Source organism: Lethenteron reissneri, chromosome 24 (assembly GCF_015708825.2).
Source record: "Lethenteron reissneri isolate LAM-NWPU_2019-01 chromosome 24, ASM1570882v1, whole genome shotgun sequence".
Taxonomy (NCBI): domain Eukaryota; kingdom Metazoa; phylum Chordata; class Hyperoartia; order Petromyzontiformes; family Petromyzontidae; genus Lethenteron; species Lethenteron reissneri.
In genome coordinates this window covers 16,239,129-16,310,772 of record NC_083802.1, presented here as the reverse complement: position 1 = coordinate 16,310,772, position 71,644 = coordinate 16,239,129, and the positions used below count along the sequence as shown (strand labels likewise).

Genomic DNA, 71,644 nt, shown 5'->3' with positions numbered 1-71,644 from the left:
CGCACAGACCCGCGTGGTGAAGTATGGCCAAAACAACCCCCACCAACGAGCCGTCGCGCGGAGCGGTAGAAGGTCCCTCGTCTCGCCGTGGATCGATAAAAGGCACCGTACGTGTGCACGTATCATAACCACCCCGACAGCCTTCATCCGCCATCTCACGGCAGTAACGTGTTGTCACAATTGGCCAATAGACCATTACCAATGTAGTCATATTAGAGAACAAAAAAGTTTTATTCCGAACCCCCACGAATATCAATATCAATACATATATATATATTTGGCTTGGGCAGTACGCGGCGCTCGATGGAACGGTGGCCGAAGGTCGCGGCGAGACTGGTGACGGATTGGCAGCCAAAGGAGGGAAATGCATCCCCCCCCCCCCACTCCCTCCCCGAGAGATGGGACGTCCGGCCGCTGGACAGGGATGGAATCAACTCGGGTGCCGCCGGATGGATTGTAACGCCGCGTGCGTGTGAGAGATCGGCGCTACTCGCTCACGTCGCTTGCCCCAACAGTCTGCTCAGGCTATATACGAAGGGATTGGGAGCTGCGTCTGTGTAGATCTATATATGTAGGCTGAGTGTATGGTATGTATGTGTATGCGGGGGAGAACCTTTGTCTTTTGTTTTCTTTTTAACCCGAGGGTAAAAGCAGAGTAGAGTGTCTAGACTGACAAAGACAAATATTCCCCGTATAGCCTGGGCTGACTGTTGGGGCAAGTGCTGTTAGCGAGCACCTATGAAGGCCGGCACGGCACACGAGCGGGTGGGGGTGGCCAACACCACGCCCGGCCGTCTTTGTCATCCGAGTGGCGATGTTTACACACCGCGCCAGGTACTCAGGTCTCGACTGACACACACACACACACGGACGCAGACAAACTGTATACGGCTCGCGACGCGCATTTATCTTTGGGGCATTCATTTTTTTGGCGTCGGTTGCAGCCGTTTACCGGCGACGTGTGAAATAAACCGCATCGATTACCTTCTCTCTCTATACATATACTATTACGCTATGTGTGTGTGTGTGGATAGTGCAAGACGAATACACATTGGGACCTTTTGTGCCAGTATCAAAGTGTGGATAAAAGTAAGAACGTGTGTTTGACCCGTCCTGGCAATAACACACGAGTTGTGTTAAGATGTTCTAACACCAAAAATAGAAACCTTTAGCAAGGAATCACGTTACTGCATTCATTAACCACAAGCAGTACTTGTGATGAACATGCAAACAGACATGGCCCTGATGATGTACGCATTGTGTATGAAACTGATTGGTCTACAACAGAGAAGGCCTTCTGTAGGGCCCAGTCTCACCACCAGTGTTAAGACCAGAGCACGCTCAGAAGGCGAACAGTTTCAAAGACAATGCCGTATATATTCTTGGTTCTTTCGGTAAAGTCACGTAGAAGGGAAACAATAAAATAATAAAAATAATAAACAATACAATTCTCACGACGTTTCGACTGCAACACAAGCAATCATCATCAGGTGTGAAATCCACAGCAAGAAATATTTTCCTGCTGTGGATTTCACAGAAAACGTTTACATTTTCAGCAACATTTTTTTAAAAATTCTTGCTGTGTTTTTCACACCTGATGATGATTGCTGTGTTGCGGTCGAAACGTCGTGAGAATTGTATTGTTTTATATTTTTATTATTTTATTGTTTCCCTTCTACGTGACTTTACCGAAAGAACCAAGAATATGAATCCCTGCAGTCACGAAAGCTTTAAATAAAAAAATTCCACATATATTGATTATCAGAGCATGTTTATTTGCACGGTCATCACAAGTACGTGTGGTCAATGCAGACTTCATCCCTTGCAAAAGGTTTACGTTTGGTGTTATCGCCAGAACGGGTCAAACCTCTTCTTTAATTTGTGTTCCCCCATACGCAAATTCACGTACAACGCAGCGTAGCGCAACGCGCGCACGTGCAGAGCACGTGGTGGGAGAAACACCTCCGGCCGGTCCGTCGAGGCGGCGATTCGCGAGCTACGCGAGTCGCCTGGGTCGCCTTCTGCCTCCCCCCCAGCGCTGACGTTCAACTCAACAGAGCGCGACGCAGATGACTCAAATCGCTCACACCGCACCTCGTCTCACGGACTGGAAGGCCGCGGGGTGCCCGGGATGGCGAGAGGGCACTTGCCAGGCTTGGCGCGACTCACTCCCGGCGGTCGAGTGCTGCCAGGTTCACACCCCCTGTCGCGCAGATACACACTTCTTATTTGTGCGTTTATTTATTTCCTCCCTCGAGCGAGTGAGCCGCATTCTCGACAGGCTCGGCGGGAGGGGCGGGGGTTATTGGCTGGGACCGAGACGACATTAGCGAGCAGAGGGGCTCCTCTATTTACGAACGAGTTAGGTTCCAAGAGGTATAGTAATAGGTTTTTACCTTTTCAACTGGTAGAAACACTGACACCTTTATACAAGGCATTATGTTTGCAATAACCACAACACGAGCAGTCAAAATGCAAACAAAAAGAAACAACTCTGATAATGATAATGATATGCACTGTCCTTGAAGTTGATTGGTCCACACCCGAGACAGCTTTTCTTAGAGCCTAGTCTCCATTGGTGTTGGACTAATAACGAATTGGGCACGTTCTGTTGACGTGACACCCCCCCCCCCCCCTTACTACTTGGCTGTGTCGGGAGATGGCGGCTTTACCGACACATTTATTTATATTTACGCGATCTAACCCCCCCCCCCCAAACAAAACACCTCTATTATGAATTCCAGAGGTCTGTTCGTAAGTAGAATGTTCGTAAGTAGAATGTTCGTAAGTAGAATGTTCGTAAGTAGAATGTTCGTAAGTAGAATGTTCGTAAGTAGAATGTTCGTAAGTCAGAGGAGTCCCCGTCCAGGCAGTTTCTCCCACAACGCGCTAGTTGCGTTCCTGAAGAACACCACGTTATGGATGAGAGACCAAAAATATAACAATAATAATAATCGGCGCTATAATTTAATAAGATATAATATAGGGGGGAGGGGGGGGTAAAGCACAGTCACGCAATCACACGTGATATTGCGTTATGCGGGCTGAACAGAGACTGAGAGGCTGCGTGGGTAGCGTCTAGAAGCATCTAGCAGCATCCCAATGCGATGATGCTACGCCGAGGCAGCGGCGACCACCGCTCTACCCCAACTCGCGCGCCACGTCGTTCCGTTCACTCGATCGCGTTATATCCAATTCGCAATCCGCGTTATAATAACAAAATGCGTTCACTAATACATTATGGCGTTCTATCCAATGTAAACACGGGGCGTTACAGGAGAACAGACAGTGCCGTATCTAACATCATCAGTAGCAGCAGCTATGATCTATCAACAACTGGATGAAGGCTTATCCCACCCCGCCCCGACAAAGGCCGTTGCCGTTTCTCGCGGTCGTGAATGGTTTGTGGCTCCTGGATGTAGTTGTGTGACCGGGTATCGGCAAACATTTTTTTTATGTCCGGGTCACTGACCTGGGTCCACGACCGGCTGAGATTAAGTCCTGGATGCAACGATTCGTCCAGCGCCTGCGCAAACGGACAATTCCATCGCTCCGTCTCCGCCGCGAGCATCCCTCCTATTTTTTGGGACGCGATCCACGAGTTTGGTTGTCGTATTAAGTCTCGACTACCGGCCGATTTAAATGTTGGTGGGATAGCCACGACGTTGGAAGGCGTGCGTCCAGCAGTGGATAGACCATGGCTGATGATGATGATGATCACGGTTGGAGACTGCACCTGTCGCAGCAGCCGACATGAAATTGACGTTTGTTCGGGTGGATGATGATGATAATGGTGGTGATGGCGGTGGTAGTAGTGGTGATGGTGGTGGCAGTAATGAAGCTTGGACGTGGTGATTATTGGTGATGTTGATTGTCGGAATCAGAAATCAGAATGTGTATTATTATTGGAGGAATCCGATTAGCTGTAAAGTTATTTTTTTACAGATGTCCAGTCGGTTTCACAGATACGGTGGTGGTGGTTGGTGGTGATAGAGTGACGGTCGTGGTGCTGGTGGTAATGTTGGTGGTGGTTATGGTGATAGTGGTAATTGTAATGGTTACGATGATGGATAAGATTATGATGATTATGAATTTCGTATTGGTAGTGATAACGGTGATGGTTGCGGTAATGACGAGTATAGTCGTGATGATGATGATGGTGATGATGATGACGATGATGGTGATGATGGTGATGACGGTGATGATGAAGCCTGGACCTACAATAATGAGGAGCTGGTATTTGTCACCACCACGAGCAACGCGGTTTAATGTCAGCCGCTTGAGTTCCATCCGTGCCAACTTCTCCAGCCACGCAATATGAGAAGTCCCGGCGACTTTGAGGTTTAGAGAAACCCAGACTGCAGAGGGGATTTAGCACACACACACAAAAAACCCTGCGAAGGAAATGAAAAATAGAAGAAAAAAAACATGAGAGAATTCGCGTGCCGCACACACATGCTTCTCAAAGGGCCAACTAAAGCAACACACACACACACGTGGAAAACTCATAGAAATACCAAACAGGTCCTAAACATTGGGGGGGGGGGTTAGGTAACACGATTGAGACCCCCTTTCCCCCACCACCCCCGTCCCTCGATCAGTGATTAGAAAGTCAGGGTCGCGAATCGATTCTTAAAAAAAAAGCTCAACGCATTCGTCGATAGAGCAATGCGCCCTTAGAGCGGCATTTGATAGGCGACGTTTCGGGGTAACGGCCCTTCATTGCGGGGACTCGTGTGGTGATATCCGCACCTCCGATTGCCACGGTGTGGTTACGTACGGCGCGAAAGAAGTTCAACATACACGCATGCAAATTATGAAGGGCCGCTGTGCGTGCGTAAGTAGAACTTCCTTCGCACCGTACGTAGCCAACCGTGCTAATCGGAGGTGCGCGGGAAGGACAACAAACTGTGGGTCTCTGTGTGAGTCTATGGGTCTCTGTGTGAGTCTATGGGTTTCTGTGTGAGTCTATGGGTCTCTGTGTGAGTCTGTGGGTCTCTATGTAAGTCTATGGGTCTCTGTGTGAGTCTATGGGTCTCTGTGTGAGTCTATGGGTCTCTGTGTGAGTCTATGGGTCTCTGTGTGAGTCTATGGGTCTCTGTGTAAGTCTATGGGTCTCTTGTGTGAGTCTGTCGGTCTCTGTGTGAGTCTATATGTCTCTGTGTGAGTCTATGGGTCTCTGTGTGAGTCTATGTGTCTCTGTGTGAGTTTATGGGTCTCTGTGTGAGTGTATGTGTCTCTGTGTGAGTCTATATGTCTCTGTGTGAGACTACGGGTCTCTGTGTGAGTCTATGGGTCTCTATGTGAGTCTATGGGTCTCTGTGTGAGTCTATGGGTCTCTGTGTGAGTGTATGTGTCTCTGTGTGAGTCTATATGTCTCTGTGTGAGTCTATGGGTCTCTGTGTGAGTCTGTGTGTCTCGGTGTGAGTCTATGGGTCTCTGTGTGAGTTTATGGGTCTCTGTGTGAGTCTATGGGTCTATGTGTGAGTGTATGTGTCTCTGTGTGAGTCTATGGGTCTCTCTGTGAGACTATGGGTCTCTGTGTGAGTCTATGGGTCTCTGTGTGAGTCTATGGGTCTCTGTGTGAGTCTATGGGTCTCTGTGTGAGTCTATGGGTCTCTGTGTGAGTCTATGGGTCTCTGTGTGAGTTTATGGGTCTCTGTGTGATTCTATGGGTCTCTGTGTGAGTGTATGGGTCTCTGTGTGAGTCTATGGGTCTCTGTATGAGTGTATGGGTCTCTGTGTGAGTCTATGGGTCTCTGTGTGAGTCTATGGGTCTCTGTGTGAGTCTATGGGTCTCTGTGAGTCTATGGGTCTCTGTGTGAGTGTATGTCTCTGTGTGAGTCTATGGGTCTCTGTGTGAGTCTATGGGTCTCTGTGTGAGTCTATGGGTCTCTGTGTGAGTGTATGGGTCTCTGTGTGAGTCTATGGGTCTCTGTATGGAGTGTATGGGTCTCTGTGTGAGTCTATGGGTCTCTGTGTGAGTCTATGGGTCTCTGTGTGAGTCTATGGGTCTCTGTGTGAGTGTATGTGTATCTGTGTGAGTCTATGGGTCTCTGTGTGAGACTATGGGTCTCTGTGTGAGTCTATGGGTCTCTGTGTGAGTCTATGGGTCTCTGTGTGAGTCTATGGGTCTCTGTGTGAGTCTATGGGTCTCTGTGTGAGTATGGGTCTCTGTGTGAGTCTATGGGTCTCTGTGTGAGTGTATGGGTCTCTGTGTGAGTCTATGGGTCTCTGTGTGAGTCTATGGGTCTCTGTGTGAGTCTATGGGTCTCTGTATGAGTGTAGGGTCTCTGTGTGAGTCTATGGGTCTCTGTGTGAGTCTATGGGTCTCTGTGTGAGTCTTTGGGTCTCTGTGGGTGTATGGGTCTCTGTGTGAGTCTATGGGTCTCTGTGTGAGTATGGGTCTCTGTGTGAGTCTGTGGGTCTCTATGTGAGTCTATGGGTCTCTGTGTGAGTCTATGGGTCTCTGTGAGTCTATGGGTCTCTGTGTGAGTCTATGGGTCTCTGTGTGAGTCTATGGGTCTCTGTGTAGTATGGGTCTCTGTGTGAGTCTGTCGGTCTCTGTGTGAGTCTATGTCTCTGTGTGAGTCATGGGTCTCTGTGTGAGTCTATGTGTCTCTGTGTGAGTTATGGGCTCTGTGTGAGTCTATGGGTCTCTGTGTGAGTCTATGTCTCTGTGGATAGGGTCTCTGTGTGAGTCTATGGGTCTCTGTGTGAGTCTATGGGTCTCTGTGTGAGTCTATGGGTCTCTGTGTGAGTCTATGTGTCTCTGTGTGAGTCTATGGTCTCTGTGTGAGTCTATGGGTCTCTGTGTGAGTCTGTGGTCTCGGTGTGAGTCTATGGGTCTCTGTGTGAGTCTATGGGTCTCTGTGTGAGTCTATGGGTCTCTGTGTGAGTCTATGGTCTCTGTGTGAGTCTATGGGTCTCTGTGTGAGTCTATGGGTCTCTGTGTGAGTCTATGGGTCTCTGTGTGAGTCTATGGGTCTCTGTGTGAGTCTATGGGTCTCTGTGTGAGTCTATGGGTCTCTGTGTGAGTCTATGGGTCTCTGTGTGAGTTATGGGTCTCTGTGTGAGTCTATGGGTCTCTGTGTGAGTATGGGTCTCTGTGTGAGTCTATGGGTCTCTGTGTGAGTCTATGGGTCTCTGTGTGAGTCTATGGGTCTCTGTGTGAGTCTATGGGTCTCTGTGTGAGTCTATGGGTCTCTGTGTGAGTCTATGGGTCTCTGTGTGAGTATATGGGTCTCTGTGTGAGTTATGTGTCTCTGTGTGAGTCTATGAGGTCTCTGTGTGAGTGCTACTGGTCTCTGTGTGAGTCTATGGGTCTCTGTGTGAGTGTATGTGTCTCTGTGTGAGTCTATGGGTCTCTGTGTGAGTCTATGGGTCTCTGTGTGAGTCTATGGGTCTCTTGTGGAGGTCTATGGGTCTCTGTGTGAGTCTATGGGTCTCGTGTGAGTGTATGGTCTCTGTGTGAGTCTATGGGTCTCTGTGTGAGTCTATGGGTCTCTGTGTGAGTTACTGTGTTCTGTGTGAGGTCTATGGGTCTCTGTGTGAGTCTATGGGTCTCTGTGTGAGTCTATGGGTCTCTGTGTGAGTCTATGGGTCTCTGTGTGAGTCTATGGGTCTCTGTGTGCGTCTATGGGTCTCTGTGTGAGTCTATGGGTCTCTGTGTGAGTCTATGGGTCTCTGTGTGATTCTATGGGTCTCTGTGTGAGTCTATGGGTCTCTGTGTGAGTCTATGGGTCTCTGTGTGAGTCTAGGTCTCTGTGTGAGTCTAGGGTCTCTGTGTGAGTCTTATGGGTCTCTGTGTGGTCTAGGGTCTCTGTGTGAGTTTATGGGTCTCTGTATGAGTCTTCTGGGTCTCTGTGTGAGTATATGGGTCTCTGTGTGAGTCTATGGGTTCTGTGTGAGTCTCTGGGTCTCTGTGTGAGTCTATGGGTCTCTGTGTGAGTGTATGTCTTCTGTGTGAGTCTTGGGTTCTCTGGGTGAGTCTATGGGTCTTGTGTGAGTCTATGGTCTCTGTGTGAGTGTATGGGTCTCTGTGTGAGTCTATGGGTCTCTTTATGAGTCTATGGGTCATCGGTGTGAGTCTATGGGTCTCTGTGTGAGTCTTATGGGTCTCTTGTGTGAGTCTATGGGTCTCTGTGTGAGTGTATTGTCTTCGTGTGAGTCTATGGGTCTCTTGTGTGAGACTATGGGTCTCTGTGTGAGTCTATGGGGTCTCTGGTGAGTCTATGGGTCCTCTGTGGTGCGTCGTCTGGGTCTCTGTGTGAGTGGTTTTTTCTATGGTCTCTGTGTGAGTCTAGGGTCTCTGTGTGAGTTATCGGGTCTCTGTGAGGTCTAATGGGTCTTCTGTATGATTGTTATGGGTCTGCTGTGTGAGTCTAATGGGTCTCTTGTATGAGTTGTATGGGTCTCTGTTGTGAGTCTATGGTCCTCTGTGTGAGTCTATGGGTCTCTGTGTGAGTGCTAAGGGGTCTCTGTGTGAGTCTATGTGTCTCTGTATGAGCTATGGGTCCTCTGTGTGAGTGTATGTCTCTGTGTGAGTCTATGGTCTCTGTATGAGTGCTATGGTCTCTGTATGAGTCTATGGGTCCTCTGTGTGAGTGTATGGGTCTCTGTGTGAGTCTCTGGGTCTCTGTATGAGTGTATGGTTTCCTTGTAGTGAGTCTATGGGTCTCTGTGTGAGTTATGGGTCTCTGTGTGAGTCTATGGGTCTCTGTGTGAGTCTATTGGTCTCTGTGAGGTGTATGGGTCTCTGTGTGAGTCTATGGGTCTCTGTGTGAGTGTATGTCTCTGTGTGAGTCTATGGGTCTCTGCTGTGAGTCTATGGGTCTCTGTGTGAGTCTATGGGTCTCTGTATGAGTGTATGGGTCTCTGTGTGAGTCTAGGGTCTCTGTGTGAGTGTATGGGTCTCTGTGTGAGTCTATGGGTCTCTGTGTGAGTCTATGGGTCTCTGTGTGAGTGTATGGGTCTCTGTGTGAGTCTATGGGTCTCTGTAGGTTGTGTCATGTGTGAGTCATGGGTCTCTGTGTGAGTCTATGGGTCTCTGTGTGAGTGTATGGGTCTCTGTGTGAGTGTATGGGTCTCTGTGTGAGTGTATGGGTCTCTGTGTGAGTTATGGGGTCTCTGTATGAGTTATGTCTCTGTATGAGTCTATGGGTCTCTGTGTGAGTGTATGGTCTCTGTGTGAGTCTGTGTCTCTGTGTGAGTCTATCTGTCTCTGTGTGAGTGTATGGGCTCTGTGTGAGGTCTATGGGTCTCTGTAGTGAGTGTATGTCTCTGTATGAGTCTATGGGTCTCTGTATGAGTCTATGGGTCTCTGTGTGAGTCTATGGGTCTCTGTGTGAGTGTATGGGTCTCTGTGTGAGTCTATGGGTCTCTGTGTGAGTGTATGTGTCTCTGTATGAGTCTATGGGTCTCTGTATGAGTCTATGGGTCTCTGTGTGAGTGTATGGGTCTCTGTGTGAGTGTATGGGTCTCTGTGTGAGTGTATGGGTCTCTGTGTGAGTGTATGGGTCTCTGTGTGAGTGTATGGGTCTCTGTGTGAGTGTATGGGTCTCTGTGTGAGTGTATGGGTCTCTGTGTGGGTTTATGGGTCTCTATGTGAGTCTATGGGTCTCTGTGTGAGTGTATGGGTCTCTGTGTGAGTGTATGGGTCTCTGTGTGAGTGTATGGGTCTCTGTGTGAGTCTATGGGTCTCTGTATGAGTGTATGTCTCTGTATGAGTCTATGGGTCTCTGTATGAGTCTATGGGTCTCTGTGTGAGTGTATGGGTCTCTGTGTGAGTGTATGGGTCTCTGTGTGAGTGTATGGGTCTCTGTGTGAGTGTATGGGTCTCTGTGTGAGTGTATGGGTCTCTGTGTGAGTGTATGGGTCTCTGTGTGAGTGTATGGGTCTCTATGTGAGTCTATGGGTCTCTGTGTGAGTGTATGGGTCTCTGTGTGAGTGTATGGGTCTCTGTGTGAGTGTATGGGTCTCTATGTGAGTCTATGGGTCTCTGTGTGAGTGTATGGGTCTCGTGTGAGTGATGGGTCTCTGTGTGAGTGTATGGGTCTCTGTGTGAGTGTATGGGTCTCTGTGTGAGTGTATGGGTCTCTGTGTGAGTGTATGGGTCTCTGTGTGAGTGCTATGGGTCTCTGTGTGAGTGTATGGGTCTCTGTGTGAGTGTATGGGTCTCTATGTGAGTCTATGGGTCTCTGTGTGAGTGTATGGGTCTCTATGTGAGTCTATGGGTCTCTGTGTGAGTGTATGGGTCTCTGTGTGAGTGTATGGGTCTCTGTGTGAGTGTATGGGTCTCTGTGTGAGTGTATGGGTCTCTGTGTGAGTGTATGGGTCTCTGTGTGAGTGTATGGGTCTCTATGTGAGTCTATGGGTCTCTGTGTGAGTGTATGGGTCTCTGTGTGAGTGTATGGGTCTCTATGTGAGTCTATGGGTCTCTGTATGAGTGTATGGGTCTCTGTGTGAGTGTATGGGTCTCTGTGTGAGTGTATGGGTCTCTATGTGAGTCTATGGGTCTCTGTGTGAGTGTGTGTATGTACGTTGAACTTCTTTCGCACGTAGCCAGCCGTGCTAATCGGACAAGAAACTAAACACACCAAAAAAAGCAAATCTAAAGAAACGAGTTCTCAGTCTTGTGCTATGAAGATGGGCCACTTACCGAAACGTCGTCCCGTATATATTTTCCACTTTAAGGCGGCAGTGGTATTCGACGGTCATGCTGAGGACTGTGTCGTCGTCTTCGTTGTTGTGCTAATTGTTGCGATCGCAAACAATGCCACCAAATAAGCGCCGCACGTATTCGAACGCACGGTTGGACAACGTACGGCGCGAAATAAGTTCAACACCCCCGCACGCACACGCGCACGCACGCACGCACGCGCTTTCTTTTCTTTCTCACAAATACCGGCGAGTTTAGCGACCCCTAGCGGCCACGGGAATGGCCGCAGCCGCTCGACGCGATACCGAGGAACCGTCACACGCACGCGCGTGTTGTCGATGTCACGTCCAGTTCTCGCGAACTTGCAAGAATACATGAGTAGGTTTTTTCACCCTTTGTGGCAATTAAACAGGTGTGTTAAGATCCATAATAGAGGGGTGCGTTTTTTTTGTGGCGTTAGATCGCGTAAATATATAAATGTGTCGTTAAACCCGCCACCACCGGACACAGCTATAACTAGTAAGGGTTGTCACGTGAACAGTACGTGGCCAATTCGTCACTAGTACAGCACACCGGTGTGTGTTGGAGAGCCAAGCGACAACATTTACCATCCGAGTACGACGTTTCGCCAGTCATTACAACTAGCTTCATCAGGCTGTGCTAGTGACGAATTGGCCGTACTTACTCTGGTGCTTATAAGGGTGGCCTAGAGTCAGGACACATGGGATTATTATAAAGTCAAGAAACATAGGGTAATTTTATTTAACACTGGCATTAAGACATTTAAATTGTTAATTATTTAAGGTAATATTTTATCTATAATCATTAAGGTAAAAAAAAGTATTCCTTTTCAGATGACATTTAAAAATGTAAAGAAAATGTACTCATAAGCCGAACGATTCAATTCGTTATGTGTTCTAAAGAAGGTAGCTGTAATATTTTTTAAAAAGTCCTAAATTCATTTAAAAATAATCATTCGTTGCACCATTCATTCATGTTGATGATAGTCAGTTTGAACGTGAAAATTTACCAAATATCCCGATGTGATTTGATGAAATAAATATAACCCTGTGTCTTGACTTTTGGGTCACCCTGTCTCTATCTTTTACTTAATTAATATTTCCGTTTCGCAAAAACCCAACATTCTTTGGGAGTGTTTTTGCAAAGCTCCACGCCCTCCACTAAACTTTTTCTCACGACAGGAGTGTTGGCAGCATCATTGCCGCGGAGGTATCAAACGCGGCGTGGTGGTGGTGGCTGGGCCGGCTCGTTTAAAGAAAAAAAATCATGAAAAATATCGCGGACGCGATACCATCACTCGTGTTCTCCCCTACCCCAGACGCGTTAGGGGGGGGGCTCCGATCGGCTCGACCGGAGAGCGATGACTTTGCAGCGTGCGCCGTGCAATCTAAAGTCGAGACAATGCAAGGGCAGCAACGGGGAGGGTCGTTTGCATTTTTTTTGTGTCTGGGCGCCTCCGTTCAAATTAAATGCGGCGTGCGCTGATTTTTTTTCCCCCTTCCCAAATCCCACGTCTGTGTTTTCAAAAGCGCTGTGAACATTCCTCAAATGGCTTCATGTTTAAACCCGGCAGTTCGGGAGGGGGTGAGTAAAAAAAAACCACAACAGCCAACCACAATCAAGGCGTGCCGGCGTCTTTTGAGAACGCGCGCGAGTTTGCTGTTCGTTTGCTCTCCACTGGGTAGCGAATCCAGAATTCACAACTCGGGGGTCATTCTTGAGTGGTATCCCCCTCTGATTGGTGGTGGGGGCTTTCTCTGGGTGGGGGTCGCCCGATTGCAGGACGTCTGCCAAAGCGAAGCAACGGTGAAAGGTGCTTCAATCACCCAGCCTCTTGTCCGCCGTGCGGTCGTTCGGCAGGTCTCGTGCGGCGAGGTAAAGTGTGGGTAAACTGCCCCCTCTTCTAAGATCCGAGACGTCTGGCCGGTGTGGAAGAGTAGGCCAAAACTCACTCGACAACTCCGTCTCGGTTGCGGACCTTGCCACCAGCATTGCGGAGCAAATAATTTTAGGGCTGCACTTTTCATCTTTTCACTTTGGCTTCCTCCTCCATGAAGCCAAATTTAAAATGATTCTATGAATAAGAGTAAATACTCTTATTCATAGAATCATTTTAATTTCAATGCCACTGTCCAAACAAACCAGTGTTGACGGGTACTCCGGATGAGGCAGGAATTCTGCAAAAATTCCCGTGCGTCGCTGCAGCACAGGGTTGGGAGAGGAAACACACTTCGAGACGCAAGCACGAGAGCCAGCGATGCTTCCCGTCTATTCCCAAGCCTATCCTGAGTTGTGAGCATTCGCCCACTCCCCCCCCCCAACAGGAGGGGAGGGGTCCCCCGCGTCGAGGAGGCGGCGGTGTGGGAAAAAGTGCGGGGCTTGCAAATCCCAATAACAACAAAAACAAACACCCGGCCACAAACAGCCCCTTCCGGAGATTGCATTCGGGGCGAGACGAGGCTGCGCTTGGCGTTTTAATTTAAAAGTCGCTCCAACGGCTACCGGGGAACGTGAAGAGAGACGGAGAGAGGAGAAGAAGAAAAGAGACGAGCCGAGAAGCCGAAGCGTCCTGATGCTGCTCCCCCCCCACCTCTCTCCCCGAGTGGAGATGGAACAAAGCGACGACGATGAGACGAACGGGAGGTGTGCTCCGGCGTGGAAACCTCGTCGGTGTTTATTGCGACGTTCGGTCGACACACGGTGGGGGGGGGGCGGCGGGGGGCTTCACGTCAGTCAAACACAAAATTGCCGCTGTCGCAGATCCGTCGCCGTTCGTGAATAATTAAATACATAGATCCCACATCACAAGTATGTCAATGAAACCGTGCGTGCGATCGTGGGCAGCAACCCCCCGCCCCCCTTGGTGTGTCCCACTCACGGCCAACACCGGTCAAGGATTATCTGAACTGGTCCCGGGCCTCCCTAGGTCAACTCGGCCTCAAATGAGTACCCGGTGCGGTGTGTAAACATCGCCACTGGGGAGACAAAGGCGGTCGGGCATGGCGCTAGCCAGCCCCCCCCCCCTCCATGTGCTGTGCCGGCCTTCGAGGGTGCTACTCGCCAACAGCACTTGCCCCAACAGTCCTGTTAAAGCTATACGGGGGATCTTTGTCTTTGTGCGCACCCAACCCAGCTTGTAAACCAAACCCATTGCTATCCACCTGCACCACAACGTACACGCGGGCAAGCTGAAAAAAGGCACCACACTCATGGGCACGAGTACGAATATACGCACATAAATGGTTGCTACGAAAGCCTCGTGACCAACTATTGGTCACGTTTCGTGGTGGAAACGCACTCGTTCCTTAGTTTTAGCATTTAAAAAAATTAAATATGAAAAAGTCGGCCGAACGCTGCTCAATATAGTGAGGCCAATAGTGTGGGCCATTTGTAAAAAATTACTTTAAAACTAAACTATAAACTATTTTTTCTTTTACCAGGTAAGGCCCCACTCTTTTTCAGAAGTGACCTGGCTGCAAATAACAGCTCAACGAAGTGGCTTATCGCGTGGAAATTTATAGCAGCCAAAGTCTCTAAACGCGTGACGTTGATTCTAAATGTGGAGGGAAAAACCGGAGGATCCGGAGAAAAATCCACGCGACCACGGGGAGAGAGACACACAAACTCCAAATATACAGGCGTCAGGGTCAGCATCGAACCCACGACCTCCTGTATTACCAGGCGAGGTAGTTCACATCGGCACCTGCTAGTCCAGAAGAGCCGGCAAACACAGCCATCGGTGAGTGTGTCCGAGTAACAACCTCCGCCTCGCTCTTTTCGCAAAACCAAACTCCCGATCATCATCTCAATCACACACCGACTGGACGCCAATGAAAGAAAAGTGAAACCGAACCTCCACATTTACAAAATGCCTCTGCTCTAGACGCACCTTGAATAAAAAACGAACTGGTTGAAAACCCGATCGGTGAATGGGACACATTCATTGCCCATCGGATAGCTTCCGCGATACTCCGATGGGTTAATTTGCGGAGCGTGCGTGTTACAGAGCTCAGATGTTTACCATGGTAGGAGTGTCGGACTCTGAAAAGCCGTTGTCAACACTGTGGCCCCATTGCCAATGCTCTGTTTACGTATCATATCGTATACGTATCATATCGTTTATGTATCGTATTGTATACATATCCTATCGGTTGTCACTCGATGACAAGGATCACCAATTGAAGAGGAGGATTGAATTCTCATTGAGTTTCTCGCTCGGTAAAATCAAAAGGCCAACGACCAAAGTGCGGAGGATTAACGATGAAAACCGTCCACGCAAAAGCCAGGCGAGATGCGTCTCCGGACGGACGACGCTGCCCGATGTTCCGCCGGTGGTGAGAAGGATCGCTCGCGCGCAGCCACACGGACGTTCAGCGGCGCGTGAGCAACGGAGGGATCAGCGAGAACAAAAGGGGCCACTAGCGCCATCCACCGCGATCGAGATCCCGGTGTGGGGGGACGCGGGATTAGGCGGCGAGGTTCACTTCCAATTTTTATACGAATGTTGTCGTCATCGTTGCTGACGGCGCCGCCTTTTTCCACCCACTGCTCGAAGTGCTCCGGGCGCGGAGCGCGCGCTGGAAAACTACCGCTGCATGAGACATCGTAGAGCTACTTTGGGGGCGGGTGGGGCTGGTGCTGGTGGGGGAGGAGAGGAGAGACCGGTTTCTACATTTGTGTCCCAGTCGGTACCGATCACGTGATATCGTCACACCGGTTCCACGCTCGCCTGCCGGGTGAACGCGAGCGCGGCGGGAAAGTTTCCTTTCACGGTTTGAAAATAAAATGAAAAAACGATCGCGTGTGCATCTCCCTCCTGGTGGCCACCGCCTTCCCACTATTTCTCCTCGTTGTCGATTCCGTCCACGAGGAGTTGGGCCCCATTGCAGGCAACGCCGTTGCTCGCGTGGGCGACGCCGTTGCTCGCGTGGGCGACCCCGTTGCTCGCGACCCCGTTGCTCGTCCAGGAGCTCGCAAGTTTGCCGACCTTGAGGCCGGTGCCCCTGGCCGGGCTGGGCAGCTCGGCTGCCCGCTTGTACTCCAGCTGCATGTGGTTCTGCGGGGGTAGCCCTACGCAGGCGCTGTTGGTGGGCAGGGGGGGATGTGGGGAAAGAGAACGGGGCAGCGGGGCGGGGAAGGGGGGAGACGCGGTTAGGCGAAGAGACGATGGTTCGTCGGCGAGCGTCTGGAACGGAAACCGATTTTGGTTGCGAATTTGAGCTTTTCGTTTTCAACGTTTCAGTTCCTCGCTTTGCGCCAGGTTCCTCGCACACGTCCAGGTGCGACGGCAGCGGAGCCGGTTTGTAAATCGAGTTTCGTGAATGCGCGCGATTTGGGGGACCGCGTTGCATTCCATTCACCCGACCACAAACCAGCGATAGACACGCAGACTTCGCATTCCTACCAACTTCACAGATGGCCGGCCCTGTGTACAGCGCAACATACAATCCCAAACGAAAAAGCCGTTCGATTTCTGTTTTTAGTTGGGAGGAGGGATTGTGTCTTACTGTCCACCATCAAAAGACCGACCGACAAATATCCCCGCTGGAGCCATATAGGTTCTTGGGGAAAGTGCTGTTTGCGATACACGAGGGAGTGGGTGGCCAGCACCATGCCTGGCCGTCTTTATCTGCCGAGTGGCGATGTTTTTACACACTGTCCCAGGTACTCATTTTAGGCCGAGTCGACCTAGGGGAGGCCCAAAACCGGTTCAGATAATCGTCACCGGTGTTGACCACGAGCGAGAATCGAACTCGTGGGCTGGTTTCGTAGCGTGGCACGCCAACCACTGCACCACCACTCCTCCAACAAAGCTCCTGCATATGGCCTTTAGTAGACTGTTAGGGCAGGTCCTGTTAGCGAGCACCTACGAAGGCCGGCACAGCCTTTGTCTCGAGTAGTTTTTACACACTGCCCCAGGTACTCATTTGAGTCTGCGTCGACCTAGGGGAGGCCCATAAGCAGTTGAGATAATCGTCACCGGTATTGGGCACGAACGGAAATCGAGCTCAGGTCGCCGTGCTCGTAGCGCAGCGTTCCGACAGCCGCACCCCACCGCTCACCAGACACCCACGCGCGCGCGCATATATACACACACACACGCACGCGCGCGCAGACTCGCTCACCGGAAGATGTTCTCGATGCACGCGCGCTGGCGGAAGAGGGCGTTGACGACGGGCGCGCCGTGCGGCACAAGCGGCGCCTTGCAGAAGTAGGAGAGCAGCGAGAGCACCGGGTGGAAGGGCTCGAAGGTGGCGCCCGCGCGGCTGGACTCGCGCAGCGACACGCGCTCGCACAGCTCCGTCAGCAGGAGCATGTCGAGCAGCAGCGGGCTGGCGAGCAGCGAGTCCTGAGACGCACGCACGCACGCACGAGGACACGCGTTCAGTCATCCAGGCCGCCGGGGGGCAACAAAGTTGCTGTTTGTGTTTAGACCAGCGGCTCTTTTTAAGCTGGGGTGCACGCACCCACTGGGGGTGCGAGATATGCCCAGATTTTTGTGAGAAGGTAAATCATCGAAAGGCAAATTAAGCACGGGGCACGCAAGCACAGCTACGTTGTTTCATCAAACCCTAAGTGTTTATTAACATTTTCAAAAAAAATTACGATTGAGAATCAAATGGGCGCAAGGCTGCAGAGTAAAGGTTAAGCACCACTGGTTTAGACAGACGGATGTTTGACGACACTCGGACAAACTCGAGGGGTCACACGGGGGGGGGGCGGAGGTCAGATGTTTGGCTGCGCTTGCACAGAACTTGGCAGAGAGAGGGGGCCTTGGGAGAAGCGAGGAATGTGGGAGAGCGGAGGATGGGACGGGAGAGGGCGTCACCTCGCAGGTGTTGTGGATGACCAGGGTGTTGAGGCCGCCCATCATGATCTCGGACGTGTATTCGTCCATCGCGCGCTTGCTGTCACCCACGTACGGCACGTACTTGATCACCACCTGCACGGGCGTCGCACCGCACGCACAGAATCAACACAGCATGAGCACCTGCAGCCGCCACATTGGCAGCGATACTTCTATGGACAAAACATTGATTCAGATGTCAATAACTGTAGAGAGAGAGAGATCATTGTTAGATCCAATACAAAGGCAAAGATCCACCGTATAGCCTTAACAGACTGTTGGGGCAAGTGCTGTTAACGAGAACCTACGAAGGCCGGCACGACACACAGGGAGGGGATGGGTGGCCAGCACCGCGCCCGGCCACCTTTGGCTCCCTAGTGGCGATGTTTACACATCACACCGGCTACTCATTTGAGGCTGAGTCGACCTAGGGGAAGCCCAGGACCGGTTCTGATAATCGTCACCGGTGTTGACCGTGAGCGGGAATCGAACTCTGGTGGCTGGGTTTTTGCGCAGCGCGTTAACCGCTACACCACCGCTCCCCACTATCTAATGTACACACGCACGCGCACACACACACATACGAAACCACCCACGGGGCGGTCACCTGCTTGGCTAACGATGTCGAACGAGAGGGGCTGGCAAGCGAGTGGGAGGGGGTGGGGGGAGGGGGGCGAGGAAGGGGGCGGGTGGCAGAGGTCGCAATCGGGTACCCGATACCCTGTACCCCTACCCGATACCCGGCTACCCGTACCCGGCCGGGTACGGGTACGGGTACCCGTTTGCGACCCTGGTGCGGCCGGGTACGGGTACGGGTAGACCGTGAGCCACTGGTGAGTAACCGTTTGTCACTCATTTCCCAAAGTCTTGTCTCTTCTCACAATTCAAGTTCCTAGAATCAACCCACCCGTGCCTGCAACATGGCTTCATCCCAGAGGTCGCAATCGGGTACCCGTACCCTACCCGATACCCGGCCGGGTAGCCGGGTATCGGGTAGGGTACGGGTAAGGGTACCCATTTGCGACCCTGGTGCGGCCGGGTACGGGTAAGGAATCAAAACCCGTTTGCGACCTCTGGCAAGTGGAGGGGAAACTCACGCAGTGGTCGGGCCGCTCCCCCGGCTGGTAGAGGAGGCGGTTGGAGTCCACCATGTCGTCCACCACGTTGCTCTTGGAGATCTCCTTGGAGCGGAACTGCTGGGGCGACGACAGGTTCTTGCCGTCGTTGTTGCCCAGGTGGTTGTAGCTCACGATGGATACCGGCTGCGGTGAGGAGGCGGGGGGGGGTGGACAGTTTTAGTTTATTTTGGAAGTGTCCTGTGACCTCAGGAGCTCTTGAAAATCGGGTTTCATCAAACAAAAAGCATCGGTTCCGTGGCAGAAAAAAACGTAGCGTGCTTGACAGGCCGCAAGAAAAGTTGAAATGCAAATAAAATACGCGATGAAGAAAAGAAAAGGCAACAAATCACAAATCTATATTACAAAGTTATATTTTAAATAGAAAAAACCCAAGTGAGGATTGTGATGAAAGAACATTTTACAAATGGGGCATACAAATGCAAGCGGTAAATAGTTTCCGTGACACAGGGCGCACGTTACGCGCGCAGACATCCGCTTGCCTAGCCGCTGGTCCGTTTAGCCGTGTGTCTCTCTGGTCGTTCTGTCCAACCGTCTGTCTGCCTCTGTGTCCCACCGGACTTGTGTGAAAAAGAGCTTGAAAGCTCATCGGATTTCTCCAGCTTAAATCAATATTCTGATTCTATGTACCTGTGTGCCTGCCTCCCCCCCCCCCCCCGATGGCTTGTCTTGTGTCTGCAGGTCTGTCCAACCTGTGTCATCTGTCTACCCGCCTGTTGTCTGCCTGTCCGTCTGTACGTCCTAAATGCCTGTTTGTCGACTTTGTCTAAAGGCCGCCCGCCTGCCTACTGTGTAGTTGTCGCCAGAGGGCGCTCTACAGCCATGCGTTGCGATAAACTGCAAAGTTAAAAGCAAAGAAATGCAAACATCGGTTAAGCCATTTCTCAATCCACCGTCCAATGACATGACTCCGAATTCCGTGGCAGCCATTAAGGGCGTTTTAACTACACTTTACCACGCTGGTAAGGGGCCGTCCATAAATGACGTCACGCGAATTTGGACGATTTTTGACCCCCTCCTCCTTCGTCACACGGCGTAACAAAAAGTCAGACCACCCCTCAAATGACGTCAAGCTCTGCCCCCCCCCAAAATAAAACATGCTTCAAATCGCTTTAAACTATTGTCATTGTAGTGCGTATTTAATGTGGCAATGCACTCTGATGTTGTAGGAGAAAACATTTATTAAAAAGTCTCTTTAATTAAGTAGAACGTTTTGTCTATATTTATTTAAAGTTGCGCATTTTGATGTGACGTCACATTTCTCAACCCCCCCCCCCCCTCGTCACACATCGTCACAAACGTCTGACCCCCTCCCCCCCTAGGTGCGTGACGTCATTTATGGACGGCCCCTAATGTCGCACTAATATCAAACTCTTCGTCCTTTAACTTTTAATTACGCTTCCTAATTTAATGCGCATTTAAATATATCGGCTGCCATGATCTTCACGCGGACGACTGCCTGTCTGGTCTGGCTGTCGAAGAACGGCACGATAATTAAAAGGGCCTTAAGCTCTCGAGACTACATTGCAATTCTCCGCTGCAACCCTCTAAAAACCTTGACATTCCAAAAGAAAAACCCCCTCTGACTTGGCAACCCCATTCGGGGCCATCCCCTTCGCGAAATCAGGTCACCATCGCGTTACCCTTGGTGGACTGCAGCCATTGGCCGGAGGCAGCCATCACCTGATAACCGTGGTCAGATGGGAGCCGGCCAATCGCCTTCCCTCGGAAGGGAGGATCAGGGGGAGGGAGCGGCTGGGTTCATGAGGGGTTGGCGAGGCGGGGTGGATGGGGTGGGTGGGGGGTGGACAGAGGCGGCTACGGGGGAACGGAGAGAGGGCCCCGGGGGATCGTGAATGCCGATTGCTGCAGATACATTTAGCGTGACTGCAGTCAGCTGTTCCCCCCCCAACTTTAACGACAATGAAAGTGTAAACGATCGCGATGGGCCGTTGGCGATTGACGTTGCCACACAGCGGCCTCACGATCAGCTCGCCTCTGTGTCAGAGGTCGCAACCGGGTACCCGATACCCGTACCCTACCCGATACCCGGCTACCCGTACCCGGCCAGGTACGGGTACCCGTTTGCGACCCTAGTGCGGCCGGGTACGGGTACGGGTAGGCCATGAGTCACTGGTGAGTAACCGTTTGTCACTCATTTCGGGTAGGGTACAGGTATGGGTAGGGAACGGCTACCCTTGCCCGGCCAGGTACGGGTACGGGTCCATTTGCGAGCCTGGTGCGGCCGGGTACGGGTACGGGTAAGGAATCAAAATCCGTTTGCGACCTCTGCTCTGTGTGCTCCTGGTCGGGATTTGTGTGTGTTAACTATTCAACTAAAACTATTCATCTGTGGCATTTCATGATGTTAACTTCTGGGGGTTTTAAGATGTTTGTGTCGCGGGTCAAAACGTTGGAAGTGTTTTGGGATGCAATTTGCATGAATGATGCTCTTGATAAAAAAAAGTATTACTATTAGTGGGGAGGCCTTCATCCAGCAGCGGATTGCCCAAGGCTCGCGGTGATAATGTAAATTACAGGGGCATCTTCTGTAAATGCGATCAAAAATTGTTTCTCCTTTGATAAATAAAAACATAATAGTAATAACGCTGACAAATATTTACCCAGGCAAGCTTGTGAGAGTCTCAAGACTGCTACATTGGGATGTTTGTCCAATGCCCCGAATGAGGCAAATAGAAGTGACCAGAAAAAACCCATCACATGTATGAGGGATTAACACTCCAAGCAACCGCACGGAGAGACTCAGTCCACAGCATCCCCACTGCTCTACGGCTGAATTCTGGTCACCTCGCAGCCGCCAGGTCCACACAGCACCCCTGGTGGTCACCCATCCAAACGCTAACCAGGCTCAAAACCTACTTAGCTTCTAAGATCTGATTGAGGATCCACAAATGATCAGTTCAACATTACAATGGAGTTCACCATTGGCAGGCCAGACAGGCCGTCAGACACACACAGATGAGGGCAGACGGGTGGATGGTATAAAACAGATGTAGACAATAAAACTATTGAAAAACTAAGTATTTTTATTTATTTTACCGGGTAAGACCCAATGACCTACACAGCTCTTTTTCAGAAACGGATGATAGCTTAATGAACTGGCTTATCACGTGGAAATTTATAGTAGCGGCCAAATACTCTAAACGCATGTCGATTCTAAACGTGTAGGGTGAAAAATACCGGAGGACCCGGAGAAATATCCACACGACCACGGCGAGAGAGAGACCACGGGGAGAGAGAGAGAGAGGACACGCAGACTCCAAATATACAGCAGGCATCGTCAGGGTCTGGCCCTCTCTCACCTTCATGCCGGCGCTCACGAGGAAGTCGACCAGCACCGACTTGAGCTTTGTCTGCCCCGACTTGAAGTCGTCTCCGCCGACGAAGACTCCGTGCTGCGTCGCGAGCTCCAGCACGCCCGGCACGAACGTGTTCTGCGGCGATCCGTTGATGTAGGCGCAGCCCTCCAGGATGGAGGCCACGGCGAACAGGCTCGACGGCGACACCTCGGACTCGTCACGCTGCGCAAAAGCAAAAAACAAAGCCAAGGTAAATTTAGCGGGCCGCGTTCGTCGATTGCTTCTCGAAGTTTCGGACTGATTATTATTTTTGCTTGTTTTTGTTATAAAACCAAGTGCCCCGACCGCACACTCATCGGAGAAGCCTCACGAGATGAAGTGTAGAAGCGTGCGTCACGCACCGCAGCGCCATAGCCCTCTGTGTTCGAAATCAAGATTGAAAACTCGTTTCTTTTAGGACTGCCTTGTTGCGTTTAGTTTGTCGTCCTTCCCTTCGCACCTCCGATTAGCGCGGTTTGGCCACGTACGGTGCGAAAGAAGATCAACAGATGAAGGGCACAAATCGGATCTCGCGCACAACAGCGCCATCACCCTTTGTGTCCAAGAAACGGCTCGCGGAAGCGGACATAACAGAGCTGCCTCCGGGATACCTTGTGCAAGGCCAGATTCCAATATTGGGCAGTGCTCTATTCGATCCATTGTTGGACGGACACACACTTAATAAAAACCGTGCCAATCCCTAAATCGTCGCGCACAATGCGGTATATCGCAACGGTGATGCGTTCCAGCCATTCCAACAAGATGTGAATCTGTGCAAGAAAATACCGCTCGTTAGATTTTTTTTCTTGAGCAGGTTTTAAACATACGTGGCAGCGTTTTGCTTCAGTCAACACCGGTGAGACACTTTCGGCCCGTGTTGGAGGTGCAATATTGATAGAGAGTTGTGCAACAGTCCATTGCGTCCATTCGCAAACCAGACGCTGCAAGAGTCGAGTCACCTGGCGGGCCAAGTGAACAACGATGTGTTTAAACTGTAGCTTCGTGGCGTGTGACGTCTGGCAAAGGGAGCAAAGTCCAGCGGTAATCTTACACAACGGGACATTTTAAACAAATTTTGTAATTGGATTGCATCCTGCCAGCAAGGGTGGGGATTTTGTGTGCGCTGGTGTGTGTGTGCATATCTGTGTGTGTGTCTGGCGAGCAGTAGCGCAGTGATTAGCGCGCCGCCCTACGAACCCGGCGACCCGAGTTCGATTCCCGCTCATGGCCAACACACCTTATCTGAACTGGTCCTGGGCATCCGCTAGGTCAAACTCAGCCTCAAATGAGTACCCGGTGCGGTGTGTAAGCAGCAACGCTCAGGAGACAAAGGCGGCCGGCCGGGCGTGGTGCTGGCCACCCACCCACCCACCCCCTCGTGCGCCGTGCTGTCCTTCATTGGTGCTACTCGCTAACAATCTGTTATCAGCTATAGCGGGTGGGGGGGGGGGGTCTTTGTCTTTTAGCGAGGTATCTCCATCTGCCCTGATGTCCGTTGGGCAAGCAAAGATAAGCGAACTCCGGGAGCTGGGTGTTGGTGCGTCGGGTACGGGGAGAAGGTGGCAGCTACCGCGATGGACTTCATGAGGCTGTCGCTCGTGTCGTTGAGTCCCGCGGCGACCTCGCAGAAGCGCTCCGTGTTGGCCGTCCACATGACGATCACCTTCTCCACGCCGCTCGACGCCTTGAAGTCGCGGATGTCTCGACGGAGCTGCTCCAGCTGCGGGCACACGCAGGACACACGGACGGGTTCAAAACCAAACTCGCGGCCAAGAGTAAGTGGAAAAGCGCCCCGCTTCCTCGGCAAATGGTCGCTGTCGTTCATTCATGAAAAAATATTTTTTGCCCGGAGAGAGAGGCCGTACAGGCTGACCACCATTTTTTAAAGGGAGGCCTTGGTAAAGCAAAGCAATGCAGTTTGCACGCGACGAGCTTGTCTCGAAAACAACAATCAATTGAACTTCTAACGCGCAACAGTATTCACTCGCTCTCTGGCAGAGAGCAGCTGTCCTATCCGATCCGAATCGATCCGATCCGGTCCTGATTTTCCCATCCGGGAGCCCCGCTCGCACCTGCTCGGCCTTGGTGCCGGGGATGAGGTTGTTGGCCCGGTCCTCCTGGTTGGCGGCGATGAACTCGGGCACGTAGATGGAGGCGCGAGGCCGCAGCTTCTCCATGTGGGGCCGCAGCTGCTCCTGGAGGCCCCAGTCCAGCACCTCGGCGCGTCGCATCGACTCAGCCAGGTTCAGCGACTGAGATGTCCCACCCTGCGGGCGACACGGCGTCACGAGGCGGGATGAGATGGGGGGGGGGGCGACGTTGAGATTATGCTTTGGAAATTTGGGCAGTCGCGCTCCTGACAATTAAATCAAGAAATTCGCCGGCTGGCTCCGCGGCAGAGCGAGCGCTTTCGCGTGCGCGAATTCAAAATCCTGCGCATCATATCTCTCCGGGGTCATTGATTAAACGAGTGCTGTTGTCCTATGGATAGACCCATCCTCGCCACGGCAATGTGGAATTTACACCGCTGGCTAAGAGCTGTAAAGAGGAGTCGAGCACAGCCTTGATGCCAATCGTGAACAGGAATTTGCGGACGGAGGGAAGGATTGAGGGAAGGATGGAGAGAGACAGAGACAGAGAGAGGTGCAGGCCTCGCCATCGGACACGATATCGTTGGGATGGACCATGGGAAGGAAGGATGGAGGGAAGGAGGATGGAAGGAAGATGAAAGGAAAGATGTATTGAGAGAGGGGCAAGCCTCACCATCGAACACGATGTCGTTGGGATGGACCATGGGCAGGAGGTCCCTGAAGGGAATGAAGACGTCCCCTTGTGGTCCCGAGCCCAGCGACACGGTCGACGACTGGAACACCGACCCAAAGTAGTTGGCGTGCTGCGGACACAAAAAACAACTGTTTGGTCAAACGACTCCTATCGGTTGATCAAAAAAAAGCAAGGACGCATGTGATGGATTGATGGAGATGGTGGCTGGTGGTGTTTGTAACGAGCAGAGCAAGAGGAATGACAGCAAAATTGCCACCGCGACAGAAATTCGTGTAATGCGGCGGTGGTGGCGGCGACGCTGGTGGTGACACTGGTGGTAGCGCTAGTGATAGCGATGGTGGTGCTGGTGGTGGCGATGGCGGTTCTGGCGGTGGCGCTGGTGGCGATGGCACGGGCGGCGTTGTTGGCTCACCTTGACGCCGGTCTTGGTGTTCCACGAGAGGCCGAGGCGGTTGGCGATCGTGGCAGCCGTCACGGTGGAGCCGTTGTTGCCGCCCCAGCCCACGAGCATGACGCCGAGACGCGGCACGTGGCGGCGCGTGCGGAACTCATACTCCTTGGTCTGCGGAGAAACCTGCGGCGAGACGGGCGAGAAAAAATCACGCGGCTGCTTCAAACGTCGTCATTATCATCATCGGTGGTGACACAGTGACAAGATGTTAACTCCCTCGCCTGGTATACAGGAGGTCGTGGGTTCGATCTCGAGCATAACACCTGCTGTATATTTAGAAAAGTTCAGTTTAGTTTTTTATCGCTTTCGTGCTTATATCTATTTTTATACCATTTACCTGTCTGCCCTGCTGCCTGTACCTGTCGACCTGTCTGCGTGTCAATGTGAACTCAATTGTAAAGTTGGGCTATATACAGGGTGCTCAAATTTTCTTTTTTACACTTACATGGGACTATCAAAAAGAAAAACAATTATCAGAAGCGTAAAAAAAAAATATGTAAGCAACCTGTACAGCTTAGTGGGCCTTAACTGGTAGAATAAAAAAATAGTTTTTTCAAGTTCGGTTTAGTTTCATCATCGCCACCGTTTGATGGCTCGTGTGGCCCGCGGCGCGATGAGGGTTGGCGGCTGGCCGGCGCTGCGCGACTCACGACGAGGCGTCCGTTGTGACGCGCCACGTGGCTCGTCTGGTACTGGTACACGGCCTCGATGTGCTCCTCTGTGTAGCGCACGTTCGGACTCTGCACCTGGAAAATCTCTGCCATCGTTGCGTATTCTTAGACCTGCACGCCACGCACGCACAAGGACAACATTCCAACCCTCCAGTTAGTTACTTGGGAACACAAAAAGGCAAAGGTTCGCCCAGTATAGCCTGACCAGGCTGTTGGGGCAAGTTCTGTTAGCGAGCACCTACGAAGGCCGGAACGGCACACGAAGGGGGTGGGGTGGCCAGCACTGCGCCCAGCCGCCTTTGTCTCCCCAGTGGCGATGTTTACCACACCGCACGAGGTACTCAATTGAGGCCAAGTCGATATAGGGGAGGCCCAGGACCGTTTCAAATAATCGTCACTGGTATTGGCTGTGAGCGGGCATCGAACTCGGGTCACCGGGCTCGTAGCGCAGCGTGCTCACCGCTGCACTAACGCTCAGCGAAAGAAACACACCCAGACACAACTCGCGCAGACGCACGTGGTGACCTCTGGCTCTGAGCCCACCATCTCGGAACTCCGTGGCAAGCTGTCAAATTGGCTGCGATTTCATCAAAGTATTCCAGTTATGCAATACCATCACCAACCAGTGTCTATATATACACAACGGAATACTGACATCAGCTCGCGATGCTACTGGGAAATCCCCATAATAGTATGTACACACACACACAATACACCGCGTGTATAGGATTGCAATTCCATTCCATAATCGATTAATCTTAGTATCGATTTCCTCACCTCTCCCCCCGCGACTCGTTTCTCACGTAACCGTTTGTAGTTTTGTTCGTCACCCTATCATCAGTCTAAACGCCCAATGTGCATATCGTTTGAATGTCGTCTGCATCGCATTATTTTTGCGTACGTTGGGAATAACCCGCGACTCGCACGGTGCGATGCACAGGTGTCGTTGCGCTGTTCGTGGCCGCATTCACCCAGCAGCGGATGGATCCTGGCGACGTGGTATGGGCATGAAAGAGATACCGACTGATAAGTGCAGTAATGCTATTTGTATCATCTAATAATAAATGCCAGAACCGCCCGCCCATCTGCACGCGATATGCAGCCGGGGGTAGGGGGGGGGGTGTTGTGACGACAGCACGCGCGATGCGGGTGACGTCACCACCGCACACTTGCCCGCCCGCTCGCCCGCCAGACAGCAAAACTTTTTTTTTGAATAATAATAAAACTGCACAGATATTATTTGTGTGCAGCGCAGTAGACGGACAACGTTAGCCGAAAGAGCTTGCCCACAGATGCACCAATTGTCAAATATTGATTTTGGCATTATTTGCCCATGAGCTATATCCACGGCTGTGATGAACGCATCTCCAAATCGAGAAGTCATTCCTCTTTAGATCTGTCCAGAGTGCGGCCCACTCCACCCCCGCACCTCCGATTAGCACGGTTCGCTTCGTACGGTGGCGAAATAAGTTCAACGTGCGGTATTGTTGTAACTGATATGGATGCATTACCAACCCCACCACCCCGTGGCATCCGCAGCTGTATGACTCACAAGAAGTGACATCACATTTATCACCCCCGCCCGCCCCCCTGTGTGTTTAAGACCGAAGCAGGAGGGATATCTCCGCAATTTTTGGGCTGTCCCGCCTGATGATGCTGGTTGTACTTGCGGGCACGTGACGGTATTTCGACTGTCAGCGCTGTGTGCTGTACTAGTGACGAATTGGCCACGTTCTGTTTACTTTACAAGATCTAACCCCCCCCCCCCCCCAAAAAAAAAAGCCTGTAGTATGGATACAGGAGTACATACATCGCAAGCCCTCACTATTCCATCACCACTCTCCCCGCGCTATCGACGGCCACTCTATCGTCAGATTCGGCATCGAACGCCTGCCCCATCAACCCTTTGTGCTCTTCTTACTTAGCGGCCACGATGACGTGTCCCTTGCACCCCCCCCCCCCCCCCCGAATAACCAACACCAATACCCCGGACATTTGAGGCTGTCGCGTGAAGTGTCGAAGGCTCGCTGCTGACAGGAGGAGGTCTCGGGACAGACCCAGCAATGTGTCAATGGGTCGGCTGACTGAGATGACCGGGCAGATGCACCAACTGTGACTCCTTACTGTGCCAGGCTAGGTGCAGGAGGTCACGGAACACACCTAGCAAGGTGCCACGGGTTGGCTGACCGAGATGACCGGGCAGATGCAACAGCTGTGACTCTTACTGTGCCAGGCTAGGTGCAGGAGGTCACGGGACAGACCCAGGTGCCATGGGTTGGCTGACCGAGATGACCGGGTAGATGCACCAGCTGTGAACCTTACTGTGCCAGGCTAGGTGCAGGAGGTCACGGGACAGACCCAGGTGCCATGGGTTGGCTGACCGAGATGACCGGGCAGATGCAACAGCTGTGACTCTTACTGTGCCAGGCTAGGTGCAGGAGGTCACGGGACAGACCCAGGTGCCATGGGTTGGCTGACCGAGATGACCGGGTAGATGCACCAGCTGTGACCCCTTACTGTGCCAGGCTAGGTGCAGGAGGTCACGGGACAGACCCAGCTGGTGCCAATGGGTTGGCTGACCGAGATGACCGGGTAGATGCACCAGCTGTGAACCTTACTGTGCCAGGCTAGGTGCAGGAGGTCTCCGGACAGACCCAGCAGGTGTCCATGGGTCAGCTGACTGAGATGACCGGGCAGATGCACCAGCTGTGACCCTTACTGTGCCAGGCTAGGTGCAGGAGGTCACGGGACAGACCCAGCAGGTGTCCATGGGTCAGCTGACTGAGATGACCGGGCAGATGCACCAGCTGTGACCCCTTACTGTGCCAGGCTAGGTGCAGGGTCACGGGACAGACCCAGGTGCCATGGGTTGGCTGACCGAGATGACCGGGCAGATGCACCAGCTGTGACCCCTTACTGTGCCAGGCTAGGTGCAGGAGGTCACGGTACAGACCCAGGTGCCATGGGTTGGCTGACCGAGATGACCGGTGGATGTCCTTCACGAGCCCCCTACCTCCATCATCACCACCACCATCACGGACGTTTCTCGAAGTTCAATAAACGACGCCTTTTGCTGTGAGCCTGCTCTTAGCACTGCGTAGTGCACCATTCCTGCCTGCCGGGTCGTACGGAGCGGCTATTGCGAGGTCAATAATTATTAGCGAGTTCCCCGTTTTAGTGTTTAAACATTACGCGTCCACGCGGCGAACTGTACTTGCGACATACTGTAACGGATGCCGAATTTTTTTTTTAAATAAACCTCCATCACCGACTTGTAGCCATCTCAAGAAATATGTCTTTGATACTGCAGGAAATCCGATGAGCCACGAAGCTATATCGATATTTTTTTGCGTTTGTGTTACGATCCGTGGCGTTCGTAAGCAAGCAAGTCGATCTCCAACACAACGCAAGGCGCAGTGGTTTGCCGCACACGTGTCCACGCACGATCTCTCTCCCTCCCTGTCTCTCTCTCTCTCAAGGATGCGAGGGTGGAACGATATGCGAACCCCGCCGTTACCTGTTCACGAAGGCGCCGACGGAGAACGCCGCCGGTTATCCGAGGAGCTCAAGACGCTCGCTTATCTGTGCACCACTCGAACGACGACGACGAGGTCGTTCCCGAGAGACGCTCCGAACGAAGGGCACAGAACGAGCGGGCAAATGCCGCGTGGCAATGCGCGCACACCGGCCGGGGCTAACTGGGCCCTCTGTGGTCACAACCAGCGGTGGTGAAACGCGAAACGCCGGCCGGTCGAACGGGTTCAAGTGACTGTAAGTCCGTGCCTTGTGGGAGTGGTGATGGTGGTGGGTGGGTAGGTGGGGAGGACCCGGAGCTGTCGTAGGGAAGCGATTTGTGTGGCGACCCGGAAGATGTTTCTCGGCTGTGACGAGTCAACGAATTCTGGCGACGAGACGAGCCGACAGCAGAGGTCGCAACCGGGTACCCGATACCCGGATACCCGTACCCGGCCGGGTACCCTGGTGCGGCCGGGTACGGGTAGGCTTTGAGTCACTGGTGAGTAGCCGTTTGTCACTCATTCCGGGTAGGGTACGGGTAGGATATGGCTACCCGTACCCGGGGTGCGGGTACCCATTTGCGACCCTGGTGCGGCCGGGTACGGGTACGGGTAAGCCGTGAGTCACTGGTGAGTAGCCGTTTGTCACTCATTCCGGGTAGGGTACGGGTAGGATACGGTTACCCGTACCCGGGTATCCATTTGCGACCCTTGTGCGGCCGGCTACGGGTAAGGAATCAAAACCCATTTGCGACCTCTGGCCGACAGGGTGCGCCCCTGTTGAGTCGCAGCTGGGCCAGGAGTTGCCGGCTCGCCAGCGCGACCCCGCGTGCAACTCGGACACTGCAGCCGCCGCTGCTCTACGCAGTCGCCGGTCGCGATGCCGAGACGCGCGGCAGATCGAGGGCATCCCCACGACCTTCCCGGGCCTGCCTTCTCTTGCAGCAACAACAGCCACCCGGAGTTCTTTACAAACCCTCCCACCCCCCCCCCCCCCCCCCCAGCTCTCAAAAAAAACTAAATTTTGTCGCTGCGCGGGGAATGTTGTGCATCCACGCCAGGACGTGCGGCTCCAACCCGAAGTGGGTTATTTCGCCGAATGGAGGTTGCCCCATTCAGTGGGGTTATTTTTTTGGGGGGGGGACGTCTGTGCTAATTTCTTAACGCAAGAGGTATTTTTTTTGCACCAAACCGGTGGGACTGGGAGAACAGACAGAGAGAGAGAGAGAGCGAAACCACTGGACACAAGAATCCGACGAAATGCGACCAGCACGAAATGCGGAACAGCACGCGACAGAAAGGAGGTCAGACACCGGAAACGCGGCCACGACATCGCGGTGCGTAAAATCAACACGAGCCAGCCTTCTCCAGCCATACATTGCAATGAACGCGATACATTTATTCTGTTGTCGTTGCAACGTGCCCAAAAGCGATGACGTACAAACACACTCACCTCTTGTTTTGCTCCGACGAGGGTGGCACTTTGCTAAGCGCTGCTCAGACTTTGCGTCACGACTGCAAGTGGCTCAGCGGGTGCACAAAGATGCGCACGATGTCACCACGTCCCTTTAAATGTCTTGCCTCCTGGGGTGTCTCTCCGCGGAGAGCAAAAACAGCGGACGTTGACGGCTAAAACGAAATGCGCACAGCGCAAGCGAAACCCCGATTAAAACTTGCTGGCAACGAGGGCTCTCGACGGTGAAGATGCGTGCGCAGCTCCTTGAATGCGTCTATCACGAGCGTGATGCCCGGCTGCGCGTATTCCACCCTCTTATATAGAGTCGCGAGCTCGGAGTGGAAATTTACCGGTGAGAAGCACGTGCCGGGATTGCTTGCAGCCCTGCCCCCCCCACCACCACCAATACACCCCCTTCAACCTTCCCCATCCCTCATTCATCCACCCCACTCACTCACTCACCACCCCCACCTCTCTCTCTCTCTCTCTAAACCCAACGCCCATCGGCATTGTGAGCAAGCTATGCCATGCCCGGCCATCAGCCCTGTCGGTATTGCCGACGGCGGGACACATCACAACAGCAACAGCAGCAGAGTCGGTGGCATAAGCAGAGAAGTGTCATTTGTTTTCGAATTCGGCATTACACCCCCCACCCACGCTACCATCGATATCGCAAAGAGCTGCGATGCCTCCACGTGAATACGAGACGGCGGGGTCCCGAGTTAAGGATAACGGGTCACGCAGCAGTTGCTTTAAAACAATCGTTGTGGTTACCGTGTTTCAGATCGCGTTGAACGCACACAACACAAACACAAATGACTTCCCTTCACCACGGAAGCTGCCCCACGTACGGTTGTGTTGTAGTATAATTATCACGGTCGCCATTCATCATCATCATCATTGTCGTCGTCGTCATCATCAGCGGCAGTCTCGCACGGTCTTACGACCATGCATCTCGATCGTGCACAGGAGGGGATGACCCACCTCGCAGTAGAATTATTTTTTTAATTTGTGATGATCTTTTCCGGTACTAAATGTTATTGACGCGTTATGTGGGCATGCGTGATCACGATGATCACATATACTGTAGGAAGCATTGCAAAATATTTTTTGTGAGCGTGCAATGAATCACTGATATATTGCAGATGCATTGGTGCTGTAAAATTCCACTCCCATCCAATGCCCCCCTCCTTCTCCGCCCCTACCACCACCACCACCACAACCGCTCAGTGATCCAATGCATTCCTGCGATTTAATTTGAATGGATAAAAAAATGTTGCAAGCACTCTGGTGAATCCATAAGAGGCTTTTTTTGGGTTAGATCGCGTAAATAAAAACGTGGTTGTTAAACCCGCCACCACCGGACACAGACAATTTGTCACTTAAAAACAAAACAATGTAAACGACTTACAATTGTAAATGCAAGTGGGTTTACTCTCCAACACACCGGTATGCTGTATTCAGTAACGAATTTGGCACGTTTTGTTTACGTGACAAACCTCACGAATTGGCTATGTCGGGTGGTGGTGGGTTTAACGACACATTTTCGCGATCTAACCCTAAAAAAAAACCTCTATTATGGATAATATTGGTCGCGAAAGCTTTACTACGTAGCGGCCTCTAGTGGCTGCAAGGGGTTTGGGTCACGCGCGCTCAATGGGGACCGTAAAAGATTCGTACGCGCGCGCGATTCCATTGATCGCGGCGTCGTGCGATAGAGGAAATCATTTCTGAGTCGACGTTTCGTGTAGCTCACCGACGCGCGTGTTTCTTGCACGGCGTCCGACGTTTCGCTCGCCCGCCCGCTGCTGCCGGGAGCTTCGCTCCGGTTGCCGGAGCGACTCCCAACCGCGAAAAAAAAAAGTCGGAGAGCTTTCCGGCACGACCGCGAAAAGCGAACGCCTCTCCATACAACAACGCGGTCCAACTTGGCCCCAGCCACGCCCGTCCACCGCACCCCACCACCCCCAGGTAACAATGGTGCTAGGCGTAGTCGGCAGACGAATTCGGTTCAACGGGGTTCATAGCGCCAACATAAAGTGGGATGGTCACCAGCACCTATACACGCACAGCAGTCATCACGTCATTGCAGTGCCGTATGTGGCATTGATGTCAGCCGAAGCTAGATTGTAAAACAAACTTTCAATAACAAAAGCGATTCAATAACAATAATAAACAGAGGGGCTGGGCCCAAACCGCATAGAAGCTAAGTTCGAAATCCGGGTATCAGCCGCTCCCTAATTAAGCGGCTTCTCAAGTTGTATAGAGTTGATGGTCTCAGCCTGGTCACATATGATTGCACACACACACACATGGATACATTCCAGCTCTCAGAATTATAAACAGCAACACATCATTGTTAAACTAAGCCGGCCGGCATGCAGCTGTTTTCGTGAGATCTCGAACATTCTAAGCGAGGGTGAGCCTCGGAAGTTGGCGCTTGATGCTTTAATCACGCGTTTATTATTCATTGCATGACACCGTTTAGTTCAATAACGTATCATTCGTGTTGTTGTTTACATTGCGCCGGTCGCTTTCGTTCAGTCCCGTAGAGCACTTTGCATTGCATTCTTTGCGCGACATTGTGCTGCGACAGGTAACGTTGCATCTTAATTCGAAGCTTTCGTGGCTGCAGGAATTCACACTCGTCATGCTCTGTGTAGGAAACGTCAAATCGAGCGATTGAAGCGACGCGTGCTATTGTGTGCGTTCACGTTCCGCGGACGCGCAATAGCCGACCTCGCCCATTCACGTTTTGGGGCCGCTCGAAGTCCCCCGGCTTAGGAAATTTCCACTTGAAGGTTTTTCGAGGCCGAGTTTATTGGGGCGGGGGGGGGGGTGATGTTTCGTGTGGTCCCAAGACACACGCGCGCCCTCACGGGGGGGGAGGGAGCGGTGGTGGTGCGGTTAGCGCGCTGCGCTACTGAACCCGGGTGATCCGGGTTCGAATCCCGCTCACGGCCACCAACACCAGTGACGATTATCTGAACCGGTCCTGGGCCTCCCTCTAGGTGGACTCGGCCTCAAAATGAGTACCTGGTGCAGGTGTGTAAACATCGCCATTGGGGAGACAAAGGCTGCCCGAGCGTGGTGCTGGCCACCCACCCCCTCGTGTGCCGTTGCCGGCCTTCATAGGTGCTGCTCGCTACCAGCACTTGCCCCGACACACTCTCGAAGCACCACGCCCGATGTTTCTCTACCCCCCCCCCCCTCCGGTGTTCTCACGCATTTGCCGTGGGCACCCATGGCCGCACCCCTTCCAAATTTGGCAGCGGACAACCGAATTAATTCTCACGGTGCATTTTTTATGGACTTATTATTAAAGTTGACATTCTTGGGGGTTGTTTTGTTTTTAAATTCTTCTTATTCTTCTTCTGAAAGCAATGGCATTTGCCCCAGCCCGTCCGTCAGCGACTTGTGTATGCCTGGTGAATCATCCGACTCGCACGCCTTTGTTGCGCTGCGGATGAAGAAACGACGTGGGGACATCGTTTGGCAGATGCGTGCACGTGAATCCCCACCATTTTGTGGTTATGTTTAACCGAGGAAAAAACAAAAACATTGGAACGGAGGATAATATACGGGATTGATTAGAAATCATGTCCTGTACGTGTAAGATGATCCACATATCCTTGTCTCTCGCGAGTTTTTACCTGGTTAAACAAAACAGAAACTTGAACGCATCACTTCTCGTGAATTGTATAAACAAATTGAGACAAACGGCGAATTTGCAAGTGAGACCTGGAATGCAAAAAAGCATTGGGCGCTCAGTGGTAAATAAAAAAAACAGACAACCACAAAAACCAAGATGTAATATGTTTTTGTTTAACTTATTTCGCACCGTACGTAACCAACCGTGCTAATCGGAGTTGCGGGTGGGGACACACGAAAAAAATAAGCGCAAAAAGCAGTTCTAAAGATGTGGACATGAAATTTCTGTCAGCAAAGAAGACCATAGACCACTCCCAACCCATATATGGAAATCACCCATCAAGTAGATTGATTGGGTGGGTCAGTGGTATCGCAAGTTTAAGTCCTGGTTGGGGGGGTTGACTTAGCCCATCATTCATTTGGGGTCGATATAATAGATACCATTTTGTGGGGGGAATCAACAATAATGTGGAACTTCCACGAATAGCTGAGTGCTGCGAACGGAAAATGAGGACCAACGTCAATGCTCATTTGAGAATATCAAATGAGTTTTCCATCTAGATTATTTAAAAGTGCCAAAGCTCCAGTGGTTTCCTAATATCGGAAGGAAGAGGATTCCAGACATCCGCAGAAGCGAATCCGAAAGTGCAGGATGCGGTGACCGTCTTTGTTCGATGGCTGGCCGAAAGCTGCTGTGAGGGTGACCGAAGTTTGCGTGATGGTTTATGTTCCTTGACGAGATCAGCAAGGTGTGGTTCATTTGAGGCGTGGATCCCATTCACGGGCCTTACCCGATCCACCAAAGCCCATAATGCAGGTGGATGCATTCAAATGTGTGTTTGAGGAGTGGTAGTGTAGCGATTAGCGCGCTGCGCTACGAACCCGGCCACCAGAGTTCGATTCTTGCTCACGGTCAACACCAGTGACGATTATATGAACCGGTCCTGGGCCTCCCCTAGGTCGACTCAGCCTCAAGTGAGTACCTTGTGCGGTGTGTAAACATCGCCACTAGGGAGACAAAGATGGCCCGGGCGTGGTGCTGGCCACCCACCCCCTCGTGTGCCGTGCCGGCCTTTATAGGTGCTCGCTAACAGCACTTACCCCTAGTCTGTTAAGGCTATACGGGGGATCTTTGTCTTTATCGCCACCACACCTAGACAATTGTCCTGTCGGCACACCGGGTCGTAGGGGCACTGTCATGATCCGCGCTGGATGACACCCTGGCCGTCGTTCGATGGGATGCAAGTCCAAGCCGGATATCTCTTCTCGGATACATTTCCCCGCGCGCAGATGTCCGCTGACGTTAACTACGCACGCGGTATCGTCAACACGGCGGGAACGCCATCAATATTTTTCCGATTGTAGCTTGTAAATAGATGAGAGGCCACTTGCTGCTCCTTCAGTTTCAGGGCCACGAAGCCTCGCGCTCCGGCGCGAACGCAGACAGCCCTCGCGTGCGTGCAACAAACAAAACAAAAAAACCCAGCTGTGATGCGACAACAGCGCCAACACCCTTGCATCAGTGTAACCAAAGACGAATGCGATGCCTCGTGCGACATGGGACAACGGTGCACCCCGCGTTACTTTTGAACACTCATTCTGGGACTTCAACCTCTTCGATGACTTACTCGGACGCGACGAAACGGCTATGGGTTTGAATTGCCTTTTCAATGCCTATAGACGTTCACATTATTATTGATGTCCAATTCTGTCTAAGTCTTATAAACATATGTAGTGGTGTGTATAGTGTCTCTGTGGTGTCGCGCCTGTACCGAGGTGTGGAGTGTCTAGCACCGGGATGAGTACGGAACGGAAGGGCCTCTAGCGGGCATCGTTCGGGTGACAGCGAGAGAGAGGTCGGGCGAGGACATGGTAGTCTGGGTGAACCCGAGAAGGCACGTGACCGGATGAGGAAGTAACGAGGGCCAAAGAGAAGGCGAGAAGGACACGTGCTGTGGGCCCAGATTCTCCGGGAAGGATCTGGAAGGGGGCGTGGCCAAGGGCGGAGCCTGGCTACGCCACAGCCCATAAAGGCCGAGTCCCGAGAGCGATCTTGGCTGTTCGTCTCTGGGAATGGAATCCGCCGGCTAAGACTTCGGGCTTTACGCACGGAATCGTGGACCAGGCAGGGAGTTAGCTGATCTGGCCTGAGTATATAGTTACCCCGTTGAGTGGTTACGTAGCTAACCGTGGTGGTCACCACCCGAAGTCATTATCCCGTCCAGTGGTTATGTAGTTATGCGTGGTGGTTACCGCTCTATATCGTTATCCCGTCAAGTGGTTATATGGTTACCCCGTTGTATTGAGAATAAACGTGTTGCCTCAAAGTTCGAGTGTGCGCCTCTGTGGAACCCACTACACAATCACAGTATATTTTCCGTTTATATATTGTTGCGAGATCTGCTTTATTACAATTCGTTTTGGCATACTTCTGTTATCCCAGGGAATCCATTGCCAAATATACTCTTGATCCAAGTAGCCTCTCAGCAGGTGCTGGATGGATTGTTCTCGCATCGCATGACCCTGAGAGCTAGCGAGATACTCATCCAGAAGTGGATCATGGTGGCTTATGATTATGATGAGAAAGACAGCAAAACTGGCAGTTGGGATGGCCACGTGTCCAACTCTTCTTGAATATCTATGGACCATTTTTTTCTGGTATAAAAATGATAACAAATATATATATATAGGCTTTCCCTTTCCGGCAACAATAAAGGAAGCGTTAATATGTTCCAAACACCCAATAGACACCTATAGGCACCTATTGCATGGCATCATTATGTCTGCGTTAACCACACATACTCGTGGGAAAAACAGAACATACAAACGAATGCGATTTGACGTTTTGCGTTGTCCTTCATGGTTCTTTACCACCAGTGACATTTACGTCCCACAGATAGAAACGCTCAAGCCGAGCCATTAATGCTTTGAAAACCTCGCATTGCGTTACTTGCCCTTCACCTCGTGGCCGTTGTTCTCTGGTCTAACGCTGGTGCAGAGACACGGCCGTGAAGGGGAGGCTGTGTTGGCTCTGGTGTAGCAGGCCAATCGGTTTCAAAGACAATGCGTACATTGTTTTCAAATCACGTTTCCGTGTTTTTTTTTATTTCCCCCTACAAGCATATGTGGTTAATGCAGCCCTGACGATGCCCTGCCGCTGGTGTGTCTATTTGGTGTTTGGAACATCTTGACACCTTCTGTATTACCGCCGGTAAGGGTAAAGTCTCTTATGTTTAGATCTTCTTGAACAATAATATAAATATGACCACACAATCAGCCCTATATGGAGCTGGTTGAAGACGAGGCTTGTGGGCAAAGTACAGGGTGATCCAGATGTCTCGTGACCCCGATTTAAGTCTCTAAAGCTGAATATTTTGAGTGAGATTTATTTTAAAAACGCAAATGGACGTGTGTGCAAAGGGGGGGATCACAAGACATCTGGACCACGCTGTCCGTACATGCAATGCGACATTCAGCCGCCTAACTGATGCATCGATGCATCATGAACGGCAATGCAATGGCTTCCCCTGCTGTGATGTTGCAAGCGGGGGGGGATGGAAATGAACCGGCATGCGATGCAAACCGCATTTAAAACCGTACGCTACAGCGCACGCTTTTGACTCAACAATTTGCAATTCAACGCTGAGGATGGATTCCTTCTGCACCCCCCCCCCGCCGCCCCCACGGGCACGGCTCGAAAACGTGTCGCACATGTTATCCGTGGCGGATGCGCGCTGTCTGTCGATACATCGTCCGCTCGTCTCAGTTGTGAACTCTGCTCCCCATTGTTTTGGCTGCTGGGCCGTCGAACAATGACCGCGGTGACCGAGTAACGCGTCTTCCTTCCCGACGTCGGGAAGCGCACTGGAGCTGCGCGTGCACTTTCAAATCATTGAGATGGACAAACTCGTTTCTTTCGAATTGCTTTCGTGCGTTTAGTTTGTTGTCCTTCACCGCGCACCTGTGATTAGCACGGTTGGCCGCGTACGGGTGCTAAATAAGTTCAACACACGTGCATTAATATCAGTGCAGCAGCAGTAGCAGTACGTTTGCAAGCACGATGTACACTGATTCCCATGCGTTAGTCATGAGCGTGATAATCGTTGTTTCAAGTCAACGATTCCATCGCACGTCTCGTGGCCACGATGTGTCAAGGGCTTTGACGTTGTCACCATTCTCACACTCCGGGTGTGTGCGCACGCGATTCAGTGCCAGATGATCCTAGTAGCAAAAGTAGCTACACATGTAGCTGCTACATATGTAGCAGCTACATATGTAGCAGCTACATATGTAGTAGCTACATATGTAGTAGCTACGAGCCCCGCACTTTTAAGGGCCCCACGCTAAATGCTTTCAACCTATCAATTCCGGTTCAGTGATTCTGCACTTGCTCTATTACTATAGTACTATACCGCCTTCAACTTTTACGAACTACTGGGTGTTTAAGGTTAGCGACTTATCTGGCTGTATAACAAATTAAAAAAATACAATTACTTTACTGTGCCAGTAAAAACAACAATTGTGTTTTAATATTTGTGGTTTTCTTTATTTAGGGCCCCTTTATAACCCGTGCTACAGGCCCCGCACTTGCTGAATCCGGGACTGGAGCCAACGTTGTTGCATTTACGGCAGAGTGCCGCCTCATCGTGCAGTTGGTGCAGAAGACAAGGCCAAGCAAGCATCTCAGTCAGTCAAAGCCATGGGCACCTCTGGGTCTGTTGCCCCCCCCTCCCAACCCTCCCGTGACCTCCTTGTCAGCGAGCCTTCAACACTTCACGTGGCCTCAAAAGCGCGCACCTCGCTACGGCGCGAGCGCTGTGGCCTAAGTCGCCCGTCGTTGTTGTCGTCATTGTTGTTGTTGTTGATCGGCGCGTTTGGCTACGTACGGTGCGAAAGAAGCTCAACGCAGATACGTCGAGTGCCTTGGATCGACACGCATAACACGCAAGATGCAATTCACGCATCATTGTGATTCAATCGGACTTTGCGTCACCGACTAATCCACGCGTCCCCCTGAAAGGCGTGGGGAACGCGAGCGGAGTTCGAGATGACGATTCGATCAACGAATCTATTTATTCACTTTGTTGTTACACCAGATGGCTTAATCTCGTTCGCCGTCTTGCTGCGACTGCCTCGCGTGTGTTGTTGTTGTTATGTCACGTCCGTATTGTTTATACAGAAGCGTTGTCTCTGTAATCTGTACTATGAACGCCGTCTTGTCCTCTACTCCGTTGTCCATACCGTCTCAATTGTTCTCTGCAAAAGGAGACCAACAAATACACACCGCACGGCAGACACAACCGCTATTCATTTACAACGAAATTGATTCTTGCACGGTTCCGAACCGAGCGCCGCTCCCCATCGAATCAGCTCAGAGGAGCATCGATTCACGCCCGGCAAAGTCCCCCCCCCACGGGTTTCCGAGTCTCGAAATCTCGCCACCGCCTCCATCCTCTCGAGAAACTTCTCTCTCTCGCGCGCGCGATGCCCCTCGTGCAGAAATCCGCGAGTGCAGTGGGGTTCATGCGAACGTTCCAGACGCTTCCCTCTCCCCTTTCACATCTCTCCCTCTCGCTCGCTCCGTGCGCTCCACCCCGCCTCCCTCCCCCCCGTACACTCCTACCCCACTCCCCCCTCTGTACACCCCTCCTCCTCTGTACCCCATGCTCCCTCTGTACCCCCCCCCGTACACTCCTACTCCCCCCCTCTGTACCCTCCCCGTACACTCCTACCCCACTCCCCCTCTATACCCCATCCCCTCTCTGTAACCCCCCCCCCATACACTCCTACTCCCCCCTCTGTACCCCCCCCGTACACTCCAACTCCCCTCCCCCTCTGTCCCCTCCCCCTCTGTACCCTCATCCCTCTCTAAGCCCCACCCCCGTACACTCCTACTCCCCTCCCCCTCTGTACCCCCTCCCTCCATCCTCCCCCTCCCTCCATCCTCTACGCCCTATCTCTAAGCCCGGCTCGCGCACCGCCGCTGAGTGATGTTTGCGAGCACCTATTAAGGCTTGCACGACCACCTGTTGTGTAAATTCTATTTTATTGCTATTGCACACCGAGCACAGGATTCTGGGTCAGATATTTGGCCGCTGAGAATCGAACTCGGGATGGCCGGGTCCGTAACGCAGCGCGCTAACCACTGCGCCACCGCTCCTCCATTATCACCAGAGGCATCGCTCCAAACGACGGAACACGCGAAGACGATGGTGATGGAGGTCTAAGCATGCATCGTGTGACATCGAATCTCACCCGTCAGTATTTGAAGATTCCATGGCACTGACGTTAATGGTACTTATTGTGGCAGCGGTCTTACCCCCCCCCCCCCAACTGTGAAAAAGAGCTTTATAGCTCATCGGATTCCTCCAATATAAATACATATTCTGACTTTACTCACTTTAAGGCGACTCGAAGGAGGCTCGGTATAGGTTCACAATACCGTTCCGCCGGTGGTGATTTGCCAACATGACCAGGGCTCGAACCGGGTTTTTGAGGCTATGTTCACTCCTGCGCTGAGCTAACCGCTGTGACACCGTTCCCCAGTAACATGTTAAACACACGCACGCTCTATTGGGTTGTCACTAACCCTTGTGAAACGTCACTTGAAGTCTCAATGGGTTCTCAAATGGTAAACAAAAAAAATAATATTGAAATAAGTTGCCAAAAACGAAACCGCCTTGATCGACACGCGGTGGGGAGACTTCCATCCAGCAGTGGATTAAAAAAAGGAATGCAAACGAGCAGAAACACGTGACGTTTTACAAACAGCCCACGATGTAATAATAGACTGTATATACACGCATGGAATAATTTATCATAGAATATTTCCAGACCTTGCCCACCCACCCCACCCTCCACGGCTGTCGGTGGGGGAGTGGAGGGGGGGGGGAGGATATTTTCCGAAGCTCAGCCTCGGTCAGCTCCGGCTGGAATTAAAAGTTTTACATGCCAACCACCCGCCACCCCCCACCGATTTCTTCAATAGCAGCAGTTGTAACAGGAAGGGCAGCATAGTCAGCATGTTCAGAGATGACATCACAGTTAGCGCGGTTTCAAGTTTACCATTTTCTAGAAGCTTCGCCGGGTTGAGGCGGGAGGGGTCCCACCGCGCGTTCTCCGCTCGAGTTTTGGAGCAGAATTCGTGCAGCGCTGCCAAAACCGAAGCAACGCGAAACCCACTGACTGGGATTTAAAAAAAATAGAGAGAGACCAAAAAAAAGGCGGTGGGAAATGAACAATTGTTCTCATTGTTTTGACGTTATGTTAAGGATCGTGTACAATGCACGCTAAAGCCACGCTAGTTTTTTGGTTTGGCCATGTTTGTTGTAGTACGGAGTAAGACTGATGGCCTTAATCTTAGTTGTCTTGTGGTTATTGTTTAACTTGCATCCCACTGGGATTTTTGCACACAGCGTTGGTGTACGGTGTTTTTCTGCAATATTTTGCTGTCTTTTCTTTGATTTTCTGTTTGCACTTAGTCACATAGTCACTTTAAGATTTTTCTTGTTCATGTTTTAGTTTTTTGTTTGTTGCGGTTGCACCCGATCCAAGAGCCGAATGGCTCACAGGGCTAAACCTAATAAACGAACTTGAAACTTATCGGGACACAATAACTTTGCACTTTACGGCTGAGACCCTCGTGAATTGAACGTGGCTTGTAAGCGTCGCGGTGCAAATCTGCCACATTTGAGAAACGACCTGCTGGGGAAACACTGATCAATCGTCGCCAGAGGTCACAACCGGGTACCCGATACCCGTACCCTACTCGATACCCGGCTACCCGTACCCGGCCGGGTACGGGTAGGCCGTGAGTCACTGGTGAGTAGCCGTTTGTCACTCATTTCGGGTAGGGTACGGGTAGGGAACGGCTACCCGTACCCGGCCGGGTACGGGTACCCATTTGCGACCCTGGTGCGGCCGGGTACGGGTACGGGTAAGGAATCAAAAGCCGTTTGCAACCTATGATCGTCGCCTTCCTACTGCCCGAACTCGGCGGGACCACCTTGAAAAGGAAGCCTTGAGACTCGCCCAGACTTTTCCGGGGGACAAGTGCATCAAATGTAGCGAGACCTACGAAGCCACTGCTGGATGAAGGCCTCCCTCCCCATGCGGTGCTTTTCACGAGGGAGTAGGGGGGGGGGGTTCGGCCATACTTCACCAAGTCGGTAATTATCCATACGGGTCGGTGAAGGGTGGGGGAGGGCAGGGCCGGATTAAGATTGTGTAGGCCCCTCGGCTACAGGTACTGTGAGGCCCCCAGTAATATTTTCAAAAGAAAAACAAAGTTAAAGAAAAATCGAATGTATGTTTACAATGCTAACAACAAATAAAATGCAGCATTCACGAACGAAATGACGTTTCACTTCATCTCTGGAGGTCTTCCAGCTGGCGGAGGCCTCTGGGTTGCAGCCCCTAAAGCCCCCACGCCTTAATCTGGCCCTGGGGAGGGGGGCATGCGGGACGGGTTTGTGTCTCTCTCGCCACTGATGCCGGCTGTGGCAGGGGCACTGGGCACGACCGAACGGGTTTACGGTGCGGTAACAAAGCCACTGCGCCACCGCTCCTCCTCGCGGCGAATTGCAGTCAATTGAATGTCACGTTTTAAGAATAACGTGTTCATGTCAGCTAAAATAAAATGAAGAGGAAGACGGAGTTTTGAGAGAGAGAGAGAGATAAAATATGCGAAGAACGCAGACGAAGGTCAGTGCTTCTCATCTTCATGGTTTGAGGGCTGAGTGGCAAAACAAGATGATTGTATGGAATGGAACACACGAATGAGCTCAGCCCAGAATTTGCCCCGCAAGCAGTTTGATTTATTTCACCACATACCGACCATACTTCATCACGCTGGCGAGTGTGGGTTTGGTAAGGGCGTGTCCCAGTTGGGGAGAGGGCGTGGGGCTAATAGGGAATTCAGATTTAACCCATTACTCGTGATCGCCAAGTCTGCCAGACGACCACCAAGGTGCCAGGCTCCCAGTGCAGTCCGCGAACCGTTGAATCACCCCCCCCCTCCAAGTTCAACATTATCTTTAAGAAGGTATCGATGATAATAACAACTAGCCCTTTGCCCGTCCAAGGCCGGGTGTATTGCAATAAATCTGAAACTTGCAAGCGAAAAGCACAGACCGCGGCGTGATATATTCATTGCATCAATTCGTGTGCAATTTTTAAGGGCGTGGTGACACAGAGCTATTTAATTTCAAGGTTATAATCCCTTGTTGATCATGACGTCCTTTTTACTTCGATGTCTCAACAGCGTGACGGAGATCGCGTGACGTGAGGGTACTGCCTTTGTAGTGAGGGTTGTAAGTTGACTCTGAGGAGGGGGGAGGAGGCGCCTCGCCCCCCCCCCCATGTGGAGTGACGTCAACCGCTAATTATTATGAATGGAGGGGGGGGGGTGTCACCTTATAATGATTATTAATGAGGGGGGCTGTTCGATTTGGAATTACGTCACCTGTTCATGATTATTAATGAGGAAGGGCGGAGGGGGGTGTCCATTTGGAGGACGTCACCTGCTCATGAATATTCATGAGGGGGGCTGGTCGATGTGGAGTGACGTCGCGAGCGTTAGGGACATTCCTGGGTGATTATAGTAGGTATAAATATTAATCGAATGATAACATTCGACTTGTAACGAGCTGCATCAGTATTCGCTCATACTCGTCTAGAGAGAACGACTCAGAGGCGCGAGGGGACAACGGACAAGCAGGAAGGCAGCCGCGCGAGAAACCGGCGGCAACAATTGCCCGCGCTCTGCGGTCCTCTACATATATCGAGGCGCTGTCGGCCAATTGATGAGTGTGTTTACGTGCGGGAGGAAACCGGAGCACCCAGAGAAAACGATCACGAGCGAGGGGGGAAACGCTCGATCCCAAACGTCTGCGACAAAAAAAAAGATTTCCAGCTCACCGGATTCTCCGGTATAAATCAACGTTCCGATTCCGAAGAGGAGGAGTCCACACATTTGTTTTGCTGTAGTGCCGTCTCCTGGCGAGCCAGGGTCATGACGAGAAATCTCGACGGCCACCCACAGGAAGGGAATTCCGCAACGGTTATTTTGTAATCCACGAACCGTCGCCTTCACTGCAGAGGTCGCAAACGGGTTTTGATTCCTTACCCGTACCCGGCCGCACCAGGGTCGCAAATGGGTACCCGTTCCCTACCCGAAATGAGTGACAAACGGTTACTCACCAGTGACTCACGGCCTACCCGTACCCGTACCCGGCCGCACCAGGGTCGCAAACGGCTACCCGTACCCGGCCGCAGTTCTGCCAACCATCCAGTGCTACGTACGGTGAGAAAGAGGTTCAACATACATACATGCACACGTCCAACGGTATGCGACCGTCCCCCCCCCCCCGTTATCGTATCGACAACACTTCCCGGCGCGTCCTCTTGCAAACTTCCACATCGCCTATTCCGTCTGTGTAGCCCCACGACATGTCCAGGATATGTCACAGCAGGCACTTTGCCCCCAAATGACAACTTTATTTGCGTGCTGCTTACAGCACCCAGCTCTCTCCATAGAGCGATGTTCTTCGTAGCAAGGCTCGCGGGTCACTGGCAGCCCCTGGTGGCCTTGAGTGCGGCCCCCCAACAATACATCAGTGGTGACAACACCCCCCATCATCATCGCGATGCTGTCAAACCCCCAATGGTGACAAATGGTGTGGCGGCCCTCACATTGGCGATGTCTTACCGGCGAAAGTGCCCCCCCCCCCTCTGAAAACGAGTGAAGAAACAGTGCCAGAGAGTAAGACAGCCGGCACCCCTGCTTCAAATACCCGTTTCTTGGCATTCACTTGACAACACTTTCTTGTCTTCCAAACCGGTTTTCCACGGCCCATAGCTTTTCTGGCAGGGGCCAGTTTGTCCCGAACGCAATCAATGCCCATCTCCCGACAAGTGGTGGAGCCTCGATATCACCAGTTCAGACAATATGGGCTCAATGATGATGTGATTGTACATTACACAGTGTTTTTAAACGTGTTTATCTACGGATATAAATATTGTTTTGTAAGGTCATGGGAAATATACTCTTAGGTTTTTTTCGGTAAAGTCACGTAGGTAAAAAATAAAAAGAAATAATAATACAAAATAATAGAAATCAAATAATAAATCACGACGTTTCGGAGGCAACACAAGTCTCCGTCATCAGGTGGGACCTGTCACAGATAAATTTACTGTATCAAGTGAGGAATAATCCAAGAGACAAGCCCTTAAATACAAGTTACGGGGGGGGGGGGGGCTTATCTGAATGTGGTTGCCGGGGAGTGCCGGGGAGTGGCGGTGCTAAAAGGGAACAAATGAGCAAATCGGCTCAGGGTTGTGGCCGGTGTTAGCTGATAGTAAGCATAAAAGTACTGGTAAACGCTGGGGATGTCAACACTCGGTAAAGTAGAATATTACCTGTCAAATAAGATGGTACAAATATGTGTAGTTAAATCTTGGGAAACTCAGCAGTTTAGTGACCACAATGACAAAGATCCCCGGTAAAACCTTAACAGACTGTTGTGGCAAGTGATATTGTATGCACTGTCCTTGAAATTGATTGGTCCACACCCGAGACAGATTTTCTTCGAGCCTAGCCTCACATAGTGTTGGACCAGTGCGCCTTTTGGCGCCTTTTGGCGTCATCTGGTCCAACACCATGTGAGGCTAGGCTCTAAGAAAAGCTGTCTCGGGTGTGGAACAATCAATTTCAAGGACAGTGCATACATTATCAAAGTTGTGTTTTTTGTTTGCATTCCGACCGCAGGTTTTGTGGTCAATGCAAACATGACTCCTTGTAAAAAAAGGTGTCAGTTTTGTTGCCAGATAAAAGGGTACAAAGCAATTATCATTATTATACCCAAGTATGTTGACCAAAAAAAATGTACTTGGCTGAACAGTACTATTCAAATACCCCCGTAGAATCACTTAGATCAACACATTGGCCAAGAAAGAGAAGTGGTAGCAACATGTTTAAATTGGCAATTCGCTTAAAAATGTGGTAATACATTTTACGCGTAAGCAGCGGATACTTTTGACCTTTAAAATCGAGTGTTTTATTTCCAGAAACATTCATTAAACAAATACAAATGCCAAACATGATCCTCTTGAAAAGGGGACCTTGAGATTTTTTCTTTTCAAGTCAACGTAAAACACCGTTGTATAATTATCAGGGTACTGTACTGTGACTGACGTGCAGAAATTAATGTACCAACTCATTCGTTTAGCCAGCAGCCACGGAGCGGGTTTTAATGCCACACAAACCGCACTCACGTGGTCGCTTTTCACGGAATACCTCAAGCGGCATTTCCGTCTGCGTTTCTTTCCCACCCGCTAGACTCTCAACGTTGCCCCAATTTTGGTGCTATCGGTGTCACGTTACGAGGAGGAATAAATAATCCATTTGGATGTCTCGCACAGCCGGTGTAACCCCCTCGACGTTAGGAAAATGTACCGTGGAACAGGATATCACAGGACTACATTCGAGATACGTACAGTCACGGGCCCCCCATACCGTCCCCCCCCTCTGCCCCTGACTGTAGAGTGGAGTTCAAACCGTGTCGTCGCCCTGAGAGCTGGAACATTTCCAGATTAAGTCCTGAACAGCGAATGCACCAATTGGACGACTCTTTGCGCATTCACGAGTGACGGGGCTGAGACCGCTCAACTGGCTACAATCGGGAACCCGTTTTAACCACCGCCTAGGATTCCGGCGGCCGTCCATCTGGAAAACTCCGTCGAGATGGGACATCTCGTTGGCAAGGGTGGTGTCCCAGGGGTGGCGCTTGACAAACTTGCACAGCCAACACGTTCATGCCAGTGGCGTAGTGAGTCCATTATTATCAGCTCAAGGGGGTGGGGCAATCGGTCACATGGGGGCCCCAAAATGTGATTTGTCTCGCACGGTTGTTACCGAGGCTATTTATATCTATCTCGTGGCTCCTCTTGCCTAAGCACATCATGACATCAGTGTTGTAGCTTTGGCCACCAGGGGGATGGGGGGGGCAAGGCACCTCCTGCCTCCACGCGAGTTACGTGACTGGTAAATGCCACCCAGAGGGGTATCTGCTGCCCTGCGAGCAAAATAGGCGACATTTCGGCCAATGGCTCTTGTTCAGAGCAAGGGATGTTGTTCGGTGTCTGTCATAATAAGGCCATCATTGCCCGAAGCGCAAGCCCGAAGTTTCAACAAACATCGCTCTGCTATCTAGCGTACGTTTCCGAAATGTCGCCGATTGATTTTTACTTTTTTAGGGCCATTATTGTTTTGTGGGCATGTATTCTTACACGATGAAACTATTAAAAAGAACTAGAAACTAATTTTATTTTAGCAGGTAAGGCTCACTGAGCTATATCGCCCTTTTTCAGAAATGACCCGGCCGCAAACGATAACCCAACGAAGTGGCTTATCACGTGGACATGTATAGCATTCGCCAAATATTCTAAACGCACTTTGATTATAAATTGGGAGGCAAAAACCGGGGAGAAAATTCAAGAGACTACGGTGAAAGAGAGAGAGACATGCAAACTTCAATATACAGCAGGCGTCAGGAATGGGTTTGACCCCACGAATAATTTGCTGTTTTTTCCTGAAATTTTTCTGTTGTGCGTAGTCACTTTAAGATGTTTCTTGTTCATGTTTTTGTTTGTTGCGTTTGCACCCGATTCAAGAGCCGCATGGCTCACAGGGCTATACCTAATAAATGAACTGAACTGAGAACTAAACGAAGCTCCGACATGCCAGGCGAGGGAGTCACCATCTCGCCACCGCGTGCTGTACAGCGCACCGCGTGTGTTCCACGTGGTGGACCCAACGCTCCCGCACTGCCAACGCAGTGGACTCCGCGTATTCACCAAAAAATATAAAATAACGAAGCACTGCCACCTTTTAATTTGTCCGCTAGGCGGCGCTCTCGCCAACGTTACACGCTCCGACCCGGGCGAGCAGGGCGAGCAGGAGGAGGGGAAGGGAGGGAGGAAGGGGAGGAGGAAAACGCGTCCAATGCGCTCGGTGTGCGTTTACCCACGCTTAGCCCAACCTTCTGTCCCACCACCACCACTCCCTCCCCACGCGCGCCCTCAAGTATCCGAGACGGAGCCGAGAGAGAGAGGCAGACGTGCGGAGACGGGAAAGATGATCGAGGTGACGTCCTTCACGATGGACGAACTCAAGAAGGTCTTCAACGATCACTATGCTCCTATCGCGGTGCTCACCACCGCCGGTAAGACGAGGGGGGGGTGGGGGTGGTAGGAACGGCATCGATATTCATCGCGTTCATGTTCACACGTGTACAGTCTTACCATGTGTTCATATTCTTAGTTATCCTTGTGAGGACGGCAGGAGTGGTCGCGTTGAAGATGAACGCGCTCGGGGTGTCCCGAGTCGCCTGCCTGCTCTGCCTTTACATGGACATCGCCACTATGGGGGGGGGGAGGGGGGATACAAAGACGGCCGGGCGTGGTGCTGGCCACCCCCCACCCCCTCGAGTGCCGTGCCGACCTTCATCGGTGCTACTCGCTCACAGCACTTGCCCCTACAGTCTGTCAAGGCTATACCGGGGATCTTTATCATTGTGGTCACCGAACTGCTGAGTTTCCCATGACCTTTCGCAACAATATTTATATCCGTGACGCTACAGTCCGTAAAGGCTACACGGGGGATCTTTGTCTTTGTACGTGGGGAGCGGTGGCGCACTGGGTTAGCGCACTGCGCTTACGAAACCCGGCGACCCGAGTTCGATTTCCCGCTCACGACCAATAACGAATATAAGAGCCAGTTCGGTGCCTCCCCTAGGTCGACTCAGCCTTAAATGGGCACCCGGTGCGCTGCGTAAACATCGGCGCTGGTGGGGGTGGGAGGGGTGAGAAGGCGACCGGGCGTGGTCCCGGCCACCTCGTGCGCCGTGCCAACGGCACTTGCCCCGACGGTCTGTCAAAGGCTATCAGGGGCATCTTTATCTCTTTGTTTGACGCGCTGTGCTGTGTAAGGATCCTGTCGCTTACAGCTGTAATGAATTGGCACGATGCGTGGCTGTGTGCTCCAGCAGCACTGCCAGCTGCGTTATTGACCTGCAACAGCAGCGACAGCTGTGCATTTGGTTGCAGCAGCAGCAGCTGTTTCACGGCGACAGCTGCGGCGAGACGCGCCGTTTTGCGGGCTCCAGGTTCGCGAATTCGCGTTTGATTCACAATGGTGTTGAAGGTTCCGTGATAGGCGGCGGCCGCACGAACTTCCTCGGGCTGCAGGGAATCCGCGGCGTTAGCTGCAAGCTGCACAGTGCCACGTGCTTGCGAGCGAAGGCGACAGAGGTGTAAGGTCGTGGGTAACAGTTGCAGTGGCAGCTGTTGTGTTGGTTGCAGCAGCAGCAGAAGTTGTGGTGGTGTTGTTGTCTACATTCCACACTGCAGCGGTCCCCAACCTTTTTGGCACCTGGGACCGGTTTCGTGGAAGATCATTTGTTCACGGACCAGGTTGGTGGGGGTCATCATTGGGTCTTTCCCCCTTTTAAAAAAATCTCTTCGGCCACATTGGTTTTTTTATACTAATTTTGACTAGGGTTGGCTTGTGGGCTGACCAAAACTCTGTGACACTGAGACGAGTGCGCAGTGCGGGAAAGAGGCGCGGACGGAAGTGGTGAATAATAAAACAATGGGGGCGGGCCACGTGCGGCCTCACCGCTCTCACCTCCTGCTGTGTGGCCTGGTTCCTAACAGGCCACGGTCACCGGTGCCGGTCCTGCGGCCCCGGGGGTTGGGGACCCCCTGGTCTCTCCAGCACTGCTGCGTAACAGCGGTGCCCGGGTCACAGGAGCGGCGTTAATGTAGCGCGGATATGGATTTCAGAGCAAATTGCCATGCCTGGCATAGTTTAACAAACCCGTTAAGGTCACGAGGTTTAGTAATTTGCGTTGTATCGCATACAAGAGCCTACTGTGTTGTACATGTTTAAAAGGTTTGCTGTCTGGCTGGGCGCGCGCGGGCAAGTCTGCGTTGGTGACGTCACAGCCCATTTCCGCGTGACGTATTTCGTGCGTACCGACGTCACCCCTCTCTCCAGGGCAGTGGTAACAAATAAATAAATAGACGCCTTGCCAATTATCTCGGAAAGGCCTTGGGAGTTTCAAGGCCCTCCCCCCCCCCCCTTGTTCAGAAGGAATCCTTCCACATTGGGGGATGATAGCTGGCCAGTTACACTCACGAGTGTCTGTTTGGCTTTAACTTGGGGGGTGGGGACACACCGGAGGACTCCAGGCAAAACCGTGTCTCTCTCTCTCATCATCATCACGGTGGCTAGGAAATGTTAACTACCTCGCCTGGTTTACATGAGGTCGTGGGTTCGATCCTGGCCCTGACGCCTGCTGTATGTTTGGAGTTTGTATGTCTCTCTCTCATCATCATCACGGTGGCTAGGAGATGTTAACTACCTCGCCTGGTATACATGAGGTCGTGGGTTCGATCCCGACCCTGACGCCTGCTGTATGTTTGGAGTTTGCGTGTCTTTCATCATCATCACGGTGGCTAGGAGATGTTAACTACCTCGCCTGGTATACATGAGGTCGTGGGTTCGATCCCGACCCTGACGCCTGCTGTATGTTTGGAGTTTGCGTGTCTCTCTCTCTCTCCCTCCCCGCGGTCGCGTGGATTTTTTTTCCCGGTCCTCTCGGTTTTCCCTCCATATTTAGAAACATGCGTTTTGAGTATTTGGCTGCTATAAATTTCCACGTCATACTCCACTTTGGTGAGCTATCATTTGTGGCCAGGTCGTTTCTGAAAAATAGCTATTTAATTCAGTGGGCCTTACCTGGTAAAATAAAAATAGTTTAGTTTAAGTGAGAGGTCATCATCATTATTGTCATATTCAGCCATTTTTAATCCACTGCTGGACAATGGCGGAGCCAGGATATTCAGGTAGAGGGGGCAACCACTCCAGCAATGAAAAATGATAGAGGAGTTGTTAGTAAGTAAGGACTTGTCCCTTGTTTTTTATTCGATGCGTGTGCGGCGATGGCACAGCCATCGATCGAGGGTCGAATTTGAACCATGTGTGTGATCGGCATCGCGCTCGCTGAAGGATGCCTTCAGGGAAGTCGTGTACTATATATGTAGTGGGTTCCAGGAGACTTGAGACGTACATCTGCAGAACAAGAAGAACCAGTGGCATCTACACCTACAGAACATGAATAACCAGTGGCATCTACATCTCAGAACGTGAATAACCAGTGGCATCTACTTCTGCAGAACGTCAATAACCAGTGGCATCTTCACCTACAGAACGTGAATAACCAGTCGCATCTACATCTGCAGAGCGTGAATAACCAGTGGCATCTACATCTGTAGAACATGAAGAACCAGTGGCATCTACATCTACAGGAGATTATACAACTTTTAAAGCCATTCCCCGTGTTTAGTGTACATGCTGTACAACACGTTTGAGATCGATGTACGGACAGACCTCTGGAACCTAACTCGTTCGTAAGTAGAGGAGTCCCTGTAGTCTTGAGACTCAGTGAAGCTTCTCTGGGTAAATAAAACGACATTGGAATGTTTGGGAATGTAAATGATTTATTCTGCACGCGGGATGAAACCTGAAGAAAATAAACCACAAATATCATGGGTGGGAAAAACCCGATTTTTCCAGCGACAGGCATCGTTTTTTTTTTAAACAATTAAACCGGATTTCTCCCAATCTCAGATGATCGGGTTTGATATAAAAAGACAATTAAACCCGATTGTAAAAAACCCGACTGTGCCACCCTTGACAAATATGCGGCTATTACGGGCGCAAATAATTACCCACCTTTAGGCCAACAAAACCCATTTGCTGTGCGGCCTTCTTGATGCCCAGACAGGGGGACGTGTCGCACGCGCGTGTGGTTTCTGCAGAACTCTCCACGTGCAACTAAAGCACACTCACACAATGACCGGTGGTAGTCGGTCGACGAGCTGGGAGAAACTTACTCTGTGGGCTTTGTCGCGGTGAAACAAAAAAATCAGCCAGCGTCCGTATGGTGCCCTCCGAATCACCGGTCAGCACGTTCGGCTACGTACGGTGCGAAAGAAGTTCAACATACATCCACTAAACTTTTGAGTGTATGTGGTCACATGCACTTACGTTTGCGGTGTCTTTTGTTTCGATTCTCGTGTGTTGATGTCCCTGTTGATTGGTCCACACCCGAGACAGTTTTTCTTAGAGCCTAGTCTCCATTGGTGTTGGACCAGATGACGCCAAAAGGCGTACAATTTAAAAACAGTGCACTATCAGAGTATTGGAGACTAGGCTCTAAGAAAAGCTGTCTCGGGTGTGGACCAATCAACTTCAAGGACAGTGCATATCATTACCATTATCAGAGTTGTTTCTTTTTGTTTGCATTTTGACTGCTTGTGCTGTGGTTATTGCAAACATGATGCCTTGTATAAAGGTGTCCGTTTTTTGTACCAGTTGAAAGGGTAAAAACCAATTACTACGGTATACATATTGTTATTATGTGAATGATAATATTTTATTCGGGAGGGCCCCATGTGCCTCCCATTATCAACATACGAGACAGTTTCCTAATCCGACGAGGGAGACAGTGCCATCTCCAATCCTGTCTAAAGCCTCGAGCCAGTTAGTGGTCGAAATTCCACATTCCTAAATTCTGGACGAGCATCCAAAACGATGGCCAATGTTGACATCACGCACACAATGTGGCAACTCTACGCCAACAACTGCCTCGTAATGAAAATATATCACGGTGTCAGTATTATGGGGGGGTCGTCACCACTGTAGGTTTACGGATTATGGGTTTAATTCCACGTCAGTGGGGGTGAAGGTGAGTCGAGTGGCGGAGGACTGTATAAGTGGAGGGGGCGTTAGTGATGATCATCTCTCTCCTTTGCTCAAAATAGGAGCAAGGACACGCATCGACCGGATTAAACTCCGTAATCTGGGGTTAAAGACGCGCATCCGCCCTGCACTAGCACCACGGGCATGGCGCCTTGCTCTTGACCTCATTTAGATGTTGGGTGGGGTGGCGATAGAGGGGAGTAAGATTCACAATATCACCAGCCGAGCAGGCCGGGCCACCGAGTGTAAAACTAAAACTAAACTTTGTATTTTACCAGGTGAGGCCCACTGAGCTTAATACGTCTCTTTCGGAAGCGTCCTGGTTATCGCAAATGATTGCTCAACGAAGGGGCTCATCATCATGTGGGAATTTATAGCATATTCTTGGGTCTTTCGGTAAAGTCACGTAGATAGGTTCAAAGAAAATAACAAAAATAACAAAAACTACGACGTTTCGATCACAACACAAGCAATCGTCATCAAGTGATCGAAACGTAGTTTTTGTTAGTTTTTGTTATTTTATTTGAACCTATCTACGTGACTTAACCGAAAGACCCAATAATATGAATTCCTGTAGTCACGAAAGCTTTAAGTCAAGATTTAAATGTATAGCAGTAGCCAAATACTCTAAACGTGCGCGTTTTCTAAATGTGGAGGGAAAAACCGGAGGACCCGGAGAAAAATCCACGCGACCACGGGGAGAGAGACACGCAAACTCAAAATATACAGGTATTGTCAGGGTCAAAATAGAACCCACAATCTCCTGCATACCAGGCGAGGTAGTTAACATCTCCTAGCCTCTGTGATGATGGCGAGAGAGAGACACGCAAACTCCAAATATACAGCAGCAGGCGTCAGGGTCGGGATCGAACCCACGACCTCCTGCATACCAGGCGAGGTAGTTAACATCTCCTAGCCTCTGTGATGATGGCGAGAGAGAGACACGCAAACTCCAAATATACAGCAGCAGGCGTCAGGGTCGGGATCGAACCCACGACCTCCTGCATACCAGGCGAGGTAGTTAACATCTCCTAGCCACCGTGATGATGGCGAGAGAGACACGCAAACTCCAAATATACAGCAGCAGGCGTCAGGGTCGGGATCGAACCCACGACCTCCTGCATACCAGGCGAGGTAGTTAACATCTCCTAGCCACCGTGATGATGGCGAGAGAGACACGCAAACTCCAAATATACAGCAGCAGGCGTCAGGGTCGGGATCGAACCCACGACCTCCTGTATAACAGGCGAGGTAGTTAACATCTAGCCACCATGATGATGGCGAGAGAGAGACACGCAAACTCCAAATATACAGTAGCAGGTGTCAGGGTCGGGATCGAACCCACGACCTCCTGCATACCAGGCGAGGTAGTTAACATCTCCTAGCCACCGTGATGATGGCGAGAGAGAGACACGCAAACTCCAAATATACAGCAGCAGGCGTCAGGGTCGGGATCGAACCCACGACCTCCTGCATACCAGGCGAGGTAGTTAACATCTCCTAGCCACCGTGATGATGGCGAGAGAGACGCGCAAACTCCAAATATACAGCAGCAGGCGTCAGGGTCGGGATCGAACCCACGACCTCCTGCATACCAGGCGAGGTAGTTAAGAGCCCGTTGCCAATCCGCTGCTGGACGAAGATCTCTGCAAACGAATGTCACTCGGAGGAGGTTGTTTGGTTGTACCTCCCCACACTGGTCAGTGTGGCCTGGTGAAGGGCGGGGGGCGACCAGGACCACTTTGGCAAAACGAGGCACTGACATCAGCTAGCCGTGGCCGGGACTTGAACTCATGTTGGTGGGTTCATTATAGCGCAGTGTACCGATCGCTGTGGCATCGCCGCCACCCCGTTGCAGAAATAGTGTGGAGCATTCCTTCCAGTGGTGTCTTTTAAACAAAACACCGCAGCTTAATCCGGACGGACAGGTTTTATAATACACGCCCTGCGTTGTGCTGTACCGTAGTGGTAATCACAACCTTGAAAAAAAACCTGTTTGTGTGTATGGGGCCGTCCATAAATGACGTCACGCACCTAGATAAATATAGGCAACACGTTCTACTTAATTAGACTTTTTAATAAATGTTTTCTCCTACAACATCAGAGTGCAGCGCCACATTAAATACTTAGTACAATGACAATAGTTTAAAGCGATTTGAAGCATTTTTGGGGGGGGGGGGGGGCAGAGCTTTGTGACATCATATTTGAGGGGGGGTCTGACTTTTTGTGACGCCGTGTAGCGAGGGGGGGGGATCAAAAATCGTCCAAAATCGCGTGACGTCATTAATGGACGGCCCCTATGTATGTTGAACTACTTGAGCAGCGTGCGAAGCCACACGTGCTAATGGGAGGTGCGAGCGATGATTGCCTTGTTTTGCCGTCAAGTTTTCAGTGTGGAGGTAATCAACAGTGGAAATCCTGAGTTCAAATCTGGGGTTCAGGCGTCTGTCATTGTGAAGCTGGGTTCTCATGTAGAGTGTGAATTGATGATTTCATCCCCGTCACTAATGACTACACACACACGGGTGAAAAAAACCGATGACGATAACTTTGGTTATGCACTCAATTTGGCAACATGAGAGACAGTAAAATACTGTCTGGGTCTGTCAGACTACGGGCATCGTTGCTGTTGGGAAAGTGCTGCCCCCTGGTGTAAATAAGGCGTCACACTCAGTCGTTTCAGTGGTTCTGTGCAATCTCTACGCAAGGGCCGTTCTATACTAGGATGCCCATAGCACCATTGAGTTCACATCGGGGGAAAGATAAAACATAGATATGATGTATTTGTAAAACGACTGATTGCTCGGAACCATGAGTGGGCTCGGACAAGACGCATCGCTCGAAGGGATGACCGGGAGTGGAGACTAGCGGCGGAATCGCAGCCAACGTAGAGAACACGCCCCAGATTGCCACATGCACTGTGCGGATGGAGTGATGCGGATCAGCCCGCGCTGAGACGGATCATTGCCTCGCGAGACTGTGAGAGATGGCGGTGGTGCGGGGAAAACCTTTATCCAGAAGTGGATTGATCACAGCTGATGATGAATGCCAGAAACCGTTTTTTTTGCCACCTCCAAAGACAAAGATCCCCCTTATAGCCTTAACACACTGTTGGGACTAGTACTGTTAGCAAGCACAAATACACACACACACTGATATAACATTTTAAAAAAGGGCCACTACGATGGCAAGATGTTAACTACCTCGCCTGGTATGCAGGAGGTCGTGGGTTCGATCTGAAAAAGAGCTATACAGCTCAGTGGGCTTTACCTGTTACATTTTTTTATTTTAAAGAGTTCAATAATACATAGAGAAAGAGTACAGTAGCGTCCTTCAGGAATATCGGCACCACTGCCGCCACCGCGTGTTCCGCCCGAGGTGTTGAATCCAAGCGCTCGCTGTGCTACGGAATGCGTGTCGCGAGCGCAGGAATGGGATTGGTGCTGCTGCGGCGCTGGATGTCCGGCGGCGTTTGCCGCAGCCTCGCCCGCATGGACGGCAAGACGGTGGTGATCACGGGCGCCAACACCGGCATCGGCAAGGAGACCGCTGTGGACCTCGCGCGCCGAGGTAGCGGCAGAGCAAGCGAAACACAAACACACAATTATAAACATTCATGACGTGAAGAAACGATTATAGAATTCAATCGTGGACCCCGCCCCCCCCGCATAGAGACAATTGGTTGAATCGCTCGGGATCGGTCGTTAAGCGTCAATTGGTCACCTAAGCACGTTACACCCTCGAGTGTCGATTTGGGAAGCGTCTAAATCACCACGGCACCTTGAGACGTGGTACACAGTGGGGTCGGGGGGAGGGGCATGCAATGGGCCGGGGCCACGACCGCTGGGGGGATTAGGAAGCAGAGGGGACACCGGCGGACAGAAGAGGCCATCAGCCTGGACTTAAAGCGTGGTGGAGGGGGATCAGCAGTGGCGATGTGGGGGGGGGGGGGGCCCAGTCCAGTAACGGCAGCAGAACAGGACCCCTCCAGCGGGGATCGCCCTTCAAAAAGAGCTTGCGAGCTCAATGAGCCTCCCGCCGGACACACTCAAAAAATAAACCGTTCGAATTTGAGTGAACAACTGTAGAGGTGTTTCGTACTAAACGATAATAACGACGATAAAATATCGCGCGAATGAATTCCCGAACAAAGCCGCGCGTGCCGGGCAGGTGCTCGCGTGGTGCTGGCGTGCAGGGACGAGGGCAAGGCGCAGGCGGCTGCCGACGAGGTGCGCCAGCGGAGTGGCAACTCCGACGTCGTCGTCGAGCGCCTGGACCTGGCCTCGCTGGCGTCCGTGCGCGAGTTCTCGCGGCGCCTGCACGACACCGAGAAGCGGCTCGACGTCCTCGTGAACAACGCCGGTGCGCTGGCGGTATTCCCCCGCTCCTCCCACCGCGACCGACCCCACTGCCACCGCCCCCTCTCCGCCACTGCGACGGACGAATTCCCGACTGCGGCGCAGAACTATGACGCGCGGCATTTTTCACGAGCACGAATGACCGTGACCCGAGCTCGTTGTCGCTCGAAAGCCTGGCCTAAAAGAGGCGGTGGGGCCTTGGAGAGGTCTGGGGCCTTTAATGCTGCTGTGAATGTGCAGTGGAGTGGGATGGCGATGGTGGCCGCGTTCTCAACGACCGGGGGCTGCCATGGAGAAACGACGCCTGACAGTACCAGTCCTGGTCGTCGGTGTAGAGAGGAGGAGGACGTTGTGAGTTACACTGTACCTGGTAGCGGCATGTAAACATCAGCAGTGGGGAGACAAAGGCAGCCGGGCGCGGTCCGAGTTACACCCAGGGTCGTCCAAAGGAGGGGTGCGTGGCACGGGACAAATCACGCAGTGGGGCCCCCCCAATGCCTTCCGACTAAACCAGAAAGCACGGACCCCAGAGTGGTCGCCCAGATTCGTCGTACCCTCGGGAAATGACTCTGGCCACACGCCACACCCTTATGCAACATTCCGGGGGCTACCGGGGAGGGGACCTTTGGCAATCACCTTTGTGTGTGCATTCGTCAGGGTTGATGCGGTGCCCCAAGTGGAAGACCGAGGATGGCTTCGAGATGCAGTTTGGCGTCAACCACCTGGGCCACTTCCTGCTCACCAACCTGGTGCTCGACATGCTCCAGAAGTCCGCCCCGAGCCGCGTCATCAACGTCTCGAGCCTCGCCCACACGCGTGGTGGGCGGCATTGCACACACCCAGCCTCAACGCACAACCGCTTCCAGAATTACAATCTTCAAAACAACATTTTTTTTCGTCTTCTGAACGGCGTCGTGTGACGAGGCGAAGAATCCATGAGGAGTTTTCTTCTTGGTTCTTTCGGTAAAGTCACGTAGAAGGGAAATAATAAAATAATAAAATAAAAATAAAACATAATAAAATAATTCTCACGACGTTTTGGCCACAACGCAAGCAGCCGTCCTCAGGGGAAGACCAGGTCTGTCGGGGAGACAGCGTCTGAATGAGAAATTTAATCCATGAGAAGGTTTATTCTTTTTGGGATTAGATCGCGTAAGTATATAAATGTCGTTAAAACCTGCCACCACCCAACACAGTCAATTAGTAAGGGTTCTAGATTTGAAGCTTTCGTGACTGCAAGGATTCGTATTCTTAGGTTTATTCGGTAAAGTCACGTAGGTAAAAAATTTAAATTAATAAAATAAAAATAAAAATAAAATAAAAATCACGACGTTTCAGAGGCAACACAAGCCTCCGTCTTCAGGTGGAACCGTCACAGCACGATAGCTGTATTTACTTTTATAAATTTTAATTTTTTACCTACGTGGCTTTACCCAAAAAACATAGTAAGGGTTGTCACATAAGCAGAACGTGGCCAATTCGTCACTAGTACAGCACACCGGGTGTGTGTTGGAGAGCCAAGCCACAACATTTGTTTACGTGACAACCCTTACTAGTTGGCTGTGTCGGGTGGTGGCGGGTTTTAACGACACAATTATATATTTACGCGATCTAACCCAAAAAAAAACCTCTTATGGATGATATTGGTCGCGAAAGCCTACGTGTTAAAGTGAATCCATGAGAAAATCTCCCAGTCGTGCATCCTGTGTGTCAGAGGACAGCCGCAATCGAGGGTTTTTCTGACCGTTATTTTACCCACCAATAAATTCCTCCGTCGTGACTTAAAATGTTTGAGTTATTTTGAAAAAATTCCAGAATAAGGGTTGCACTTTTCCCAATGAACACTCTTTTAGGAGGATGTTTTCCCCATTCTTACACATTCACATATACATTTCTGGTGGGCCATGCAATTGGATTGAGTCCACTAAAATCACTTATATATATAAAGAAATTTCAAAATCATAAAGTCGCAACAATTCCTAAATAATCACTGTGGGGCTGAATTGTTTGGCCCCTAATTGTTGCATGAATGTGTATGAATATGAAGGCATGTTATTTTATCTACTAAACATGTGTCAATAGGAGCTTCAAAGCTCATCGGATTCGTCCAGTCGACGTAAAGATTCCGATTTTATTTACCTGCTTATGTTTTGTTGGTTGACAAAAGGCAAAATCCATTTTGACGACATCAACTTGGACCAGAACTACAACCCTGGCACGAGCTACAACCAGAGCAAGCTGGCCAACGTGCTGTTCACCAGGGAGCTTGCACGCAGGCTGCAGGGTCTGTATACCAGCCAAGTGCACGCAGCGCCTACCCACACCTTGACTCACTCACACACACGCACGCACGTGCACACGCACACAACAACAGCAGCAGCCGCCGTTCATCACTAAGTGGCGGTGACGTCAACACAGCGCCTGTGCCAGGCTCGGTGCACATTGAGGCTGAGGGAAGTGTCGAAGGCTCTCTGGCATCATCAGGTCACGGGACATGCCCAGGTGCCATGGATTGACTTGGATGTCTGGCAGAGGCACCAACTGTGCTCCCTACTGTGCCAACTTGATGCGTTTTAACTGCCCTGTGCTCTGCTGGTGTTGGGAAGGCGACTGTCTCCAGCTGCCCAGCAGCTTCCTTCACGAGCCTTCTCCATTGAGGCCGATCTTGACACCGTCTGTGCCAGTCATCGGCACACACACACACGCATGTTCCTACACAGGAAGGCAAAACATAAGACGTTTCTCCTGCTACTCTTTGACAATCTTGGATAACTTGCTTTAGTTTGGCTTTTGGAACCTTCAGTTGTTACATTGAATATAAAGAATCCTAAATGTGGTCTGTCACTTGGAAACCCGCATTTTTTGAATGCAATGTTTGTCAAAGTATTTCTTGTTTTCTTAAAAATAATGCCAATTATGTAATTGTCAGCAGTAGATTTAGCCTAATAGTGGACACAACTGTAAGAATGAAACAGAAGCAGAAACAAATTAACGAGACAGCTAAATGAGGCAACAACATCTTCTTGAATCGTGACAACTCATTGAATCGCTGGTAGGATGAATTAATACAAAGCTACCACCCAGCCTTCGTGTGGCCTTCATCCAGCAAGATGGATCATGGCTGACTAATAATGATGGGAATGATGCATAAGATTGGCTTAACCTGGTCTCACTTCAGATTCCTTTGCCTGGGGAGGTGCAAGCACCCCCGACAGGAAAACCAGACGATGACAATGATGACGATGATGACCAGGCGGCGATGACGACGACGATGAACGCCGTGCTGCATGCCTGCGTGGTCGTGCTCAGGCACGGGCGTAACGGTGAACTCGCTGCATCCGGGCGTGGTGAAAACCGAGGTGGGGCGCCACGTGTTGGACGGCGTGGCGGCGTGGAAGTGCGCGATGCTGTACCCCCTCGTCCTGCTGCTCTTAAAGACGCCCCCGCAGGGCGCGCAGACCTCCATCTACTGCGCCGTGGCCGAGGAGCTCGAGGACGTCTCTGGCCTCTACTTCAGGTGACGCCACCCACCCCGCGCAGCGCCTCCCTCCCATCCGCTGAACGTGGGCTCACCCTGCCATTGTCGCTCGCACAGCTGCCCGCTCACCCGCACGTTTGACCGTCACCCACGGGTTTATCTGCCCACCCGCTCGCCCGCTCGCTTATTCACCCACTCGCACAGCTACCTGGCCACCAACTCACCTACTCGCCCGCCCGCCCGCTCATATGCGCGTTTAACTATCTTGCTTGTCTGGCTACTCACCCGTTCACCCACTCGCATGCACAGCTGTTTGCCCACCCACCCATGCATCTGCTCACCTGCACTCACCCACCTGTTCACCCACCCACCCCTCCACCCCCACCGGTCCCACTCACCATGCCTATTTTGGGGTGTGTTTTTTTTCTTCGTCCTGCCGCCATTATTATTCTTGCAGTGCAATCGAGGTCATGTCGCAAGATCATTAAAGAGGCTGCTCCAACGAATGAATGAAAACCGATCCCTAACGCTTCCCATTTCCCCGATGTATTCACGCCGTATGTGGCCAACTGCTCATCGGAGGTGCGGGATAAGCACAACAAACTTAACAGAAAAATCGGTTCTAAAGAAATTAGTTTTCAATCTAGTTTCAAAAGTGCATAGCTCCAGTGGCTTTTCTAATATCGGAAGGAAGAGCGTTCCAGACGGCCGTGGAGGCGCATCTGAAAGCGTGTGAGACGCGGTGACCGTCTTTATTCGACGGCTGGTCAAAAACGCTTTATTTTTTACACTTGTTTTTTTATTGCTCTTTTTCATAAGCAACCTGGCCACATTTGATAGCTCAACGAAGTGGCTTATCACGTGGAAATTTATAGCAGGCAAATACTCTAAACGCACGTTGATTCTAAATGTGGAAGGAAAAAAACGAAGGACCCGGAGGAAAATTCCATGCGACCACGAGGAGATAACATGCAAACTCCGAATATACAGGTGTCAGGGTCAGGATCGCACCCATAACCTCCTGCATACCAGGCAAGGTAGTTAACATCTCGCCACCGCGGGGCCCTGCTGCTGCTGCTGCCGCCAAGGTGGACAACCGGAGTTCGCGCGACGAACGGTTCACCCTCCTTGTTGAGATGGGCGAGTTATCGTGGTTCAGTTTGTGGTGAGCGCTTTTCAATTTTTTCCCCGCAGCGACTGCGCCCCCAAGGACGTGGCACCGCAGGGGAAGGACGACGACACGGCGCGGCGCCTCTGGGAGCTCAGCGCCCGCATGGTCGGCATGGAGACTGACGGAAAGTGAGGTTGCCGTGGCGACATCACCACGTGCCGCGCGGCACCGCCCTCGCCGAATCGATGGATGGGGGCTGGGTGGGCACTTGCTCGGCAGGGGCGATGCTGTTGTTTGGAAAACATGCCGTCGATCGGAAAGCGCGGTGACTGCCGGTACCTGCTCCTGGCTGCTTGGCACCCGCACCCCGTGACAGAGCAAATTCTTGAGCCGCAGCAGATGATCCCAGATTATCAATTTAAAGTGAGTTTTACACGCACAATGCAGGCATTGAACTGCCCGTGCAATAATAAAAAAAAATCCATGCTCTGCAATTGATTTGCATCAAATGTTCAGCCACTAGAGGCGCTAAATTCACCACGATGTACAAAAAAAAGAATAAATATCTTCAAACGAATCGTGAACTCAAGTTGCGACGATCGATCGAAACGCAAGAGGCGCGGTCACAAACCCACACACAGCGAAGCGCCCGTCGGGTCAAACGGCCCTCGTGATCAACACAGCGCGGCTCGACCTTCCAGCAGTGCACGTATACATGCTTTAGAATTCGCAGCATATTTGACATCGGCAGTAGGCAGATTTAGAATGCACAGTCACGTGGTCTGCAGTGCAATAACCCCCCCCCCCCCCCCCCGTCCGTCCGTCCGTCCGTTAACCCACGATCTCACGGGGCCACTAGACAACCTCGCGTCACGTGCACACTCTGCCACGCGGTGCTTCACTCGCGACCGCACTGAAATCTTCCTCCGTCCGCCACCACTGTATGTGTATAAATCATTTCGCGATGCGGTAGGATTTGCTTGAAAATCGGCATTATAGCCAGCATGTCAGAATCCGTTATGCTCAGAATCGGAACCTTTATCCTTTGGAGGAATCCGACGAGCTCTGAAGGTATTTTTTCCGACAGATGTCCAGTAGGCGCGGGTCGGCAAGTCGCAACAATGAGCGAGAGGCCGAACCACGAGTCTCAATACCGTCGCTGCTGTTGCCGTGGCGACTGTTGTCGTTGCTACTTTCACACGGCTGGAATCGCGAGGCTTGCAGTTCGCAAATGTTGAAGAAAATGTGTTTTAAGGTCTGTTCGAGATATAAAAAGGGGGTGCTATTGCTAATACTCAGAAGTGCTTCACTAGAGGGTGGAACATGAACCTCTCAGCCCCAGGGGTCGGCAAACCTGCGGCTTCTTCTTGGTTCTTTCGGTAAAGTCCCGTAGAATGGAAATAATAAAATAATAAAAATAAAACATAATAAAATCATTCTCACGACGTTTCGGCCACAACGCAAGCAGCCGTCCTCAGGTGGAGAGCAGGTCTGTCGAGAAGACAAAGTCTGAATGACACACTCCAGGCTTGGAGCGTCTATTTAAGCTGGGATGGAGGGGGGAAGGGCACCTTGACAAAATAATTTGCATATCAAGAGGAATTTATCATATTTATGGGCTCTTTGAGGGACCGCTGCTTCGTGACGGTCATTCATTAAGGACCACCACCGTCTCGTGTTCACCGCACAGTGTTGCATCGCGGGCTCTTCAAATATTGAGGAGGGGTTTGTTTTCTTCTTCCACCGAATTCGAAAAAGAATGGCTCTTCCTGTTAATATTGGTTTGCCGACCCGCCTGGTGTCGTGGGCCCGTGGAGTGACGAGCAACGCGCCAGGCATTGCGAAGAACACGTGCTGCACGAAGCATACAGAACGCTGTTAGCAGCCGTGCAGTTTCAACGATGTCAAGCAAGCAAGCAAGCGGTGTACTCACGTTCAGGTTTATTTCGTCTTCACACCGTTGTTGTGTGGGGAAGAAACTCCAATGCAAATGCTTCAGCAATCACGCGTTAACGCTAGGGTGCAGTGTTGGGCCACGAGACGGCTACGCGACTGTTTCTTGTCCATAGACGTGAACAAGACATTGCTTGCACGAGCTCGTACGAGATATTCACAGAGCCGACAACCCATACGGTTTACCCCCCATTCTGAGACAGGGAAATGTCGTTATCAGGCCCATACGACGTACAGCCGTTTCAATAAAAAAAAGCAATGTTTGTCTGTTTGTGTTTCTCCCTTGTAATGGGAGCTTTGTAGGATGAACGTTGAGATTTACAAGGGCACGGGGTGAGTAATAAGGTCTGAATTGGTCTGTAATAAGGTAGGCCCACTGGTAAGGGCTTGACGGGTATGCAGTCAACATTGCATTGGTTATAACACGAAGCTATCAAACCGGCACTGACTGTGTGTTCATGCACGCACGCGCGTGTGTCTGTGTTAAAGTCAGTGGAGTAGCATGGTTGAAATGGTGTCGAGTACAAATCATGTAAACGGGGCTCTGTATCCAATTCCCCTCGTAGCCTGGTGCCTGGGCCTATCGGGCCTGGTGACGTCTTTGCAGTCGCACACCCGGTAGCTAAAACCATCGTGCTAAAGGCGCATGTGCTGTGTGCGTTATGATTGTGGGGATGGTGTCACTTAGAATCGTGCAAATCAAATTGGCTAAGACGGAAGGAGCGTTACTTGAAACATTTTGGTAATAACAATGTTGCAATTTTGATTTGAAGCTTTCGTGACGGCAGGAATCCATACTCTGGTTCTTTCGGTAAAGTCACGTCGGTAGAAAAAATAATAAAATATAATAAAATACGACGTTTCGGTCGCAATACAAGCGTCCGACGGAATTTGTTCAATGCAACATTTTGTTTGCGGTAGTTGCTTTGTGCAATAAATGCATTGTTAAAACGTCTGCTTTGGTCGGCATATATGGACGGTGAAGATGTTGTTGTGAACAATACCACTGATACCACCACACACCACCCTCACAGTCGGGCATATTTCCGGAATACACCACGCCGCCTTTGACCGAGCAACCTAACCCAACGTTCTTACCAGCTCCCTCCGCAGGAATGTGTTTAGTCCGCCTCCTATCGGCTTACGCTACTCAGCCAGGACAGTTGGCAGGCTGCCTGACGAGCGGCGCCCCGAGATGGTGAAGACGACGAGAAGAACGGTGCCGATGACCTTCAGCAGCACGACGGGGGTCCCACTCCAACGACAGCCCCGAGTGCCCCCACAGGGCCCCCTTTTATACTCTCAGCGCGGCCTCGCTCCGCCTCCGGCCACGCCCTCTTTCTGGAACCTACCAGCGGGTTCCTGGAGGGCCCCTTCTGTGACCTTCCCCCTCCCCCCCAGATCCCCCTCTCGTGTATCGCCTGGCCTGCTGACGTCAGGACCGCCGTACGCCAGCAGATCCCCTATTCTGCCAGCAGCCAGTGCTATGCCACTACATATGTATCCTATTATGTGTAGGATTTCATCACTCTTCTCTGGTTTATACCTAGACCTTGATTAGCTGTGGTTGAAGCTTTTGGCTGTTTAATATTCCCTAAAAGTTATTTAATTAACAATGTATCATCGTCATCAGCCATGATCAATTGACTACCGGGCGAAGACCTCTGATGCAACAGTTTATAAAGCAGCCACGTATGGGCTGATGTTATCGCTCCCATCTCTGTGGTGGACGCACCCTCGATCATTTTGCATACTTTGGGTGCCACTCGACCACTCGGCATTCTCCCTTGCAGCGACGTCTTCTGCCCAAACCCACGTTTCTTAAGAATCCGCTGACTACTGTCAACAACCATCAACACCATGCCGCAATAAAAAATAGTATATACTTAAAACGACTTTGAAAGTGTTGTAAAATGTCATGAGAAGCCATAAATGCAATGAACTTGCATTTTATTGACGAATCAACCCAATGAAGTTATACAATCGGTAGTAATTTGTTACGTTTGTAACAAACAAAAAATATCCAATCGTGGGAGCTGCAGCAGTCTACAGACCAATTACCATGGGTTGAGAACCACGGCTCTCGATCACGAATTGTCCTGTCTCTCGGTACGTTCCCAAGCGTGAACCATTCACGCTTGGGCACTTTAAAGACTTTGTCAAATTTTCTTTGTGAACAATATCCTTGTTTCTCATCCATTTGTCGTAGCATTTGATATGCATGGCTATGGGACCTTTTTGCCAGCATAAAAATGATGAAAACATCAGAATAGGTGTTTACCCTTTCTGGCAATGAAACATGTGTTAAGGTGTTCAAGCACCAAATAGATACGTTTTGCAAGGGATTAATTCTGCATTAACCACGCGTACTTGTGGCAAAACATGCAACCATGCCTCGATCATAATTGCATTGTCCTTGAAACTGATTGGCCTACACCAAAGACAGCCTTCTTTACAGAGGCGTAGCTAGGGGGGGGGGGGCAGGGGGATACATATGTCCCCGGGCGCCAAGGTAAAGGGGCGCCAAAATGAGGCTTACAACTTTACATTATAACTTATTGCGGCGGGCGCGGCAGCCTGAAACTACTGCACAAATCTACACCTCAACCTAAAAGTTTATATATCCCGCCACACACAGCCTACATGTCATGTAATTACATTTTGGTATGTGATTAAACGGGGGGGGGGGGGGGGGAGCGCCAATTTTATAGTTCGTCCCCGGGCGCAAAATATCCTAGCTACGCCACTGCTTCTTTATGGCCTAGTCTCGCCGGTGTTAGACTTGAGAACGCCAAAAGGTGAACAGCACAGAAACAATGTAAGTATTAACACACTTACAGCTCGGCTTGAGCAGTTATAGCTATGGGACACTATTTTGACAGCATGAAAATCATGTTCTCACAGGAAATGGATACATTTTCCCATATCTATAAAATGTCCCAAAGCAAGAGGCTTGGTTATACATTAAGCTAAACTGCACTATGAAAGGACACCATGCACATTTCACAATATTCATGAGGGTTACAAGCATGAAGGTAAAATTATGAATTATCATAAACAAGCCATATTATGGTCACCTGGATTTAAAAAAAGAAGTTTACACCTTCAGTCTTGATCATTTCTTTCCAGTTAGATAATGGTCACACAATGTGTTTAGGGGGGGGGGGGGGCTAATCATATCGTTGTTGATGATCTGCCGAAGTTACGATTAGAAAAAAGAAGCACTTGTGAAGCCGGTGTAAAGTGAGAACCCCCTTGAACCCGACGGGGAGCCTTGGATATTGCTCGAATGTTCCGACTTGGGTGACGCACGCAGAGCCACGAAGCAGAGTCCGTCATTTGCTGGAACGTGCATCGCAAACATTGAACTTGTAACACCGTCGCACGAATTGCTTGTCATCTTCACCTAAATTCGTGATGCGACAATTACCTAACACTGAAATTGGAACAAAAGACACACGTAAGTGGTCATGAGAAATGTTCATTTACGGAAATATGAACGTACAGAAATAATCATGACAGTCCTGTGTCAAGCCACTGCTGGATGAAGGCCTCCCCACCACCATGCCAGCTTTGACATACTTCATCACACTCCATCATGGGACCTCCTTTGCCAGTACCAAAATATACTAATAGGGGTTTTCCCATTTTTTCTGGCAACAAAACTGACACCTTTTGCAAACAAAAAACAATACTTTTTTGTTTGCATTTGACTGCAAGTATTGTGGTTAATGTAAGCATGATTCCTTGCAAAAGGTGTCAGTTTTGTTGCCAGAAAAAAGGGGAAAAACCCTATTAGTTCATCACACTCGTCAATCATTGGGGTTGTGGGTTGGTGAAGGTGTGACTCGAGATAGGTGTGTGAACACTCGGTTAGCATCTCGCTATCGCTCAGTCCTGCGATGTACCTAGGACCTGCGTCAGCTGGTTACCCACTCCACCTCCACGGTCGACGTCCTCTAAGGCAGCGCTCCCACAACCTTTTTGGCACCTGGGACCGGTTTCGTGGAAGACAATTTTTTCACGGACCGGGGGGGGGGGGCGGGGGGTTCATCATTGTGTTTTTCCCTCTTTTCAAAGCAGCTCTCCAGAGACGTTTGTTTTTTACTCATTGTGGCTACTAGGGGTTAGAGGTCGTGGGCTTACCGAACCTGTGACTGAGACAAGTGCGCAGTGCGGGAAAGAGGCGCGGATGGAAGTGGTAAATAATAAAACAATTGGGGCGGGCCACGCGCGGACTCACCGCACTCACCTCCTGCTGTGCGGCCCGGTTCTGAACAGGTCACGGACCGGTCCGCGACCCGGGGGTTGGGGACCCCTGCTCTAAGGCATGTTCGCTTATTTTGGCCACCACTCGTGACATTAATCTCGTTGGTCTCGACCACCGGCCATCGTCCCCTTATCGTCACAAGCCCACTTTTTTAAGAGGCATATATTTTGGTCCGATGATAAACGCTTCAAAGCCAAAAGATTAATTTACTCTGGTTTGTTGCTGCAGTGACCTATCATAGATGGCCCTTTATATGGCGCACCAGAGGTAAGGTTGTCAGAAAAAAGCACAATTCTGGCCATATAACAATTCGCTCAAGTACATCTATTAAGGGAAATTACTTTGTGGAATTTTAAAGACCTGTAATCCACCACTCCATTCGTTGTGTACATAATGGGGGGGGGGGGGGCTTGGTGCCGTCTACTGATAAGGGCTGCTGAATGTAGCGATGTATACATATTTACAGCTGTCCTATCCCGACGGCGGGCCAATTAGCAAAGGAGACTGGGGAAAAATATCACGAAAAGCTGTGGAAGGCTTATATCGCTTTCTCTTGGGTAGTCCTGTTTCACCCTCTCACCAGCAAAGACACTCGCTAAAAATACACTATCCAAATATCTCAATGCAGGACCCCTCAATTAAAAGCAATAGTAATGTAGAGGCACCTTGCCATTCCACTGCTAGATGACCACTTCTCCACACTGTGTCAGTCATCGGGGACTGTATGACCATATTTCAACTGGCTCAGGGGGGTCGCCGACCAAAATAAAAAGATAAAGTTTTTTTCGAATTCGGTTTAAAGACGCAATATTTCAAGAGCCGCAACGCATGCGAACACTAGACGGTGGGCCGCGAGCCGCAGATTGCCGACCGCTGAACAAGCTGGTCAGTGCGGGTTTGTAAAAGGGGGTGCCCAGGACCAGTTCGGGTATCATATCCACTGATCTCAGTCATGGGCAGGCATCAAACTAAGGTGGTTGGATTTACTAATAACTGCGTCACTGCTCCGCCCCTTGAAAAGTTATGGGTTTTTTTCCCACCTTCCATTTAAACCCAGAGAGGGAACATTATCCATGTTATCCACAAGAGGTGTTTTGGGTTAGATTACGTAAATGTGTAATTACACCCGCCACCACTTGACACAGCCAATTCGTAAGGCTTGTCACGTAAAAAAAAAACATGTCAATTAGTTACTAGTTAAGCACACTGGTGGTGTGTTGGAGTATACCCACAAATTTATAATTCGAGTATGACTTTTCGCCAGCAATTACAACCAAATCAGACTTTATCAATTCAGCAACTGTAGCCTTCCAGATCAAAGTTTCTCAAAAGCGTGGGTTTAAGCAATGAAAACCATGGGTCGGTTTTGACTTCCCTTGAGCCACATCAGCATTTGTGGCCCATTAAACAAATGCGGCTGGGTGGGCCTAAACATGCTCATGGGTGAAATGAATCGTGAGTGGAGCCTAAAGTGTGTCTCCATATATCCAGGTGACCGTGCTCAGCAGAGGGATCTGGGACCTACAAGAGAAGACTAATGGGGGAGGCTGATCCTGGACAGGCACATTCAGTAACATATAACCAACTCAGGGTGGATCGAGGTTCATTATTTATTTAGCAATAGAAAGCTGCTACCTCAGGAGTTAAAGGCAATTAATATTTTTTATTTTATCATTTAGTTTGTGGGTACATCTCATATTTACGATCTTTTTTAATTCCAGCAATGCCCTCACCTCACCTTGAATATTACGTAGCAGGGTTTTCAATGGTCCGCTTGCTCAATGTTTCGTCCAGCTGGTCTTTTGGCATACCCTAAATAACTTTTGACCAATATATAATCATGTTTCCTTCATGGGATTCACATCCTATTTCCTTGAAATACCATCAGTGAATGGGATCTCAGACTGTCAACGGCCTTTCCAATATCACATGGAGGCCTCCTCTCTCGAGTCTAGAGTTTGCTATTTTGCGTGGCCTCCATGCATATTCCTGCACACGTGGCTTCTTGGATGAATAGAAACGTGTATGTATGTCGAGATTAATTAGCCAGAAAACAGCTTCAAGTTGAATTTGATTTAAAGTTTTCGTGACTGCAGGGATTCGTATTCTTGGTTCTTTCGCTAAAGTCACGTAGAAGGGAAATAATAAAATAAATAAAATAAAACATAATAAAATAAAATTCTCACGACTTCTCGGCCACAACGCAAGCAGCCGTCCTCAGGTGAAGAAACAGAACTGTCGGAAAGACAGCGTCCTAATAAACACTGCTAAGCTTGGCAGCGTATTTTAAGCTGGGTGGGAGGAGGAGAGCGCCTTGACAAAGGAGTTTCCATATCAACAGAGGAATTGTATTATTTCCCTTTTACGTGACTTTTCCGATAGCTTCAAGTTGATAAAGTGTGATGATTTAAGGTCGCAATTCAACCCAAGCATCAGTTCTTGTCTCATTTTGCAAACCTGTTTATATTGTTGCGTGGGTCTTTTTGGTCTCTATAGTTGCGTGCACCTCATTGCTCGTCGTTCCCGACTCATCATTATCGAGGACTTGTCACCACGATTTTGAAGCTATGCCAGCCACTCTCTGTGATGTTGGATGTGGCTATAACATTGGTTTAGCATCCTCCAGGTAAACATTGCAACATTCTTAGCACTGTCAGCGACATTGGTTGGGCAGTGGTGCAGTGCACGTCTGTAACCCACAGCACCGTGGAGGTGTGGGTTGGTGGACCACACAAATGTTGCAAAACTCTCTTCTCGTGTTGCAGCTGATCATTCCTTTTTTAAATGTACAGCCATTTTGAGAATCCACGTTTTTTTTACCATACTTCACCACACTGCTCAGTGTAGGTTTGTAAAGGGAACTGAGATAGTACAATGGAATTTGCTGTCTGGTCTCTGATGCCCATCACATCGCCCTGAAGCCTATAACACCTGCTAAGTTTGGTGGTCACCTATCCAAGCACTATCATCCGGCTCAATACTGCTTAGCTTCTAAGATCTGGCACATGCCAGGTGATTTGGTCATAGGCTTATGCTTCTCATAATCATCATTAGTGTTGCAATTACCTGAAGGCCTTGAACATTCCAAGAGGTTGCG

General features: G+C 50.9%; 2 protein-coding genes across 3 annotated transcripts; one reads left to right on the top strand and one right to left on the bottom strand.

Annotated features, from left to right (window-relative positions):
- Window positions 1-13,320: 13,320 nt before the first annotated feature.
- Window positions 13,321-29,714, bottom strand: ISYNA1 (inositol-3-phosphate synthase 1). Its single transcript, XM_061558469.1, is given in 12 exon segments — window positions 13,321-15,762; window positions 16,807-17,030; window positions 17,511-17,624; window positions 18,626-18,790; window positions 21,988-22,206; window positions 23,594-23,743; window positions 24,096-24,275; window positions 24,277-24,290; window positions 24,787-24,916; window positions 25,220-25,381; window positions 25,909-26,040; window positions 29,447-29,714. Coding segments are annotated over 11 exon segments (1,716 nt in total). The 5' UTR covers window positions 26,023-26,040; window positions 29,447-29,714; the 3' UTR covers window positions 13,321-15,518.
- A 121-nt stretch (window positions 29,715-29,835) lies between these two features.
- On the top strand, window positions 29,836-65,232 carry LOC133346690 (retinol dehydrogenase 13-like). Of its 2 annotated transcripts, none has more exons than XM_061558485.1 (8): window positions 29,836-29,944; window positions 48,636-48,773; window positions 56,807-56,947; window positions 57,548-57,739; window positions 58,393-58,554; window positions 59,903-60,019; window positions 61,045-61,252; window positions 62,408-65,232. In XM_061558485.1, exons 2-8 carry the CDS (start codon window positions 48,686-48,688, stop codon window positions 62,514-62,516), a joined length of 1,017 nt encoding a protein of 338 aa, XP_061414469.1. In that variant the 5' UTR covers window positions 29,836-29,944; window positions 48,636-48,685; the 3' UTR covers window positions 62,517-65,232. The 2 variants fall into 2 exon arrangements, with proteins under 2 accessions (XP_061414469.1, XP_061414468.1); XM_061558484.1 differs by lacking the exon at window positions 29,836-29,944 and adding an exon at window positions 30,474-30,781.
- Window positions 65,233-71,644: the final 6,412 nt, after the last annotated feature.

Excerpts from the sequence above, each read along its gene's own strand:
- LOC133346690 (XM_061558484.1), top strand. The coding sequence starts at position 30,721 with ATGCGGAACAGCACGCGACAGAAAGGAGGTCAGACACCGGAAACGCGG. Across the intron at positions 58,555-59,902 it reads GAGCCTCGCCCACACGCGTG|GCAAAATCCATTTTGACGAC; the intron begins GTGGGCGGCATT and ends GGTTGACAAAAG. Across the intron at positions 60,020-61,044 it reads GCTTGCACGCAGGCTGCAGG|GCACGGGCGTAACGGTGAAC; the intron begins GTCTGTATACCA and ends GGTCGTGCTCAG.